Source organism: Falco peregrinus, chromosome 8 (assembly GCF_023634155.1).
Source record: "Falco peregrinus isolate bFalPer1 chromosome 8, bFalPer1.pri, whole genome shotgun sequence".
NCBI lineage: Eukaryota > Metazoa > Chordata > Aves > Falconiformes > Falconidae > Falco > Falco peregrinus.
In genome coordinates this window covers 53221781-53293661 of record NC_073728.1, presented here as the reverse complement: position 1 = coordinate 53293661, position 71881 = coordinate 53221781, and the positions used below count along the sequence as shown (strand labels likewise).

The 71881-nt window shown below is 40.6% G+C and overlaps 2 protein-coding genes and 1 long non-coding RNA gene across 4 annotated transcripts; all 3 read right to left on the bottom strand.

The window, feature by feature from the left end:
• Positions 1-6597: 6597 nt before the first annotated feature.
• On the bottom strand, positions 6598-11422 carry LOC101920514 (ovomucoid-like). The gene is made up of 4 exons (XM_005231719.2): positions 11368-11422; positions 9216-9235; positions 7243-7370; positions 6598-6788 (listed from the first exon to the last, which is right to left on the bottom strand). Exons 1-4 carry the CDS (start codon positions 11420-11422, stop codon positions 6743-6745), a joined length of 249 nt encoding a protein of 82 aa, XP_005231776.1. The 3' UTR covers positions 6598-6742.
• A 6974-nt stretch (positions 11423-18396) lies between these two features.
• On the bottom strand, positions 18397-31690 carry IL12B (interleukin 12B). 2 transcript variants are annotated; one of them, XM_005231720.4, is made up of 8 exons: positions 31030-31690; positions 28531-28612; positions 26316-26597; positions 25045-25162; positions 23823-24016; positions 22855-23000; positions 21403-21524; positions 18397-20018 (listed from the first exon to the last, which is right to left on the bottom strand). In XM_005231720.4, the coding sequence occupies exons 2-8, from the start codon at positions 28610-28612 to the stop codon at positions 20015-20017; spliced, it is 948 nt and encodes a 315-aa protein (XP_005231777.1). In that variant the 5' UTR covers positions 31030-31690; the 3' UTR covers positions 18397-20014. The 2 variants fall into 2 exon arrangements, with proteins under 2 accessions (XP_005231777.1, XP_055667466.1); XM_055811491.1 differs by lacking the exon at positions 18397-20018 and having other exon boundaries at positions 21399-21524.
• An 11043-nt stretch (positions 31691-42733) lies between these two features.
• On the bottom strand, positions 42734-66243 carry LOC129784971 (uncharacterized). The gene is made up of 3 exons (XR_008748311.1): positions 66075-66243; positions 48754-48911; positions 42734-44378 (listed from the first exon to the last, which is right to left on the bottom strand). It is a non-coding gene; the product is annotated as an uncharacterized LOC129784971 (long non-coding RNA).
• Between the last annotated feature and the right edge of the window lie 5638 nt (positions 66244-71881).

The window sequence follows — 71881 nt, the reverse complement described above, 5'->3', positions numbered from 1 at the left end:
TGGGATTCTGGTCTGATCTAAAGAATGATTTATGAAATAGCAGCTGTAGAGCACAGCTGGCAACTTTTTATGGTGCCCCTGATGTCTTTAAGAAAGTAATGCTAGTGTAGGAGTCGGGAAACCTGGATGTCAGTTCTGGCTCACCTATATATCTCTGATATATAAGAACCTTTGATCAAAGTGGCCACCTTCCCTCACAACAGTTTGCTTTCCAGGTCAATCTCTGAGGTCTTAGGGTCAGGGTTGGTCTCTTATATTGAGCACACGGAGCAGCAGTGCTCTTCATTTGTTGTACTTACATGCTAGAACAATGACAGTAACAACAGTACCGGAAAATAACAGTAACAACGATATCAGAAAATACAGTGTGGGCTTTATGAACAAATGATGTAGCTTTATTATAGGACTGGCATTTTCTTTTTCAGGAATCCAGCCTATCTGATTTTCAGGCCTGTATTTCACTACCTCTTGTCACAGAAGTGAAAAAGAAAATGTTGTAAGACCTTACTGTGAAAACCCTTCCTTCTCTTCCACACATATTTAGATACATCAATGATATACGAGTACCTTTTCAGTGCATAGTTTTGAAAACTCTAACCCTCAGTGAGTGCAAGGAGATCTGTTCTACTCTTCTATTCAGTGTCAATATCTTGCTGCCTCAATTTTATTTTCTAGCAAGCAGGATCTGAGCATGTTTCATCAGCTCACTCAAGCTATGTACTTTCTTCCTTCCCCATATTTCTATGCCATTGCTCCATCACACAAACTAGACTGTCCAGATTGTCCAGCCACTTCAGCGTTTTCTTCAGATGTTGTTTACAGCAATTTGCAAATCATGTTCTTTGCTCTGGTATGTGGCAAAAGCTGCTATGTGTCTCAGTGTTATCTGCTGCTGCGGGCCAGCATATGATGCTAGCAGGAGATGATAAAAAGCATGAACACTCCATGTTGGAAAATATTGCTCTCCAGCAGCTCTCATCTACTCTTTCATATCAGAAATTATCAGAAACAAAGTAAGTCCCAGGGATCTGTGGGGGATTGTTTTAGATCTCTAACTTAAAGGGCTTTGAATCACCTTTGTGGATATGCATTGGCTGCATAGGAAACAGTGTCTTAAGTTTCATCCACAGACACGATCAATTAAATATCTCAACATACTAAAGCAGATGATGTGACTATCCTTAGGCTATAACAAGGCAAGACAGAAAGCAGAAAATATCCCCAAATTGTCTGCTTGATTTTCTGACATCATGATGAAACGTCAGAGTTTGGCTTTGTTTTCTCATTTTGATATTTTGATCTTTCTCAGTCAAGACGCATTCAGGGCGAGAGGACCTGTTGTGAGGACCTTTTTAGGTTAACTGTGCAGACCTGTGAGCCTTTGAGCTATGAGAATCTTCTACAATATTACCTTGCTCATTTGCATTCCTACTGCCTAATTGCTGGGACCTGGTTTCCAGATAAACAGAATTCATGATAGTGGTGGCTTTAGTCTACATCCTAGGACAGACAGAAGAATTTTCTGCCAATGTCCTCCATTAATTCCCCACATTCCATACTAAGAGAATTAGGTTCCTTGCTTTTCTCAGCTTGTCTCTTTTAACAGTAAAGATCTTGAGCTGACAAGCAGTAACATTTCATACTGGCAGATTTTTTTTTGCCACTCATTTACCTTTAGTTGCCGTACCAGCTGACACCCTCATGCTTTATACGTGTCCCAATCCAAAAGATAATAGTCAGAGCCATCTGACTAGCCTCTTTCACCAGACCATGCACACAGCCCTTAAGTCTTGCTGTCCTTGTGCTAGAGGTCACAAGCACTTGTGGCTCTAATGAACAGTTTCTTATTACCTTAGCATAGCTTTACAAATTGTTTCTTTACTAGCAACATATCTAATTAATGCTGGAGGTACTAATGTGAGCAGTCTAGCTCAAGAAGAAAATCAAAATGCTTTGGAAGTACCTGAATAGTCTGGTGACCCAATGGAGGTTTTTTATTGTAATGCTTTCCTAGTCAGATGTCTTGCCTGCAACTTCAAGACATGGCAACTTTACTAGACTCTCAAAGATTTTTTAGGAAATATTCCAATGGTATGTGATGGCCCTATCTTTGGCCAGAGAAAAAATGGAAGAAAGCCTCTGATGTCAGTTTATATCAGTATTTTCATAATATATGCCACCATTCTGGTGTTCTCCATCATTTATTTGCAGAAGTTCACACTGGGTTGAAAAAGATGGCAAGGCAACCATATAAACCACTAAAAAAGCCCATGTGACTTTGTGTTACAGTTATAAGAATTCCCAGCCTGTCACAGCACTCTCCAAACTATCATTACACAGTCTCATAATCTGAAGGGCCTCACCCAGGGCACCAAGTGTCGCAGCACTCTCCAGACTATCAAGCTGCAACAAGGTCTTTTACCATCTCATACCAGCATACTCTTCATACAGCCCCTCTGCTGCCTTCTCCTCACCCAGGGCACACTCTCTCCTCTCTTCTCTCTGCTTCTCCCTCAGCTGCCTCTCTTCGTTGGCTGCCCAACCCCTTAACAGAACCAGCCACAGCTGCACCTCATCTACATCACCCGACCCACCGCCCTGAAGCCAACCCACAGCTGTATATTATCAATGATAATTAACCCAGCTTCATCCCTCTACACTTCCCCCCCCTCTTTTTTACATTTCATACCTTATGTTTTTAACAATCATTACAATCTTTTTACAAATAAATTTTTCATACAGTCCTCTATAATTCCTCTACAATTCCAGACTTTGTATTTCATACAGAAGAGAAAAAGATGACATCTGCACCTAACCCTTTATTAGTGTTTCCATCAGCTTGCACGATTCTTGGGTACATGGTTTAGCTGAATACATGGAGTCTCTTCCTCCAAGCAATCATGGGAAAAGAAAGCAGGCAGTATGTTCAATGTGTGTTTCACTACAGATTTTTTCAGATAACAGATGTGTCCTTAGAAATTGGCAAAGGTTATATTGCTCTGATTTGTGCATTAAGATAAACCTGAAGAGATAACAAGGAGAAGGAATGGACAAGTGCTCTGCAGGTTCTTGTTTTATAATCTTCCCTGAGTTTTTTTCTCCTGAAGGTTTCCTCTCATTTTTCCTAAGATTTGTAGTATTTGTTATATTTCACCTTTAGCTTCCCGTGTTGTGATAAAGTATTTTACCTTCCATAAAAAATAATCCTCTTTGACTTAATTCCATTGCTTCTCAGCATTTTTATATTAATCTCCAGTATTGTCTGTCTACCTTTTGTCTTCCCTTTCTCTTTTAGGGGTCAAGGTGGAGGCTATTGGAGTAGAAGAGGTGAACAAAATTCAAGAGATCTTATGCAGCATTAAACTCTGTATGTGTTGATTTCTGTTTTGGAGATTCCTGTATCATTTTAAAACATGGTCCATTGGTTCTGCTTGATATTCACCCATCTGTCTGTGGTGCTGTCACTGCCACCATCTGAAAATGCTTGAACGTGGCAAGTTTCATCACCTGTGACTCGTTGCATCCATTCTTCACTAATGTAGAAAGAATCTCTGCTTTCCAAAGCAACCATGAATACAAATTACATTTGAAAATGTGTCATTCTGATAACTTGCTTCAGCAGTTGGCACAGTGTCATGAAAAAATTATTTTAAATGTATCCATCAGAACATTGGTCATAGCAAAGTAAACTTCCCATAATCAGAAAATATTAGTCATGGAGGGACTAAATAAAGAAATATGCATGATACGTGAACCTCAGTTGAGGTTCTCTCTTTTTTTTTTTTTTTTAAACTATGAAATGAGCATTTGTTTTCATGGAAATGGCCTTTGTTAACAAAATGCAAGCAAGAAGAATGTAAATGAGATTTGTTCTGACAGCTTTTTTTGAATAACATTGGTAAGTTGGAATCATAGGGAAATATAGCTTGCTTTTAATGAACTCCGCTTTTTCTGTTTCATGAAGAACATGGCCCCTGAAGATGAGCCCCTCCACCACTTCTCCCCACCCACACCATACATAAAGTCTGAGTCTACTGAGAGAAATACACCAAGCAGAAACACAGTCTGGGAGGTGCCACGAAGAGAGTGACCACACTCCTGGCTCTAGGAGCTTTATGTTCCTCACATAACTGTGTGATCTCGCATTCAGAACAGTAGTCAGGCCTTTGAAACATGAGGACACTAATTAATCCTGACTTCAGTTACAAAGAGAAGGGGGCTGTGGTCTATGCGGAAACTCTTCATCCATCTTCATTAGTCTCAATGTTTAAGTTTCCAATGTTATCCTGGCACTTGGCCAATACTGTTTTAAACTGATAACCTCAATAGAACATCAAAGTGAGTATCTTCTGCTTATGCATCACCTAGAAAACATGCCCATTTTCTCCTTCCTGAAAGATAAGAGTTAAAGCCAAGGTCACAAGTAGCCTCCCATCAGTTTCAGTGGCCTTTGAATGATCTGGAGTGTTGAGTAGGTTTTTGATGTACTAAGAGAACCACTGTCCCTTGCAAATGAGTCCAAAGCCTCCTGCAGTGGGGAGTAAACACCACCCCACCCCACAAACAGTCCCTAGGGTCCTGTTCTACTATCTGTGGTTTCATGGGACACACCAATGACTGGGAACAGCACATAATAATGTTAAGAAATCCATCTGGCCAAGATTTATATAACATTCAGTAGCTACTGCTATTTTGCCCAGAAATGCAATGCACCAGGGAACTGTACAGTTAGGAAAAAGAAGTCCTTTGTTAAATGCACTCATTATTTAGTGTTATTTGACATAGAAATGCAGAGCATTTACTTTTTATGATGTTTTCTTGGTTGGAAAATAATGCTCCATTTACATGCTTGATCTAGCATTTCATTAATCCTTGATTTTTCTTTTATTTTTTTGTTGTTTTCAGCTTCATCATTCTGCCAGATGTTCCAGATGTACTGAGTTTAATAGACAGTTAGCACAAGAATAGTTCAGCTAGTTCACATTATAAATCAAACTAGAGACTAGGGTTACATCAGTGTGTGCTAGCAAATTAAACAGAGCTTCTCTCATCCAGAGGCCAGCACGTTGACTCTAGTCACGTCTCTGCTATGAAATTATTTTAGCTTCCAAAACAGGGTACCTTCATCCAGTTTCCTATTCGGGAATGGTCCCTAGACTCCCAAGATGTGCCTGAGAACTGTTGGGAAGAATTTCAATCCAAGACAGGATAGGATCATGCCAGGGCCATGCCAACAATTTCAAAGTAAAGATGATGGTGTTCCAGTGCGCACAGCTGTTTCCTGGCACTGTTTAATTTCTTGGTAAAAAAGTAACCTGTGAAAAACTCTCTCTTTAGTTGTGGATCAGTATCACATAAAATGCAACAGTCTCTTCTCCTCTGCAGGGAACGAGGGTGATGTTCTCAGCTTTGCCAGGAGAAAGAGCACATACTAACTCTGTGGACAAACAAACCCTTTTGGTCCTTCCAGTAAAGAATGGAGTCTGCCTGATGCTACAGCTACATTCAGCCAGCATTGGAATGGCTAAGCTTTTTGGAGTCTTGCCCTCAAAGGCAGGGACATGAGCTTCTTCCCCCATTTTCCATTCTTTTTAAGCGTGTGTCTTACTCCAGCCCAACTAGTGTACCAGACAGAAATGATCAGAAGTGATACCCACATTCCAGTTCCAAAATTTTCTTCCTGTGTAAGGCCACTAAAGTCGGTCATTCATACATTTTAATTCTAAGAATACGTATTCTTTTGACTGACTATTCAAATGTAAAAGGCATAAACTAGATTAATAATGAAGATAATAAGAAGATAGTAAGGATGTAAGAGCAGAACAGAAATTTCTTCAGATCTGAAAGCTGCCATTTTATCAGAAGTGAACAGAGGCATTGATGATCACATTGAAATGACAGGATTTAACAGAAACACTGCTATGAAGCTTATACCATTTTACGATTTACCAGATTTGTTTCATTTGAAGGAAAAAAAAAAAAAAAAAAAAAAGAGCCAGTTTGTAGGGTAAATTCCAGTAACATGAGGCCATCTAGTGGAAGACAACATTTGTCTTCCAGGCTTTGGGTGTTTACCTCTGGCCATAACTTCTGCTCTATGATTATTTTCTGTAACTTGGGAAATATCTCATTTGTGAATCATGGATGCAATAAAAATTGTCTAGAAAGGTCACCATGGACAACAAAAAAAGAGTCAACGTTTATTTTTATAAACATGCAGACTAAGTAGCTAGACAACTTATGTTAATTAGAATTGTACAAAGTTAGAAGAAAAACAAGCGTTTAATGTATAGCTACAAAACATTGCCTACGAAAGCTGAAAGTTTTGAAAATAAAATATCTGCAAAAGTTTCTGGATAAATGAAAGAAAACAGTTCAACAAGGACAACGGAGTCATTACCTATACTGTTGCATTCACTAAGATCAGGTGGCATTTACAGAAGATTTGAAATTTAACTGTGGAGGAAAATACATGATGAAGGACTCGTGAAAACCAACTTGCTACAGAACCAGGAATGCTACTGAGACGCCCAAGGAAGTGTTTTGCAGGGGGGACAGAAGTGTCAATCCCAACGCCCTGGAGCAGAGGGAAGCAGCAAATGACAGAGCACAGCTGAAAAGCCTACTTTGTGCTTTTTTCACCATTGTCAAAACAGGCAGGATAAATGAAATTAAATTAAGAGATCGTGATAAGGCAGTGTAAAGCTGTTCTCAGCACTCTTCTCTGTTATGCAGAATTCATTCAGCATGCCCCTGCTTGCTTCATGTGTAAGGCACCTCGGCTTCTCCTGCAAAGGAAGGACATAGGCATTGCAGACAGTAAGCTTAGCAATGTGCACTAAAATCTCTCTGAAGTCCTCAGCTAATGACTTGCTAACAGAGAAGACACTATAAACAGAGAAGGCGGCACTGATCATTTTTCTTTTTTAAAAAAATATATTTTATCCATAAAAAGCAAGGTATTTGCAGTACATTTGAATTCTTACATAACCTGATTTGGGTCCAGGTGCCTTGTTAGCCCTGTGTTGCTTATCGGATTCTTCACTGTCTTCTAGTTGCTGCTAGAATAGGAACTTGCTCACACAAATATCAAGGTGATTTGTTTAGATCAATTGTACCTTATTGCTGGGAGAAGCAATTAGTCTATAAAAATGGTAACACTTAGGTGGAATGGAAATAGCAGATAACAGCTAATGTCAGATTTTAGCTTATTCAGGAGTAATTACATAGCATTGTACTTACAGGACTGCTTTGCAGAAAGAGCATTTGTTGTTATATGTTTTCCCGTCAGAGCCACAAAAAGGTTGATAGAGTCTTTCACAGTAAATAGGTTTTCCTCTCTCTAACCTCTTGTATTCACTGCAGTCTACCTGCAAACACAGTATCATTTTTCTTTGAAACCATCTTTCTCACATTCTCCATTCACCTACAGAAATAATGAATATATGAAATTTTTGGACAAGCTTGTCACCTGTTCCAGAACAGCACAGTCAGTGAGGCTCCACCATCTATATTAGCTGAGCCTAAGCCTCAAAAAAGAAACGTTCCTTCTAATAGTGATGTGCGTAATGCTACCCATGTCAGGTACTGAGCACCTTTAGGGACTTTGCTGTCTATCTGAATAAGAATACAGTCACTGGAAAATACGCAGCCCTTTTTCCATCTACAGAAAAGTTGAGTCAATATTTTTTTCTACCTGATTGCAATTGTCAGTAAGTTCAGGTGAGATTAGTTCTCAAGGTTGTGAAGGGTTTCTGTCTCTATATTGCACAAGTATCAGCTCTTGATGCTTTTTTTATACTGGTGAAAGGTTCTGCCCGAGCGGAATTAAGTCCCATTTAAGTATTAGCATGAAAAAAATTGTTGGAAGGCCCTCATCTGACAGTGGGGTATTACAGACTTCTATATGTAAACGGGAGTACGAGCTAATAAAAGAAGTGACTGCAGGTGCTCCTGTCCTGGTTTTGTAGCTCAGTCTTCTCCTATCAAGTGATTTTCATTCCTGGTACTTGACAAGCAAGGAGTTCCTTGTGCAGTGCACATATTCTATTTAATGTGCTGCTTGTCATCCTCAAAAGCCTTGGGTTTGCTTGCTAGGAAAGTCCTTATAGGTGCTGTTGTAACTAAAGTTAGTTCAGCTCTTTTTGCTGCTAGTCTAGTGACAACTGAATCATATTAGTCTTTGGAGGGACACTATGGCTGGAGCTTTTCCTTTCTGAAGATCTAGCCAAAATATGTATTACAAATGTATATATTTAAAACAGAACCTAGCTTGATGTTCCCTTGTTATGGCTGGATTTTTCCCCGCTTCATTCCAATTCTAGTGAAGGACAGAAGTATTACTTCAGCCAAACACTGGAATTTATTACAGACTGTGATTGATTTTATGCCAGTCATTGCCCAGAGCCTGCAGGTGAGTGAAGTCAGGAGCTGTGTGTGTCAGCCTGTGCCATGGCTCAGCACAGACTGAGAGATCTCCACTGGCAAAAAGTGTCATTAGCCAATCACTCTTTTGGGTATTATGGGCTTAAATGCAGCGTCCCATAATAAAAAAAAGCATATGGGATGTTAGTTCACCTAAGTTTTTCCTTCATTTGGTCCAGCTGCTAAAATAAGGAAGACATGTAGTTTGGTGGGAAGAGTGGAAGAAGCTCTTCCCGAAAAAGTGTGTAGATCTCGGTGCAGTTTTAGGCATCAGAGGCTGTATACGTCGGGCTGGTATGGGGCCAGCTCTGTGCTGTGTGTGAATTTCCCCTCCCTGTTACTGTCCACTGGACTCCCAAATGGCTTGTCTGCTAATCTGAGTAAGGATTTTTGTTGGCTGGTGCCTCATTTCTTTCAGAGGCTGACCCCGAGATGCATGCTCCAGCATAGTCAGAGAGTAATTAAAATCCTAGGTACAAGATTTAGGTTCTAAAATTCACAAGAAAGCCTTCTAATGACATCCCCATGTAAATATTAAAATAAAAATTCTTGATTTCTCTGACTTTAAATTTGGCCTTGCCCAATTTCTTGCCCAGAATGTAGTACAGGTAAAAGTATCTGGAAGTTTTCAGGGCAACTGTATGGAAACCACTTATCACAAACTCAGGGATTTCTCTCTTAAATCTCAATACTTTGGCAGCATTTAATTAACATTTTGTAAGTGTTTTTCTGACTTCATGTTGTTACAAACTATGTATTTTTATCCAGAAATATATGAGAAAATTACTCACTTCAGTCTCTTCGGCAGCATCTGCAACATAAACAGAATCACAAAAGATAAAATAAAAAACACTGTTGATGAGCATTCAATTTGCAACTGGGGTTATTTCATTAGTACCAGCTCTTCCAGCAACACCAAGTCTCTTACCTCCTTGAAAGTAAATGCTGACATCATTTTTCAGTGTTTAATAAGATACAGGTGTCAGAACCTATTAAACAAGTGGACCTTGTTGTATTGTTTACCTTAGAAATCTGTGTCAGCAACTAGAACAGCCTTTGTTGTGGGAGGGAATGGAAGCTACTGTTCCCATTTTCAACAGAAAAAGATTGAAGACCCAGGAGTCATTATTATGTTCAATAGCCAGTCTGTTTAGGATGAACTAGTTGAGCATGACTGAGTTTTAATTCCCAAGTTTATAAAAACAATTGTATGTGCCTCTAAGCGTATCGTGTGGTCTCCTTATACTTTGATTTTCTGTCAATAATGAGGATAATATCTTCATTAAAATATGATATTAAATATATATAATAATGATAATGCAATTTGGATCATAATACTGCTTTTAAAAGTGTTTTCCCTTGCAGGTTGATATGGATTCTAAACTATTTGGCAGAAGGATTGCCTTCTGTTTTGTACACATATGGCATCTAATATAATGGAACCCAGTTCTCAGGTGGGGCTTCAAAAAGCTCCTTCAAAATAATGATAATTACGCCTCTCTGAAAGTAATCAAGTAAAATTGGCATGTGTCCATTGTGGTGACACATTTGTTACTTTCTTTAGGAATGTATTTTGTTGTTCTCCAGTCCTATAATCATCATTCCGTGGCTTCCAAGAGATAAAAGTTACCAAGCAGACGTTTCTGCACAGAAGGAGCAGGAAGAAAACATATGGTAGCAATACCCCTCTAGCACTCCTCTTTCTGAATAAATGTAGCTTTTTTTTGATCTTTAAAGCCATTAAGCTTTCCACTGAAACTTCCTTTCATGGAGCTGCTTACATCATGTCATCAAATAAAGTTGTCCAAGGTAAAGAAAACTAGCATAAGTAATGCTCCATGTCAAGTTTCAGTCTATGTCACCAGAGGTTTGACTTGAGTTTTCATTATTCTGGAATTGGATCAGATTTAACCCACTTCCACAAAAGCATTAAGATGTTATTTTTTCTTTGGTAATCTTCTAGTAGCCACTATGTATTTGACAGTGAATGCAAAAAAAAAAAAAATGTAGCTCAAAAAGTATTGATCAATAAAGTTTTAATGCAGACAAGGTAAACTATAAAGTTCAAGGAAGGGATTTGCTGGAATTCTTATGAAAGCAATATGATTTTTTCTGCAGTTAATGAAACACTGAAAGAACAGCTTCCATCGAAAGCATGCCATTTTATTTTTCATAAGAATTTTGATTTTGAGACAATTTTGAAAGCAAACTTTTCAGAGCTATTAAAAATGGAAAAAGATTATTTTGTTTCTTAATTTTGGTATTTACATTTTCATTTGTTTGCTTCTTTATTCATATTCATATTATATTCATAATTCTATTGAATTGCTATACTACTAGCAAAGAAGATTTGGGCTCTCTTCTTTCTGTCACTCTAAATGTTCTTATTTTCTATATATTTTTATTATTATTATTTCATGTTTTGTTAAAACCAAAATTGCCAAGTGAAGGTCCAAGAAATTCCTCCCAGCTCCCTATTTTACCATAGAGCAACCTGCACCTCAAAAGTCTCTCCACCCTGGCAAATTAACATCATAAAGAGGTTATTCCCAGCCATATTATGTGGCCTGTGCATAATCAACCATCTTCTGCTTGGTCAGATTGGCAGGAGAAGGACCTCATCAGTCCAAGCTCCCTGCTCAGATGGAAGAAAAAAAAATAGGTAAAAACCTGCTTTAGTTCTGAGGCTTTACAGTTCATTTTTTAATTACGATGCAGGATGCAGCTCTGATTCACACCACTGTCAAGGAATAGGTTTCATCTATTCAAGCTGGCAACTGTAAAAGTGGTGCAATATTGCTTGCTACATAGTGCACAAGCATAAAATTTCACTTGCTTTCTGCCACCCAAGTCCAGAAGCCATTGCTTACTATCCCAGTAAGAATCTTGCAGTGTTTGAACATGAGAACTATAATATATCAGGAGGTAAAAAAGGTTACTCACTTGATAAGCAAAGATCTGCCAGGATGAGGAGCACAAAGGCGCCTGTTATCTTCATGGCACACGTGGGTTCTTGAACTGTTTCACAGCCAATCTGTGCTCTAAGTATTCCAGTATACTTAGCTTAAATGTCTATTCATGCATCTGTGAGAGCAGATATATATATATATATGCACACACAAAGAGCAGGAACCCTGATGATGAAATCCCCCTTGTAGAGAAGGTAATTAGAAGAAGGTGTTGCCCATGGGTAGTGTCGGTAAGAATGTCTTCTGTACAATATGAAGGTCATAAGTACAGGGAAAGATGAGTGTCACAGCGTGGATTGTGTTGATAAAGGAGATGCATTATGCTTTGGCTAAGCCCCTTGCCTAATTAGCTATTCTGTCTCCATTAGCGAGTTCAAGGAGTGACTCAGTAAGGTGGTTACTTGTTGCTGTTCTGTTATTGCCATAGTGACCCTTAGAGCTAAACATAATTCCCAGGGAAAAAGTAATTCTTGCTGGGTGTGTTCCAAAAGATTCAACCAAAAGATTCAACTGAGCTGAAATGTTTCATTCTCTGGAAATTTTGGAGACTCTTGTCCCTAGCTGTGGTTAGAGGTGATGCTGGTTGATGTGACTATGCACGGAGCCCTTTCAGACTGCTCTGTGGTAGTGGTTACTGCTCGGAAAAGTCTGTGTTTCGTGTGAATACCACCACCTTCACCCACAGCCCAGAAGATCTCCCAGTCTTTCAGTGTTGTTCAGCCTTTAAAGTTACACCAGATCAGAAACAACGTGTTGTGACAGAAGGAGCAAAGATACTGCGTTGCACTGCCTAGGAAAGAGAAGTGCTGAGTTCACAGCCATTGTGCATCTTGCTGACTGACTGCCTGGTTTGCTGTCATGGAGATATGGAGAAGGTTCCTCTGCTTGCCCATCTTCTCCTTTGTTGCTATTTCCAGACAATAGGTGTCATAGCATGGGGGATTCTTTAAACAAATCCAGCACACAAGTGTGTTAGTGACAATCAATAAGCACCATTTCCTGGCTTTTATAATAGAGACCAGGAGCACGGTTACAATGGGAAACGGGTCTTAATTTTTCATAAAGTTCAAGGTAATGTGGTGTGTTGAGCCTATAGTTTTCTTTTAGCCCATCCTTCCAAAATTCCCTTCTCTTTAGTGATTTGCAATGTAGATATGCAAACTGTCTCAATATGAAAGATCCCTGCACACCATTACAATTCACAGTATTTCAGTGATGACCTTCCCTACTTTGCAAGATAGCCTGTGGCTTTCTCCCCGTGCAGGAGTTAGGGTCATATATGGTGATTTCACTAAGAGAAGAAGGACTGAAAGTTCTTACAGAAAAGGCTGTAATAGGTCAAGTAGTCCTTGGGCCCCACTAACTCATCCCAAGAGGGATATGCATCATCTTGTCCTTAGAATATAGGTAATGAATAAATGATTAATTTCTCATCACTTAATGGAGGGGGAAAATGCCATCAAACTCCTGTTCCAGCATAGGTAAAGATGTGGTTTGAGCTGCAGGCCTGTAGGTTACCTTTTCAATAATACCCTTACTTCAGAGATTTCATTTTAAATTTTGCTTTGTTCTTAACTTGGACATCTGTGCATATTCCTGTGAGGTGGAGATCACAAAAGACAGGCCATGTTTAAATTGTGGTTGGTCTGGATTCTGCTGCTTTGGGATGTCAGTGAAATTTTTGTTTTGTAAAGCCCAAAACTTTTCTGAAGAGCCTGGCACAGAGTGTGTATAAACTCACGGGCGATATTCAGGACATGTCGGTTGGTTGATGGACAATTACCGACACTAGGCAAGAAGAGCAAAACCCAAACCAACCCAGAAGGTACTCCTAGTCTGAATAGTTTTGAGCAAACAAGAGTCTTGAGGATCTCTTGAAACTGTAAAGCTGGAACTTGACAGAACACGCAGGTTCCTTGACACTGGTATGAGGAAATTTGCCACTTTGCTTATGCTCACTTGCCTAATACAGTGCTGCAGCGTGTACTGTCTGATGCAACCTCAGTATCCATCCCAGCCCTCTAGCAGAAGAATATAAACATCTTTTTGCAATTTGTGAGTTGATGTAGGAAATTTTTTCTGGGGACTATTGTAGAAAGGAACAGAGATTTTTTTATTATTATGTTTTTTAGAGGGGAAGCTAGTGAGGGAAGCAGATTTTGGATCAGATTTTTCGTAGCATTTGAAAATTACTCTGCTATTGAAAGGACTCTTGATACTTATTCTACGCCACACAGCAGGAAAGTCATGATGTGAATGTTTTCTTTGTGGTAATATTTACGCGTTTCGATTAGGGCTTTTGAATCAAAGATTCATTTTCTGAGCAGTGGACCTTAAGCTTTGTAGGGCTTACCCAGACCACTCGGATAGGGGGTATGTGGTTCTGATGAGAAGCTGTGACATAGTGTAGGGTCTGCAAACAGCAGCTACACTACAAGCAGGGCACAGCAGGGGGTCAGCTGAAATTCTGGAGATTTTTGCATTTCGAAGTATCAAAGCTGTTGTGAAGCTTTGAGAAGAAAAATGCCATACACAGAAGGCAACAGTCTGTTTTACTTTCTGCAGTGAGGTAATACTCATATGCAAAATCTCAAAATGAAATTTGGTAAAAAGGAATGCCACAAAGCATTTATTGCAACTCCAGTTTAAAAGGATATAGAAGTACCTCTGAACCTATATGTCTTGCTTTAAGAATGGGCAGAATTCACATTAGCCACCTGGAGAAAACAGTCACTTTGACTTAAAAAAAATGCTTCATCTGAGGCATCTTTCTGTCCAAACTTGCAGAGACTTGCTGTTTGCCCTGGTAGTCTTCATACAGAGCTGGTCTGACAACCTGAGACTTGTCATCTTCAGGTAGGCCAAAGGCTCATCTAGGTCAGAGTGCTGTCTTTGAGAACATTCAGCAGCAGACTGGGAGCAGTTCTTCTGTTACTGGACAAGTTGAACATGAGTCAATGGTTTGCCCCTACAGTGTACAAGTCCAGCTCTGCATACTGGGCTCTATTAGTAAGGATGTAATTATCAAGTAAAAAAAATAAACCATTGTTTTCCACTTGTTCAGCACTTGTGAGGCTGCATCTGGAGTTCTGTGTCCAGTTCTGAGTCCCCCAGCACACTGAAATACTGGATCAAATCCAGTGAAGGACCACCAAGATGTTTAGAGGGATGAAGTACATGTCATGTGAGGAAAGACTGAAAGAAGTGGTTTGTTCGGTCTTTTTGAGTTGGGATTTAGTTTTTTTGTTGTTGTTGTTGTTGGTTTTTTTTTTTAATTCTGAAGAAAGAAGGCAAAGCCTCATTGTTGTCTTTGGTTACTTTAGAGGGATGTACAGAGAAGACAAGAGCCAGACTCTCCTTTGAGGTGAGAGAGAATAGCGTAAATTGCAGCAAGAGAAATTCCAGTTAAATGTGAAGAAAACAAATTTTGCAATGAAAGTAGTCAGGCATTGGAACAACTTGCCCAGAGAGATCATTTGATATATTAAAAAATGGTTTTGTTCTAAACTGGCCATGGTCTGGTAGCGGGGTGGGGATGTGGGGGACCAGGTGACCTCCAGTGGTCCATTTGAACCTGAACTGACTCTGTGATTCTCGTAGGTGAATGCCAGCTGTTGCTGGCAGTAAGCTGCTTGGGGACTTTGAGGCACATTATATTTGTCCTTATAAGTTAACATTTCTAGATATGACAAAGCAGACACAGGCAATAGACTAGCACATTGGATTTATTTTAGCTACTTGCAAAAAATGTTGCTTGTTGGCAAACAAGTGTTCAGATCTGTTTAGTAATACCTACTTTCCAGAGCTGTGTAAGGCCTCTTCACCATATCTAAAACTAATTCTGAAATTTATGGTACATAATCTGTTTGGATTGAAAAATTGTGAGGGAAATTTTGGCCTCATCAGCAAACTTATGCTGGTTTCCATTGAGCTGGGAGGTACTGTCTGAACACAGGTACGTTAATTGTGGGTCTCTGGTAGTTTTCCACTTTTATCATGATATCTTGTCTTTTCCTAACTTCTTACCTCTCCAAGTTGTTACTTTGAAGAAGAAAAAGCAATTACTTGGTGAACAAATGTTTATTCACTTTAATGGGCCTGTTACATCTGATAAAATATTAGTGCATATTTTTCTGAGAGTGGGAACATTTGTCACAATTATTGATATATTGCTTTTATTTTTGGAGTCCCAAATGGAGCACAAATGTGATGCCAAATATTCTGCTGCAGCACGTCATTAGTTAAGTGCCTGCTTTATTCTGCAGGGGAGGATGTTATCTGGCTGCTTTCCAGAAAGCACTGATGCGCAGTAGCTTGTTCCCATTCATATGATGGAATGCCTCGCACTGAGGACATCAACAGTGCTGAAAAAATGGCACATGGAATAGGAAAAATACAGTCTCACACCATGTGCACCTGGGAAAAATGTACAAGCCAAGACAGATACTGATATGGTCACGAGTGGGAATTCAGACCTCTTAGTGATTCCAGTGCATGTTTATACACAACACAGTACACGGGCTCCTTCAATCTTATTGTGTGTGGGTGGTTACGGTTGTCCACCCATGTGCAATTACTGTATCAGACTTTTAAAGTCTTGCTCAATGGAAGATTTGAGAACCAAGTGATGTATTTCTTAAGGCATCAAACTGTGTCAAAACATTTGGGTATCTGCCTGAAGGAAGGTGAATTTCTTATTTTCCACACCTTAAGAAAGATCAAAGGAGCCTTTCTTTAAAATTGCAGGTGTCAAGCTGGGACAGATCCCAGCTGAAGGTTTCATACGTTATTGTAGAAACTAAAAAAACCCAACACCATGACTTTCTGCAAAGGCTGGAGCTGATTTTTATTATTTTTATTTGTATTTTCTGATCTCTTGAAGATCAATTACAAGGCTGTGATACCTACTATTGTGCAACTAGCTTGTGAATCCTTTGAGTTACTTAATGTCATACCATTGATGTTTCTGAATGACTTGATTCTTCACAGATACACGCAAAGCAGGCATGAACAGCTTAACTCTCATCACTGAATGAATTGGACAGCAAGCATTGAATATGACTTATTTTAAATTGCCTTCTATTTTGTGGAAACACCTTTCCAGGTGTTTAGGACTCTGAAGTTCTGTTACACTGAAGTAAATCAGACTGACATATTTGAGGAAAGGTTTCTTTTAAGTTTTTTTTCATGTCTCAGAACAAGGTTAGAAGACATGTATTGGTTTTGCCTCTATTAAAAATATTACAACTTTTATAAAAGAGAAGCTACAACTTATGAACAAGAGAGACAGGAGGAAGGTCAACATGGAAGGAAGGGTGGATGTGAAGCATTTGGACCTGAAATCTGCGTTCTCTCACAGAACCCCGAACTAGTCACAAGCCTTTTTTCCCCTTTAGCAAGCACTTACCCAGCTGTAATGGCTGAAGCACTTAAGAGGATAGCAAGCTCCTGCTGCAATCTATCAGTGTGTCATTAAGTACACCAACTATGTGTAAAGCATTCTTTAAGATGAGGAGCACTCACAAAAAGCCCTGGAATCGGTCTCTGTTCAGTGCAGATTTAGGGAGGTGCAGTCGGCAAAACCTAAAGCCACGTGTTGAATGACGAGTATGAATAGAAAGCCGGAGGAGCTGCCCCTTCCCAGAGAAGGCTGGGTCACTGCGCAAGACAGAGGTCCAGCAGAAAACCTATTGCGTGTCGATAAGATTAATGACTTATACCATGGGGCCTCAGGAATAAACTCTGTTCTATCATTTCATTTCAGAAGCTTTGATTTTGCAATCTAAAGTTTTTTGGGGGCAATTTTGTACATTGTGCAGCCTGATTTAGTCTATACATTATGACGTTTATAAGGTTTCCAAATTATTTGCAGTGCAGCGAGATGAGGAATTAAGAAAGAGAAGTACAAGGATTAACTGACACATCAACTATTATTTTCTTGACTAGATGGAGTATGTTGGGAAATTTTCTCCAGTGTATGGAGCCACCATAGTGAATATTTCCACTGTGACATTAACACCTTTTTATGCTATCTAGAGAGTTCCTCGGGGATGGGAGAGTCTGACAATTTCTAGAGCAGATATTCAGAGGCACTTGGACCCATATAAGGTCCAGGAAATAGATAATCAAGGATTGAAGTGAACTTTATATCTTACAGAGCAGCTGTTTTACAATTAAGTTGATGTAACGGATGAGGGAAAGGCTGTGGGTGTTGTCTACCTGGACCTTAGTAAAGCCTTTGACACCATCTCCCACAGCATCTCCTGGAGAAACTGGCTGCTCCTGGCTGGGATGGGTGCACTGTACGCTGGGTGAAAAACTGGCTGAAATGTTGGTGACTTTCTTTACTACCCACTCCTCATTACCTCATGATCTATGCCAGAAAAGCTTCATGTAGGAAAGTTTAACTCACCTTAAGGGATCACGGCAGAAAGGCATGTTCCTCTAAAGGTAATAGATCAAAACAATCTCCGTCAGGATACTTGTAAATTTAGCCTGAGTATTTCTGAGAGTGAAAACTAGGCTGAAACGAAGTTAATGAGAGGTTTCAATGTTTGGTTTCAACGGTGCCAGGGTTTCAGCCCAGATATCTGGAGAACAGGAAGGTCCTACTAATTCTGAACACGGTACCAACGGTATTAGAGAGAAACCTCAAAGACCTCAAGCTACATGTCAGCCTGGTTTCAGTTGGAAACCTCCCGACCACAAAGGCCAGTGAACTTCAGCGAGACTGCGAATGACACAATCACTCCGCCTGCAGAAGAAGCTTTAGAAGAGAATGCTGACTAACAGACTTCACTTTTCTGCGTTGTCCTGTACAGTTTTACAGGCCATGAATTTGGTAAAATTAATCAGTAATAATACCTCTTCTTACAAACAGTGCCTCACAGGTAGCGTTTAATATTCTGGTAGGAAAGTGAAGAGTGATATTAACCATTCTTCTTAAAACATCACAAGTAAACCCAATGTTCTTGTTTTCAGATGTATTTATTGTAAGCTCCTTTGTAAAACAAGCACAGTGAATTGCATTTATAGCAGAAATGAGTACATTTAATATTAATAAATACTAACAGCACTTGTAGCTAGATTATCAAGTTTTCTGTAATATCTGATACTTCCCACATTTCAATGTTTAAGTATCTTAAATTAACCACCCTTTGCTAAGACTGGAAAAAAGGAAGCATGGTCACAATGGAAGTCTTTCTTTAATTTCAGTGGTTCTGTATCGGGGATTAAATCCTTTGAGGCCTAAATCCTCAAAGATATTTTAATGTTTTATTTTGCCCTCCTGAAAGTCAGGATTTAGGTGGTTTGACAAAAACATACAGGCTTCAACACATGCTTTTGCTTTTTTCCAGACCTGGGGACTTACACTGTAAGCAATTTAGAACCAGGACCTGAGGGTGTTTTTCCTACCTATGGTTCTGTGAAGACACCTAGCACATGTTGCAGTAGTAGGGAAATACTTTCAAAATGAAATATAAAAATCTGTGTTCTAAAACTCTAATTTTAATTAGATGCTTAACATCCACATAAACCCAGTAAACAATTGCTTTCTGAAATATCAGATATACTGCAATTAAACTTACGTAATTTAAGCTGCCTTGGTTTCAGTTGCAGATTCCTGACTACTTGTGCCCTGTGGGTTTGCCTGTGGCACGACAGGTCTGAATGAATTTTATTGTCAGAAATCTCCACTGCAAGGGATGTGCTGGCTACACATGGGTCACTGAATAAAGTGACTGAATAAAGCCTCCAATGATCACAAGTATGAAAGAAAGGGAGCTTTGCTTAGGAGGTGTTCTATTCAGCTACCGGCTCCCATTTCCCTTCTGAGAGGTGGCAACAGGACTGTTTCAACCACAGCACCTCAAAGCTGCCTCTGTGCCAGCTATCCCATTGCTTCCACTGCAGCCTGGCTTCAGCCGCAAGTGTGGGGCTTTGAGAGTGGCTGGTCTCTCATTTGCAGTGTTCACCAGCTGGGCATCAACATGATGTAGGCACAGAAAGCTGACAAAATGCAGCAGCTAACATTTCTAGGACTCTGAACTTGCAATTCCTTCTTTTACTAAAACATCTGCCATCAGATTGGATGATGAGGATGGCCCTGATACATGATACATGCAGCCAAGGCTTTATATGCTGACACATGTCAACAAAATAAATAAAAATAAATAATTAAATAATTTAATAGTTAAATAATGGAATACTAAACCAGTTCTTTCAGCAAGTTACTTTCCAAATAAATTAACATATGAAACCGTTTGAATAGCAACTGCCATCATCTGGCATTGCAAGTCATGTCGAGTAAATAAATAATAATAAATAAATAAATAAATAAATAATTAACGTGCAGAACCTACAATAACAGCTGACAGTAAGATATCAAAATACTCTACATGTTAATATAACATGATGTATGCTAAAGTTGTTACTCAACTGGGGAGCTTAAAAGAGCTGCCAGCAGCAGGACAATATTAATCTATTGCAAGAAAGATATGGTATGGCTTATTAATAACTCAAATGCAGATTTTTCTTCTAATTATGCTTATGTTCTTGCGCTAATTCATTCTTGTCTTTCTTTAGGAGCTTTGTGCCATTCTGCTAGAATCTCTTACTGGCTATCTGTAAAATAAGAGAAAGAAAATATACATAAAAATTATCTTTATTTCCCTCAGACCTAGATTTTTAGTTCACTTCTCAATAAAGCTTTGCTGGTCTGAGCCATCTAATGAAATGCCAGCACTCAGTTTCTCTGAAGGACTCAGGACCACATAATGCAAGGCTCAGAAGTTCCCATGGTCCCAAGTCTGATGGGGATTAGGGATTCAGCTTCAACTGATGAGGGTCAGGCACCTGCCCAGCTATAGCCCTTCAAAAAAATTCCTTCAGTTCCCAGTGGTATCTATAGATGCCTCTGTACCAATGAGGACTGGATTCACAGAGCAGTTGTGATCTCGTTTCAGGTGTTTCAAGTGTTTCAAATAAAAGTTTACACCTTTTCAACAGTGTGGCTCTGGAAGCTTGGAGGTCAGAGAGATTTGCGTCCACATCTAATTGAAAAAAACCACCCACCTCAAAATTACAAAACAGAAGAGAGGAAGAAGATAAAAAAATAATCTGCGTAATTCTTTTTGGTGTTGATCTGAAGGAGGCTATTTCCATATTTAAAAATACGTTCTGACCTGGATAGCTAGGCTGAGAGTAATCTAGAGCTGTCAGAGAACCCTAATCAATTCATAGAATAAGAAAACAGCCATTCCTAGGACTAGCAGAAGCTGCTAATAGCTTTTCTTTCTAATAGCAAATACATCCTCTCTCTCACTCCCTTTCTCATTTTACTGGAAAAACTTGGCTGTATATGGATTGTCTGCTGTATTTAGATGCCTAACATTGACTCATAAGCTATTAATGAACAGAAAGGATAAAAATCAGCATGAGTTACACTGGCAATGGCCAACTGCTCATCTATTTCTTAAAGAATATTTTATAATTGCCTAGTTAGGTAGAAACCTGCCCATGTCCATGGACCTATATCCATTGTTTCATCTCTGATTTAAATGGTTTCTAATTGTTTCCTCAAGTATTATTTTTAAAGAGAATCATTGTTTAGACAGCCCAATACATTTATGTGTTTTTTCCTCAGACCTAGATTTTTAGTTCACTTCTCAATAAAGCTTTGCTGGTCTGAGCCATCTAATGAAATGCCAGCACTCAGTTTCTCTGAAGGACTCAGGACCACATAATGCAAGGCTCAGAAGTTCCCATGGTCCCAAGTCTGATGGGGATTAGGGATTCAGCTTCAATTGATGAGAGTCAGGCACCTGCCCAGCTATAGCCCTTCAAAAAAAAGTACTTGACTTCATGAAAAAATGTTTAGGAGACAAAAAATTGTTATGATGAAAGGTGAAATAAATGAATATTTAAGAAGCAAAATTTCACAGACTCCTTACTCTCCTAAGTAAGGAATCATCCCTGCTCCTCCAGAAAAAGGTTCTTTAAGTCTTACCTGCAAAGTGCAGACCACTCACTCCAGGATGAGTTGTAATAGCGATCCCTGGCCTGGACGGAGATCTTGTCTTTTGGCCCAGTCACTGGAATCTGAATAGACTGCTCATCAGTATCATACACCTACGAAGAACGAAGAACGGGGCACAGCTCCATCAGCAGATTGTAAAAGTCAAGCAGAACATACCATGAAGGGCCAGACAGACTGCAATAATCACATGTAGTCCAAAGCCCACTAGTAGTCTGTTGTTTCAAAAGCAGTATCTTCACCCACAGATACCAAAGTCATCAGGACTTGTGAGAACTAAAAAGCCCAGTTCCCACTGAAATTAGTGTTGTAATGTGTTCCAAACCCCAAACTGAAACCGTCATTAAAGCAAAGGGTTTATTTGTTTATCTGGGTTTTTCTCTGCTTTCTTCTTCCCCCAGAGCAGGAACCCTAAAAGACAGAAGTTGCTGCTTTTCAGTATCGTTGAAATTCCCACCGAGGAGTTGCGGCTGATACAAGAAGCACTCCATAGACTCACCAGTTTCTCTACCTAAGGGATTGTACGAGACAACTCTACCAAAATCAAGGAATCAGCACCAGGGGCATGGCCCCATCTGCTGGTACAGGCTTGCTAATTTTTTTTTTCGCGTAGAAAAAGACATCCTCTAGTGTCTTCGGTTTAATCAGTCGACAAACTGGAATGATCATTACATTTTTTTACTTTTCTAATTGCTGAACCAGGGAGGAGCAGCACTGTAGTTAAGGACCTGCACTGCGGTCAGCTGGTTTGTGTATTTCTTTCCATGTCTGCTGTTGATTTCTTTGCCAGCCTAGGCAAATCACCACACTGCTGTCGTGTACCCTTTAGTGTATCCATTAGCATTACCAAAAGAAGCAAAACCATTTTGTGATTTAAAGCTAATACAGAGTAGAAATGTTTAGTTAGCAATTAACTAATAACTGAGAAGTGAGTGGCAAAGACTGTAGTCTTCACCATTTTCCACAGAAATGCTACCAAATGAGTCACCGATTCCTTATTTGCCAATTCACCTATAAAGAAGGCCTGAGCTACGCAGGTACAAACAACATACAAGGGAAACAGTGCAACAGATCCTAGATTTCTTGATTTGGAAATTGGGATTTTCCCACATTAGGACCCACACAGCCTACTAATGAGTTAGTAAACACTTCTTTCACACTAGCGCAGCTGTACAATGCTGGGCACGATTTTATCTCCCCAGTTAGATCAGTGTTGCATCCACCCCAGAGTGTGTTGCTTGGATCTTACTGCTCATAGAACTGGGAAGGAGATCTTTTTCTGCCAAGACAGAACCTTGCCACATTTGGGTCTCAGCACCCTTTTTTAAAATTTTATTTTAGTTCATGATTCTTGCATAGTTAGCTTATATTATTTGTACTGTCTTTTCAAGCAAGAAAATTGTGTTTCAAATGTTGTATCTCCACCTGGGTTTTGTGTTTCTCTGTACTTTCAACTTGGACCCTGAAAGTCAAAGGGAAGTAGGACTTCGGTGTGCTCCATGTTCTGGGATATGTCCAGGTCACTGTTCCATTTGTGGCCACATACTGACATTGGGGTGGGTCAGGTTTTACTGCAAGAGAAAATGTAGAAGTAATTAATTCACATTAGCAGCATAATAGCAGGTGTTGGTGTATTACTGTTGATCATTTTATAGAAATCAGCTTTGGGAGCCTCCCTGACATTAAAAGAGTAGACATGATGTGTAAGAACTGCCTTGATTGCTTCTTACTGAAAATCAAGAACACTCCCAGAGTCTCTCTGGGTAAGATCCTTTTTTTTTTTTTTTTTTTTTTCTTTTCCTGGAAGGTTGCAGAGGGCTCTGTTGGACACAGAGGGATATCCCAGCTGACTGTTAGGGTATTTAGCAAAACATCTGTTTCTTTAGGATGCTGCTTCATTTTTCTGTGCCCTGTGGCATCATGGTCACAACTGGTCCTCTTATTTCCTGTCATTTTCTATTCATCTGCCCTCAATGCCCATCTGTAAGAATGCATCAGGAGGGAAGCATACACGGTGTTAATCATTATCTGAGTAAATCTGCTGTTCTCAGAGAAGAGCCTGATGGGTTATTAGTTATTCTCTGATTTCTCTCACATACCCCTTCCAAACCATGTCCATCTAATAGAGAATGCTACAGAAACTTCTGGGAGGTGTGGGGGTGAGAGGGTTGGAGGTCACAAGCTAGGGAGATGTTGATTCTTCACTTCCTCATCCTTTTCCGGACTGCTGCTATGATTTGTTTTCCCCTGTTCCTGTAACTGGGGCTTGATACAGATTTACAGTAGAATAGGGCAGGGATTCCCAAGCTTGGTTTGATCAGATACCGTTGTTAGTTCCACTATCAGCAGTGAGAATAACGCTAAGAATTAATCATGGTTCCTGGTCTACTCACTGATATCTCTGATGAAGAAGCTGCTAGTGTAGTTCTCATATTCCACCTCATCAATAACCTCCAGGAACATCTCAATTGGCTGGTGCTCTTCAGCAAATGGACAGTAGTTTTCTTTCTGGCACTGGGCTGTGTATTCAGTCACGGAATTATCACTGTGAGCTACAGGGCTGCTGCAGGTTATGTCTCCTTGAGAGCTGAATACAGAACAGAGAAAAGTACTGGAAATGCTGGTTTGTTCTGAGAATTTGTTGCCACAATGAAAACGTAGTTGGTAAGGTAATATTTTGATGTTGCCTGTATTATTTTACAGCTGCGCTTCATCAGCTGCAGGAACAGTTCAGTGGTAGTTCTTACGTTTTCGGTGCTGTATTACATATTAATGTAAAATCACACAAGCTCCCCTGCCTTTGCAGAAGGAATTAGTGTTTAAACCTAAAACGGGATGTCTCATTTCTATTACCACTGCCCCATGACAAGCTCTAGTATCTTACTTTGTTCCTTAGCCCTTTCCAAAACCTTGCTGGAAGAAACAAGGAAAGGCTAAAATGTATCCAATGGGAAATAAATAATAAAAGCTATCTGTAAAGTACTACCTGAATCTGGTTCTGTTTTTGCATTCAGCAAAATAAAACGCTTTGCAGTTGTTTCTTCTTTAACAAACTGAAGTGACCTTTGCTGCAGCACTCCATGTTCTGGAGAAACCCCCCAGAGTAGTGGGAGGTAGGAAATCCCCACAAGGTTCCCCTCACATATTTCCCTCGCAGGTTTCTGCAGTGTTCCTCAACAGAGACTTGTGAGTGGACATGTGGCTTCTGCAGTGGGTGCAGCCTCCCACTCCCTTAATTCCACTGGATCTGCTATGAAGGGACCCAGTGCTATGATTGTTTCTGCTTTTGGCTCAACTTCCTCTGTCTCCCCTGCATGAACTGTTTTTGTTATTGCTTAAGTTATTCTGTGGCTGTACTGTAGCAGCTGTAACATCCACTGGGGGTTGCTCCATTTTCAAGTATTTATTAATTTCTGAGCAACTTCCATATGCTTATTAGTTAAGTTAGTCCCAGTGATGTCTCTAAACATTTTGCAGAAGTTCAGGCTTTGGAAATAGGATTCCTTGCCTTCTACGTGCCCTCAATAGCCTAAAATCCAGAATCTCCTACACACAGTAACACGAGGGCTCTTCCAGCCTTACTATGAGGTTGTTAAGGAAAGTACAAGCTTTTACCCTTTTAGATTTCTGATTGTGAACTTCACATTTGGACTCTCATTTTCTGTCATCCATGAACATATGAAAATTCCAGAGTAGTTCTTTGCTTCACATTTTAAAAATGTCCTGTTTGGCTCTAGATGGAAAAAAAAAAAAAGAAAGAAAACATGATTTATTTACTCTTTTTGCCAAAATGGTCAAAGCAGAGATGAAACAGTAATTCTACAGACTCCCATCTGCTTTGACAGGGGGTGGGCACGTAGGCAGATGCAGTCGCATGCTGCCCCTGGGGCGGCCAACCTGCAGCTAAAAAGCCATATAACCACAGTTAGTGGCTGAAGGCTGGTTTACGTGGCGCCACATCAACCACATCTACGTGGCTATCGGCAGGAGCTAGAGCATACCCAAGCTGCTGGATAGCTGTCAGTAAAGAGATGTTTATAGATAAACCCATTGTTCCTTTCACAAGGAAAGGTTGCAGCTATTCAGTTGGCAAACTCGGTGTTTGTTCCCCTGCCCGCAAGGGCGCACGCAGTGGATAATCCCATGGCTTCACACACCGGGGCCCTTGATGGGGAATGTTTCCAGCGTGAGAAATGAATGAGGCCTCATTGTAGGTGTGTGGTTTGTTTCTGCTGCCCAGCACTGCAGATCTGCAACTCTGTGTTGTACCCTGGATGTAGCCGACTGGCAGACCAGCCTACTGGACCTGATATGTGCGTTCAGGAGCCAGGGAAAAAGCCTTGGAGATGCCTAAGTTCTTGGCACTACAGTGAGGGACTGCATGAGCGAGGTTCATGCAGAAAATGCTAAACAACACAGGCTTGTCCCAGTGGGTTAATCAGAAATGGAGAAGCCCAAATGACAGCACTCAAAATCTAGGTTGGTTCCTGGTTCTGTCAAATCACGTAGCCCTGGCTTTGCAAACCCTCTCCTGAGTGCTGGATCTGTGAGATGGAGGCAAAGCCACTCTATTGCTCCCCCACCAGAAAAGCAGTGGTGTGATCTTGATGTTATCCTGGATCTAATTGTTCCTACCACCACTCCATCCTATAGGTCTAGGGAGTCCCACATTCAACCCACAGCAACCAGTTCCTACGCTGCTCATCAGCTGCACCCTATGCAAACCCACAGAAGGAATCATTTGCCCTTCACTGTCAGTAAAGCGTTTGAGGGGGACCTATTTTAACGTGGGTATTTCTCATGCATTTCTCCAGAGACCTCTGGCCCTCACAAAGCTCTGGTGCAGAAAGCTGAGCAAGATACATCACATCATCTTATGACCCTACCTTTAAAGCTTTTCAGAATCGACCTTATCATTTGCCCATTGGAGTCTACTTTAGTTATGAGGAAGAAATCATAGCTGATGATTTCATGGGTATTAGCTGTCAGACAGGTGTAGTTGCCAGCATCTGGGAACTCTTTCACTTCAGCAATCAGAGTCTTTCCAGTTCCCCTCAGTTCGGTGTCCTTTTTCCAGTAAACTGGCAGTGCTTCATCAGAGGTATTGCAGGTGAGCTTCACTCTTTTAGCTGGTGTCTCATCATTCCACTCTGATTCAATGACATACACTGGACATTGCAGAGAAAGACGTGTTAGCAGCTCCTCATACTTAAGTGTGAGGCTTGAACTGAGCCCTTTTTTCCAGCTTTACTCTCTGGGAAAACTGCTAAGAAATCTCTGGCTTTCTTGCCAGTGCCTCATCATCACCTGGAAATCTTTACTACAAGAAGATGTCTGACTTAGAAATTTACAGTGCATCTAGAACCTGCTGATCAATAGGGACGACGTGGCTTTTTTCCCATGTTCTCAGAGAATCTTACAGTGGTTCACAACCATGGAAAGTAGGCAGATACCTTTGCTTTAAAGGTGAGGATTCAAGTGCACCCTAAGCCCAGGTATTCCTCCTGTACGTGGCTGGTGGCCTTTGCTCACAAAATGGCATGTAAAACGACTCCGTACTATGGTGCTTTGCTATGGTGCAAAGCTATGATGCTTTGCCCTCTTCAGCAGCAAAGGTCTATGATGGTGAATCCTGAGATCATTAAAGGTGAGTGATGGGGAGGAGGGCAGCTCTGAGTATGTGGTTTGTATTTGCCTGTAGCTGGTGCTGCTTTCCATTTTCTAGAGGGAACAGTCTGTACTCCCATCACCCTGGTCCCCATGGAGCAACTACAAAGGGACTGGGGATCGCTGAGCTACAGCAGAGCTAAGCGGGCTGCAACAGGGAGATGTGGTCTCCTAAATGCCAGCTTGTAACTCTGAAGTGCCCTGCCGGTTTTTCCAAATTTGAAGTAACGCCACATAACAAAGTAACTTGAAACGATTCCGTTAAGTAAACTGTCTTTTGTCTCTTTGCAGTGGTTGGCTGAAGAACTTCACTTACGCTCCTGTGTGGCAACAGTTCTCATATTTGTCGTGGCTTAGATACACTGCTGTTGTCACAGGCTCCCCAGCCATGTTCAGTGCCCCCAGAGGCTTCTACATGGCAAAAAATTTGTTTCTCAGTCAGCACCACAGCAAGCACCCAGCTCAGGAAATCAGAGTTCCAGTGAGATCTAAGACCTTTCCACCAGAGCACTTCACTACCAGAATGAAAGCTTTAGGACTTTACCGCAAAGAAGAAACTCTAAGAAGTACATGTCAAATGCTGAATCTAAAATGGCAGAAAACAAGCAACAAGCTTCCCAAACTGCCTCTGGGTATTTGAAGCACAAGCAAGGTAAATCTTACAGACTTCAAACACAAAGATTATTCCCAATCCTGAAAAACATATTTGCAGTTTTCAGCACCATAACATTGCCTAGGAAACCTACAAGATCAATAATTTTTTAATGTAAAGTTACGGGGAAAAGTAATTGAATTACTTGTTACAAGGAAAACACAATCAGATTGACAATGCTTTTCTCATGTTGATTAGGGTCCTTCTTTTTGGATAATCACACTGAAGACAGCCTGGGTTATGGAGCTACACTGGGTGAATAAGAACAGCAAATTTGATTATCTGAATTTAGTCCTGTTTTCTGGTAAGATATTCAAAAGATTTGTTCGTTTATTACTGACACTATATTTTCACAAATGTATTTACATTTACGTTATTAACCAGAAAACAGAGATAAACTATTTCTAGGTTTTAGGCTTTACTGTGAAATACCGTTTTTGACAATTCCTCACTTGTTTGTGGGCTGTTGCCTAAGTCACAAGGTAATATCTCTGCTTCTAGATTGCATGACTAAAACTTTTGAAACAAGAGAACAGGGAATAGGAAATAAGACAGTTTCTAATGTAAATATTCAGAATGGCTGTTGTTTGACATTTTAGGACTTTAAAATATTTCTTCCATTAATACCAATTAGTCGGCTAGTTATTCACAAGCAAATGGGAAGAACCTTGGCCTAGGATACTATAGTTAACAAATTCTGTGCTTGTGGAAACAAGTATAATTCTGAAATACCCTTGTGTCCTACAGTCAGCTGCGGGTCTCAGTACATGAAGACTGCTTACCGTTTTCCCTCAGTTTCCACTGTGCTTCCAGAAGGGCAGCGAAGGAGAATAATGAAAGTAAGGCAAATGGTAGATGAGACATCTGTAGAGAAAAAATAAATTACTAAACTTCATTGAGGATTGTTGAGTGTGTACTGAAATTGAGCTCAAGGTTGGACAGGATAATAAGATAGAGTCAGTTCCAGTGAACTAAGAAATATTGTCCCATTCTAAGAACTCTTAGAGTACACAAAAGTTGAATATCAGGTTTGTACTATTGCTCAAGCCAAGATTTTGATCCGCTTGTTATTCACACTGCAAACCAGTTTAGAGAAGAAATCATGGAACTTAGAGGAAATTGTTATGTGCATAGGTCTTATGATCAGGAGCACAGAAGCATTCCCAGGACCCTCAGTTGAATATTCCTTACACAAGAAGAGTCTTGCTGGTGCCAGTGAGGCTAGCTGCATGAACAAGGCATTGGACTAAAGGATCAATGGAATTTAAATTCCATTCATATTCATACAAAGCTTAAAAGTATGTTCCTTGGTTTAAGCATGTCAGTAGTCCTATTAAAACAAAGCATTGTGAATAAAGTTAAGGACCTGCTGAAGTGTTTTGCTGGACTGCAGTCTTCACCATCTCTGTGAGAACAAGCGACAGCAGTGTCAATAACGCAGTGTAAAGCTGGCATCAGTATTGACACATGTCTAACTGGTACTAGTTCTAGTATCTACCCGAGGCTGCATAGTCTAATTAATTGTGTAGGCAATTTCAGGCAAAAATCCTATTGGAATCAGTGCCACAGCTATATTTGCAGACATGGCTGGATATGTGTACCATTGTTGCTGTGTTCATTTGATACATACACATATATCTCCCTTGAGAATATATAAGTATATAGCTGTATATACAATATATAAATGTATATTTGTCCTGAATTCAAAATACAGCTAGAGCTCCCACGAAACACAAAACATAGTTGCCAAATGCTGTAGTAACTACCAGCTGCATAAAAAACATTAACGACAGTTATTTAGATACATTTTCAGACCTTTTTCAACTGGAGATTAAGCCAAATTAATAGGAACATGACTTAGAAAAAGAGATTGGTGAATGTATCTTTCAAAGTCTGTTCTGACTACAGTGGGAATCTGAATGCACATGAAAAACACAAAATTGAGTGGTTTGCGTTTTTTTTTTTTTCCTCCCAAACAGTTTCTTTTTTTCCAAGGAAAGTCGAGTAGTGCTCCTGATTTCTCCTCATGTGCTATGAAACATTTTTATTTGGTTTTATGGAGGGAGAGTATGTGCATCAAATCTGTTACTCACTGGTACCTCCTGCTGTTATTAGCAAACCTTGATCAGAAGTCAGCTCTCTCTGGACTGAGGCCAAGAAAACGTGCCCTCTGATTTTGTACACCGCACAGCAGCTATTGATGGGAGCCAAAGCTACTAGTGTAGTATCCAGAGAGTGTCTGCATCTGTACTTAGAGGCAGGCACAGGCCTGTGAAATGCCAGATACTATCAGGCAGCCTATCAGCAGTATATTGCTTCATTAAAAGGCAAATACTCTTAGCTCCTAATGATTTTCTACTGCAAGCAGGATTATCTGTAATTTGTGAAAGAAAAACACATTTTGCAGAAATCAAGATGCTGATTTCTTTCATTGTAACGTGGCCATTCATCACTAAGCTTCATAAAACCAGCATCTGAAATATCAACTGAAACTTGGAGAAGGGTGTAAAACATGCCTTCTTTTTTGTACTAACCTTTCATCAAAATTGAAACCTTGGAAACCAAAAAGTTCCTTCTGGTTTTAGGGAAAAGCTTCACGGTTCAGGTTTTTGGTGAAAAAAGTTAACAATTTTCATGGAAAACTATTCAATTTTTGAGGTGGTGGTGGGGAACACCCCCTCTCCCCATCTCAAAATTTTAGTGAAAAATTAATCCGAAATAAACTCAGTTTCTGAACATCACTAGTTAGTGCACTTGCCTAAGCACTTCATAGGGGAGGAGGGTACGGCAATATCATATGTCCCCTGTGATCTGGAGCACGAGCTTCTGTAAATCAGCACAGATTCCTTCATGAAGACTCACAGAATAGTTATAGTTTATGCCAGAAAGGACCTCTGGATGTCACCTGGACCAGTCCCAGCTCAAGGCAGGGCCAAGCCAATGGTGGTGTGTGTTTTTTAAAACAGAGAACAGACTGACCACCAACATCTGTTTGTCGATGCACACACCCCAGCAACATGAATATTGGTAAGATACAAAAGATTATTACTTTATAACATTAGCTGTTCTGTTAGTTAGATAACAATTCTGAGCTATAAACATATATACATTATGTGCCTAACTTCAGGCACGTAAGGATATAAATACTGTCCTGAGAAAAATGTCACAACAACTATTTAAATACCCTTTTAAATAAATAGTTTTAAGCTTTCACTGGTTTCATCTGAAGCAGCTAGTACCAGATGTGTTGCCCCAGTATTAGAGAAGAAAGGAATTCTCACCTTTTGCTGCGGTGCCTGTCGGCTGAAGTTGCCAGGCAGGTTGGTTTTGTGATCTGAAGGAAGCAAAGTGCTGGCTCGCTTATAAATCTAAACTGCTAAAGGAAAGGGATGCTCCGTTTTACCGCAATACCACAGAATTGCAACACGTGGCTTGAGTTCCTTTTTTACATAGTGGCAGAGCTAAAGCAAAAAAAAAAAAAGTTTGGGACTCCCAGGTAAACTTTAAAGAGGAAATGAGATTATGAGATTGTACTATGACCTTTATGCTATGCCAGAGGCATTTCCTTTCCTGCCTGATTTTCTGTCTCTCTCATACTGCCTCTTCATCATCTGGGGAAGAGTAAATACAGACTAAATAAACTACCAAAACTGTCTGATGGGAAATACATTATGAAGACAGAAAGAGAAAGTTAAATAAACTAAATCTACTTCTACCTGGTAAGCACGAAAGCAGTAATTACATGAAATAAAATCCCAGCTACCACATCAATCAGAAGTAAAGCAAAGGGGAAATTAATTTTTAGCTGCTGTTTTAGAATTATATTTATTCTAAAAATGGAGACTTAGGACAAACAAAAAATGAACAATTAGTTCTGTCTTAAGAGATAAAAACCTGAGATTGTCGCATTATTTTATGTTGCAGCTTTTAAATACAAGCTATTGTTTTTTCTTTATAAACTGATGTTCCTTTTAGACCTGTACTCAAGCATAAGCAAAGCCCCATATATAACATATGCTTTGAAAATGAGGAGAATGTTTCTGTTGATTTTTTTATTATTTGTGAAATGATAGAAAACAATTCACTTTATTTGTCAGGCAAACCAAAACTGAATTGTTCTTCTAGCCCTGTTCCAAACCTGAATAAGATGACTGGAAAGTTTTAAGCAAGAAAAAATACATTACTTATAAAAGCAAAAAAAAATATATATATGGTTTGAAATTCAACCTAGACATACTTTAGGAATTCATAAAGAGACACAATTGTATCCTGTGTGCTCTCTAGTGACAGGAGTGTTCCCATAGCCCAGGGATCAAAGCGATAATGTAGTAATCCAGCAATGAAAAGACGGTGTCTGTCCCTCCTGCTACAGTCAATGGTCTGTCAGAAGTCCTTCACACAGATGAAACACAAACATCTGCAATATGTTGCGTATTTGGTGTCCCCAAATACAGCAAGAACCTGGGAAAAAAAAAAGGAGGAACAACCCAAATTAGCAGAGATAAACTTATTATGACCCCCAGCAGTTCCCAGTGCATGGGGTTCCTGTTTATTGTCACCCATCTGGGGGGCAAACAGCAGACAGGGTGTCATGCTCTAATTTGAAAGGGGGTAGTTTCAGGATTCTGGATAAACGGTGCTGAAAGCTTCACACAGATGTACAGGATTGCCATGGAATCCTTTTCTCTCCTTAGCCATCCTCTTTAAAGAAACACGGCTTGAGTAGGATAACAGACACCTTTGGCAGCTGAGCTTTAACTCCTTCCCATGTGGCAAAACACAAAATTAGAGTATTGCATTCTCCAATGGGCCTAACGACCTCCCTGCTGAGGCCAGCGTGCCCAGCCTGTATGTCACACACCAGCCCAGGCTGCCCGTTGCTGGAGCTGGTGGCCAGAGCTGGGTAAGAGCAGAGCGAGAGGGCTGCAGGCTGTGAGCGCAGCTTTCCGAAGCTGGTTTGAAACGGCGCCTCTGTCACAGAGAAAAACTGCCCCCTTCGCATACTGTGTACTGAATCTGTATCAGAGTGGTTTATTGATTTATTTCTGACACAGAATTGATGAGCAACCAGTGAACTATTCATCTGAGAATTCCGTATCAATAATAAAACAGATAAGCCAGAGTACTAGACACTTCCAAAATGGTAATTAACACCTGTACATCTCTACCCTGCATTTATCCCAAAGAGCTCTAATCTCCCCCTTCTACACATACAGACGGTCTTACACAGACACGCTGGGAGGACGTGTGGGTTACAAGCACATGTGCCATCTTTGCACATGGCTGATGCTCGTCTTCCTCTCTTACATGATCATTTGGGACAAATGTCTTCTCAGGCAGTTTTGGGTCCCCCACTGACATACACTGTGTATATTCACGCTCCTGTCTTAACAGCTCCTACCCAGGCCACTTTGCCAAGGGGGGGGGCATGAGGACACTGACACTTGTGCCATTGTTCCACTGTTCAGAAGGAGGACGGCAGCCTGAGAAAGCCCTTTGGGAAAGGTGTGGCAGGAGCAGCTGGGGCACAGGCAAGTGAAAGGTATCCAAATTCTTCCAGGTGACAAAATTGTCTCCTTCTGATCCCAGCCCCTCACTACCTTTGAAACGTATGTCAGGAGGAGGCTGGGCTGTGTACCACATTCCCATGCAGCTGCTTCTCCTCCCAGGAGAAACCTCGTAGCAAGGGCAGGGAGGAAGCCTCGGGGCACAGTGACAGCCCTTCCCTCCTGCAGCCCACCCTGTTCCAGCTGCAGCCCTCGGGAAGCACTGGGGGCAGCTCTCCTTTCACAAATGAGAAAGAGCCTGGGCTGAATCAAGGTTAGGCAACAATTTGTTCCCATTGAAGACAATTTCAGATTTCTGAAATTCGCTTCTGAGATAACACACCAGTTTAACAGCAAGCCAGCAATGACCAAGAAAACTTGAGAGCTGCATCCAGTCGCTGAGCAGATAAATATGGGCACAAGTAACTTTACATACGTGTTGCCTACATCTTCCTCAACCCATTTTAGCTTGCCTGTTTGCTGATGTCAACCACATAATGTGGCTTTTCTTTTTTGACTGTAAGGTCGCTAATGCATAGCTTAAGCATCTGTCCAACTTGATGTAGTCTTTGAATACCTGCTTAGTTCTGAAACATGAATAGTTAATGATTAATATAAGTAAACACACATTTTCAAAGTGTATGCTTGCACACATGTGCATAAAGCCTACATAATTGCCTCAGCTTAGTTCTTGTTACAGGATAAATGGAGCAATACAGTACCAAGTCAAGAATGCTACATGCCAGCTATGGAGCACAGACACATCTGTGTGGAACTTCCATGATGGGATAGTTCGCTATGATCCATCAGAGGAATTTTTAAATATTAAAACATAAAGATTGTGAAAACATCTTTTGATGACACTCTGGTTTTCCATTATGAGCTCATATATTCTTAAGGGGAAATTTGGAGAGCAGCTTCTCTCCCATCATTTTATCCTACTTCCCCTATGACACTGAAAGAGAATGGTGGAAACTCTATGTCCATGTTTTGCTTTCTCCTAATGCAATGGAAACATTTTTTTTGGCAGAATTGCCCATTTGAAAACAGTTTTCCCCTCTTTTGAAGGACAGATAATTTTTGCTTTGTGGAATGACACAGTTATTTCACCATAATCCAGGAAAAAAAACTGTGTAACCTTAGTAAAAGGAAGATTTATATAAAGTGTATAATCAGTATGATTCCTTTATATGGAATTTCCTTCAACATCTGGCTACTTATGCATGGAAATTGTTTTGGAGATTAATTCCAAAGATCAAGTTTTATTAATGTTATTATTAATGTAGTAGCAGTGAGAAGGGAGCACCGTTCTTTATATATAATTAACTAAACAGTGATTTATATTATTTCATCAGGAAATACTGTGTAATATTAGCATATCAATTAACTTTCCTAAAAAATTACCATCACAAGCTACTATGTGGAATCACTGAACCAAGACCAAACCTTGAGAGAAACGCAAAACAGTAGAGGCGGGAAAAAATACATCCCACTTCTATCAAAAAATTTAAAAAATCTAAGCTTTATACAACAGTGATTCATTTGCGTTATGATACAACTATAGCAGCCACCCAAGAGAGGGACTTTGGGTATCTCTCCTTAGATGGAGGGGACAGTAAAAGGTTTACCTCATTTGCGCTCTGTGCTGGTAGGGCATCGACTACCTCCAGAATTGTGCAGTACTATTACTGTGACCTGGCCTAATTAATCGGCCAGTATTGTGCTAATATAGCTCCTCAGCTTTCAGATTCCAGCTAACTGTTGTTCAGCATAGAGCTGAATGTGGATATAAAATGCATGTAGACGCAGAGCACTAGCTGGTGCTAAATTAGAGAAGTGCAAAGAAGGGGGTTTCGTCTTTTAGTCCTACTCCCTTCTCCCCCAGTAAATCCACATCTGCCCAGTCAGCGTACCTCATAGCGCATTGGGTGTCTCTACATAGACCCTGTTATACATACAGCCTGTATTTAGAGACAATATTAGAAGTAAAAGAAAGAATGCAAGGAAGGAGAGAGTACTATCCTGCATAAGGATATAAAAAGCAAAAAGAGGCATGACATTTCAAAAATGTTTTAAGAACCAAATCACATTTACTACAGTAAATTATGTCAGAGAGTCACTGGGATTTGGGTACCCAAGTCTATGATATGCTTTGGGAAATCTTCACAATCACTCAGAAAATATGGGGCAGAGATACAAAAGAAACTGGTACCTCTGTAACATTCAATGTGGAACTACAGAGATACCAGAGATACTTAACTTGGGAAGCACAAAAGTTCCTCTCCCAGAGCATGCATGTGAAGATGGCTCATTGCCTTTTTCTCAGTGCAATGCGATGCAGTGCAGTGCAATGCTTCCTATTACATCAGCCTGCTGTTTCCATCATAAATTGGTGGTTTACATTTGATAAATCTGATACAACTGTACTACGCTCAGCTGGAGGATCTAGATGCAGGTCACTCACTTTACGCGAAGTTCACCAACTTCTTGAGGGCGATGTTGCAACTATTTGAAATCCACTGTCACCATTACTTAGTCCAGGATATAGTGCTGGGGGTGGGGGAAATAACATATCAAACTGAAAGTAAAGGGAAAAAGCCAGTAGTAACTTACTGACTTAAATTCAAGCAGCATTATTTTGTTTGGCAGGCAACTTCTATAGAAAAGAAGCTGGATACTTGATTTTTTTGCAATTCTAAAATTGCATATAGCATTTTTTCAGGTATTGACAATAAGTTAGTAATAGGCAAGGATAAAATGCTTGGGCAACAAATTCAGTAGCTGAGTATCTGTGCAGACAACCTGACGACATACTTGTGATTCATATTACACTGATGGGAATTTCAGCAGACTGAAGACATGACAGGGAAAGGTCGGTAGGTAGGTAGGTGGGTAGTTTGGTCACAGTGTTTAGAGCCAGCGACTGTTAGCAATGTTTGTGTGATGGGATCAGGCAGTCTTTTAAAAACCAGAATCACACTGTTGGACTGGGATCAACAAATCCAGCAAAAACAACAGTAGTCTTCCTACATAAACTTGAAGGTGACAAAGGAGACAACAACAAATGTAGTCCATCACAGTGCTCTAAGCTGTAGGAATAGCCCTGGAGAAGTCTGTATTTTCTTTGCTAAAAGCCAGTTAATACATAAGACTTCTTGGTCGGCGTTAGGATCAGGTAATTGTAGGAAAATCATTTCAGTGTGGACAATTAGTAGAAAGCATCTATTGTATGGTCTGGAAAATGCTTTGATGCACTCATACTGCTCTTATAGTTATTCCTTGGCCACAGCTGAAGAAAGACCAATGCAGGAGAAAGATAAAGTGGAAAACTATAGCATGACACTGAAGAGAAGAAATAACGTCTGTGCTAACATTCAGTTAGAGAAGTTATTGAGAAATTACTCTCAGGTTTTGGAATTGTATTAATCATCTAAAATTCTTAAAATACTTTTCTCAGACATTAATAGACTTTCTCATATGAAATACAGCTGTTTGATTAGATATCATTACAAAAGGTATTTATTGATAGGTGAGAATCAACTTTGTGACACACGTCAGTCTTGTACAGCTAGTGTCATGTTTTTAACACGTGCGCTTGAAGTGTTCAGTGAGTGACTAAGTAAAATAGAAGCAGAGCAGAAAAGAATTGCAAAGGTTAAGCATGCCTCAGAGAGAGAGGTGTTATAAAAACACCATTTGCAGATCTTTTATGTTTCAGGAGTCATTATGTTGCATTTTGTGTGGAATTATATGGAATATTCTATTTTTAACCACTCACCTATCACTTAATAGCACAGTATTTGAAGGACAGTTTACCTTTTTTTAATCTTTCTGTTTCAGCAACGATAAGAATTCACTTCGGCATTTGGATTTGCAGTCTCGACGTGCCTTTAATGTCTCAGAGGTGAAACAAATGAGATGTTGGCAACATGAGGCACTGTCCTCCTTTAATGCAGTATGAACTTGATACATGCATCCCTATGGCCGCATGCAGTACCCAAGGGCCTTATGGAGAACACGCTGGACGAAGGACTGCTGCTTTTGCAGCATCTAACGTAGGCCGTGCTAAGAGATCTGCAGCTTTGGTGAAGGGAAGAGCTGGGGGAAAAAGGTGCTATTCATTTCCTCCCATTCTGGGGGGGAAAGGGAAAATTGTCAAAAGCACTTAAAGACATTTTGAACCACTCCAGCCTTTTGGTAGCATATTGCAAAAGCTCGCATAAGTTTCCAGCTTTATCCGGGACTTTGGTGGCCATTCTTTTAAAGTTGACCAGAGCTGGGCTGAGGAAATCCAAAACAACACCTGGAGTGTTAGGAGGATGATAGCGGTTAAAAATTCTCACCCTTTTTAATAGTATGAAATGCTAGGTAAACTTCTTCAGCGGAGAAGAAGGGAAGAAAACAGGTCTTTCTTTCTCCAGAAATGGCCCAATGCTTCTGAATTAAATGTTCCAGGAAGTCAGAAAACATCACTGCCTTCTGCTCCAAATGCAATTTTTTTTTATTTTTTTTTATTTTTTACCCTGCTGGTAATGTGCCTATAAAGAACAAACAAACCCTCCTTCTTGCCCGTCTGATGTGCACACACTTCCTCCTCTGGTGAAAACAATCTGTGCTATATATGTGCACATTGCTCAGGTACCTGCCTGTTACCACGGCATTAATGAGAGGAGGGCAAAGTAGAGCAGAGAAATTACTCCTGCTAGTAGTTCCATTGATTAAGTCTACATTTACATGGTATTTCACAAGGGGATTTGCACCTTTCCTAAGAGGGCACGTAGTTCAGGCTTGGCACTGTGCTAACTAGTGCCATGCAACTTCTGGTCAATCTCAGGATGCTGGCAGAGCAAGCTCACATCCCAGTGTATCGACAGAATTTCAACTGTACTCTTAGTGCATGTATGGCGGTACACAGTGTAATAATTATGAAAAATACGTCTGTTATCTGCTTTTATTGCTCTTTTGAAAGGGAAGATGGATATAAGTTAAAGTACTCAGGGATATACCTGGAAGAAAAGGGAAGTTGTGACAACTTACTGTTTTGCTATGTAATTATTAATGTGTATATCTTTATTTTATGCTAAAACCTAGAGACTCACACTGAGAATGGGACCCCATCTTATAAGGGATACAAGGAGTTGGTAGTAAGATTCAGTGCCTAATCACAATCTGGGCAATCTGTTGCATCATGTTTTATCTGTCAGAAAATTCCAGGTTCCTGAAGGTGGTGAAAATATATTTTACATTATGTAATAAGAGCTTTAGCACCTCCTATGACTGTTAATGAATGAGGTCATACAAGGCCTATTTGGAAAGCAAAGATGTTTCACAAATGAACTACCAAAGCATCCCTCAACTTCTGAAAGTCAAAGGAAATTTCTGAAATGACTCCAGTGGTTGCTTCGTGACATGACATTCGCTTCTGTAACTTTTGTGAATGTTAGCTTTGCTGAAGCCATGTTGTAATAAGTGGGACTACAGTATTACCAACCCTAAGTGCTAAAAATTCAGGAGATTTGACATGTGATGGCTTCTAGCAATCACAGCAGAATGGGGAAAAGTGAGGGACTCTGGACTGGTGAATCCTCCCTGCTGCTGTGTACCAGATAACGTTTAGAACAAGTGGGCCCAGGAAGGGCTACAGCCCTGTTGGCCTTCCGCAGTCACCAGATATTACCTACTCCAGGGAATTATTTTTTAAACATTTTCTATCTTGTGCTGGTATTGTATTTAGGATTCAGGGTAGAGCCAAAATAAGTTCATCAGCTGTTCTTTGCAACCACAGTAGCTAGAAGCTGATTTTAGTAAAAAATATAACCCGAGAATTCAGTCTCGTGCATTATCATGTAAATCTAAGCCTTAAAATTAACTGTCATGTTAAGAAAAGATGAGTTCCTGTAAAATTCTGAGAGTTATTAACACTATAATTAGAGAAATAACAAGGTTGCTTGGTACTAGTCTAGGTCTAATTAAAAATGTATACTTCAAAACTTCACATAACTTTAATGTTAATTAACTGCAAAAATTCAGGTAACCTGAGCAGTTTCTGGAACTTTGCAGCACACTCTAAAAAGAAAGCTGAAGGAAAAGCCTTTTTTGGCTTTTATTTTCTATTCCTGATAGAAGGCAAATTTGTATTAATGCAAATTTATACAGAGTTTAGACAGTGGAAAAAGGAATGTTCCATGTTTCAGGAGAAAACTGTACCAACTTAATCCTTCTCCCTCTAATAATAATGGGTGTTTCAGTGTAGACGTGTGCAAACAGCTTTTGCACCAGTGTTCAGGAAAAAAACTCTTGGGTACAAAAGCTACAATGCTTAGACAGGAAAACTTATTTCAGTCTTCTCTGAATCTGACCAGGGTGAACAACTGGACTTGGGCATAGGAAAAACTTCCAGTTTTTAAATGGATCCTGATCAGGCCTGAAGTGTGCTGCCTGCCTTCTCAAAGAGTGGATCAGGAGGGCTACATTTATCCTCTGGCTTATTTAGGGAATAAATGCATGTGTTAGGGTTTTTTTTTAAAGATATTCTGTGCAACAGAGGTTTGCAAACTGTTCCAAGATACTTACAAACAAGCTTTCAAAAAGAGTGAGTTCACCACAGTAGTCTAAAATTCTCAAGAGACATTTGAAATTCCACTGGAAAATTTGAAGAAATATGAAACCCAGGTTTTCAATATCCACTTGAGTCATCTATCATGGAACTTCTAGGATAGCAAACTAATATGCAAACTAATATGCAAACTAATGTGCAGTTAGTTTCATATTGTTAATCATGCAGGAAACCACTAGGGAAACCAGCAACACGTGAGCTTAAGTTGGAAATATTCAATAGAATTTATGTTCCTTAACTTTGTCCATTAAAATGGTGTTCAGAGTAGATTTGAACTCTAATAAAGAGTATACAAATGTTTCAATAATTTCTCAAAGTATGTCTTTGTAAATTAAAAAAATGGAAGCCCAAAAAATTTTTAGTGTCTCTTCTTTCAGTGCAAACCCACATTTTCTGTAGTACTGCATTGTGCTGTAATTTTGCATTAAATTTTTCTACTTTTTAAAATTATCATCCATGAAAAATCGTCCTTTATTACAGTTATTAATTGTAGCTGTAAAAGAGGAGATCCATGTGGGTTTTTTTCTGCTTCTCAACAGTATCAGCTTTCTTCCTCAGTTTTTAAACTGCTAAACAGTCCACGTTGTTACAATGTTTATGATACAAATCACTTAACTGAATTTATCCTGGTTTTATTTGAAAGGGGGAAGTCTTCTAAAAATGTCTTTTACTACTAGTATGATGTCTCTGCAGCCAAAAGTAATTAAACAGGCAGAGGAAAGAGACCTAAGAAAGTGTCTTTGTTTTTTAAGTATATTTTGTCTGTCTCATTCCCAGCTGCATCGACACACAGACTGTTAGAAGATTAACGGGAATTTGATTGTTTCACACGTAACCACAGCACCCCCGTTTCTCGCCACCACACATTTCTGAATGAAATCTTTGCAGAAAGCTGCTTCTTCAAGATACAGGGGCAGGTGCAGGTGCTGATATGCCAGCTGTAAGAACGAAATAATAATGACAACCTGAAGTTGCATCTCTGGTGCAGTCCCTGCCCTGAGCTTTCCCGGTGCTGGCCGCCCCATCACCCAGCAGGAATACTTGGCTTCTGTTCGTCCCGACTAAATGACAGGTTTTACCGGCTGCAAGCAACCCTGTTGCTGGTTGTAGCCACTGCTCCGCTTCTCTTCCCCACTGCGTACTGTATGGCCTGTGGCTTTCATTTCGTCTTGTGCTCAAACACTTCAGCACCTCATTTGCACGTAGGTTACACAGACTACAGAGGAGAGGCACACGGACCGTCTCTGTGATCATGAGAATGCAGTTGTGGCAGGGGTCTGAGTGCATATGGACACAGAGACTTGATTTCTGACTCAGTGTTGGATCCTGTAGCAGTTACTCTTTGGCTGATAGATTTTGTTGTATCGTGCAACTTTCTTACAACTAGTTCATGGTTTAACACTTCTGATTTCTCCTTAGGTTTCTAATTGGGGGTGTGTGTGTGTGTGTGCGTGTGCATAAAATAGGAAGCAAAGAATAACAACGCATGGCCCAGATCAGGGCAAAGACCAGCTGAGCTCAATATCCATCTCTAACAGTAGCAGAGAGCACAGGGAAGACTTTTAGGTTAGTTAAGACCAAGCACTCACTGGTACCCAAAGGGCATTTTTTTCTTATTTAGCTGGTGACTGATCCATATGTTGGCCAGAATCATACTGAACGCCTTTACATACACGGATGCTAGAATGATAGAAATGTGACTGGAAAAAAAAGAAACCAAAGAATGTTATTTTTTTAAAGTATATAATGTGTTGGGTTTTTTTTAGTATTGCTTCTAGAAATTCTCAGAAATCCTGGGGTTTACTTCTGAATTTATTCTTGAAAGATCAGAACATCTACCTCAATGTAAACACTGTGATAAAAATGAGATAGTTCCACTGCAATGTCCTGTGTCTTTGTGACTAGGTATGACACAATACACATCAAAGCACATTGCGATGCCTTGTCTCAAGACTTAACAGCAATGGGACTAACAGACATTGTCACGTACTCTGGGGTTGTTATTGCTATTGTTCTGCAGTTTCTGAAGAAAGCTGCTTTCAGGGGACATAACATCAAACAAAGAGCTACACTGAGCCAGCTGGTACGGCCCCTATGTTCAGATGCAAAGAACAGAGCAGGAGAGCGAAGACATTAAGATCAAGCTGCTTCATCCAAGAATCAGTTCTCCACTGCCTGGAGTGCAACGCTGCAGAAAGGTGAGGAGCAGGGTGATGGCTGTCCTTCAGTTCTTACTCCCTGCCAGCAATGTAATTCGACTGGGGCACAGAGAGGGCAAAACAGGAAAGGAGGTGACTGCTTACATTTCTTTTTGAGCAAAGCAAAAACAGACACATAGCTTTACATGTCTTTATGGGGTGTCTTTTGAAATTTTGGGTGTGAATCCACCTATGTTCCATACTCGGGAAAGAACTGTCATTCAGCAAACAATGTAGGTGTCAAAGTGAGGAGAAAGCCTTGCATGAGGGAACTTCCTCTAAGTACTTTCCCAAAAGAATGATGAAACTGCTTGCATGGAGTGCACACATTTGTTTCTGCTTGCCGTCATGCCATGGAGTATGAGGATGTGCCTGGAGTTGCTCATATTGGGAATTGTGCTCTCTTGCTCCTTCCTTGGCTCTGACATCATCCTGAGTAACCACAACAGGTCTCTAGAAAAAACATCTGTCACCCAGATGAAATCGTTGACTAATGTCAGTAAATTCCTGGACTTGACACAGGGAGGAAACTGTGTCCTGAGAAGACACAGGGGGGGAAAAAAAAAAAAAAGAAAAGAAAAGAAAAGAAAAGGAAATGTTTAACTTCTAAAATGTTTATGGATTTGTACTTGGGGTTATTTTGCCGAAAGCATAACCCAGTGCCTTTTTTTAGGTGATCCTATACACAGGGCTCATCAGAGTTGTGTGCAGACTATTGACAGTCGGTTCAAGTTAAAACTGACTGCTTTTTGCACATATGAGAGCTCATTTGGTCCTGTCCCAGGAGTCTCTGCTGGGCTCTGCTGTCATTACAGGCAGAAAGTACGAAGGTAATGAAACCAGGACCTTCTAGATTACGGGGAGAAGCAATCCTGTTAAGTAAATAAGTAACCCCTGCAGCTTTCACACAGGGATCGTTGACTCTTCTGTGTCACTTCTTAACTCTGCTCTTCCCTGAAGGTTAGCTGTGCTCTCGGGGGGCACGGTCCTCACTCTACCTAGCTGAAGAATGAATGAAAAGGATGGAAATTAAACAGTCTCTAACCCCACAGTGCAGAGCTGCAGAGCATAAAGATTGACTGGCCCCCAAATTCCACTTAATTTATAAGCAATCTGAGCCAAAAATGCATCGCTCCATTTTAAACTTCACATCTTTAATTGGCTTTTTCTCTTGCCTCTTTCTATAGGCAAAATCCCCTAGGACACTCCTCAGAGTACTCAAAATAAAAATTCAATTCCTCTGGGCGAAGCTAAATGAAGTTGCACAATAGCTATTGACGTAATGAAGGCACCGTGGAGTTTCTTGGTACCTCCACCAACCCTTTCGCTGGCACTAGAAAGTCACTCAAATGTGGGTTCCAGCCACAGGCGACATTACTTCCTTCCCGCGGTAAGAGCTACTGCAAGGAACACCATACGAAAACAGTCCACCTAACACGCACTGTTTATTCCTCTGACTTCTGTTGACTTGAGCAAAGTGTGAGCTTGCATTTGTGACTTTCCACAATGACAATTCCTCTCCTACGCTGAGGCAAAGCTGTGCAATCTTACAATCAGTTATGGAATTTCTAAGGCAAGCGAGAAACAGCAGGAGAAAGCCCTGTATTGCGGAATCTCTTCCATAAGCACACGCCTGACCACCTCAGAAGTTAAACATTAATATTCCTGTGCAACACATGTTTGTATATGTAATAATAATAATATCAGTTTTAGATGTTCTGTTTCAATTCCCTCCACCTGTAAGTAACATCTGAGAGTCAGAATCACTTCAGAGAGCTTTATTCTGACAATCATAACATGAATCCCTTTGTCAAAGGAACTGTTGTTTGCCCAAAGCAAACAAGATGTCAGTCATATTTCGGGAGCTCAGCAGAAACCCCCTTTTATCACAGAACGCAGTCCCATATAGGTAGCTTAATGTTGTAAATAGATTAAATAGAAATTTTACAGTAGAAAATATATATCAAAGAGTACCCTTCACATGTGAACTGCTACCATCTGCTTTTTTTTTTCCCTTTTCCCCTCAACCAGCTGAACTTAATGAACGCACTACTTAACTAGCGTGAGCATCCTCATGGAAGGACACTTCCATCCAGATCTGCAGGGAACTTCACGCTGGCTGAAAGGGCCAATTGCGTTGCAGGTTGTGGTCAGCATCACGAGCTTGGCACCACTCCACGAGCCAGCTGGCAGAACCACCCCAGAGAGAGGATGTGGTACGGACAGCCGTATTCCTGGAGTCACCGCACGGCTTTCCACAGAAGTCAGCTCTGCAACAGAGTGTGTCATTTTAAGAAAACAGGAACCTTCCAATCTGCAGCAGAGTTATAAATAACCAAGGGCAAAGTTTATTCACGACTGCTAGATGGGAGGTGGCTGGGCACAGCCATGGGTTTGAGCACAGAGTCATCAGAGCTAAAACCCCTAGCAGTCATGAATTTCCACTGTGTCAATATGATAATTACCATTTCATTATAGAGGGCTACATTTGTGTTGCCCTTTCCTTACAGTTAATTGTTCATGAAAAGGAAGAAATAGAAATGAGGAGAAAAGAACCCCAGAAACATTATCCCACCCTACACACAAATGTCTCTTGTGAATGCCTGTGACTGAGCAGGTGAGACAGAACTTAATTCACTTGTGCTGCAGCTTTATTTACGTATAACAAATCTACAGAAAAGGAAAGATGGGGAGAGAAACACAGATTCCACTAAACAGACTTGATTTTTGTCAAGACAGTGAAGGTTACATTCTCTCACACTGCACTGCTGTTGTACATTGCATCTGCATGCAGAGATGATCCAGAGATATCTTTGTTGAGAAAGGTCTCATTTAACATGCTCAGTAGTGCTTAGGGTTTTGATACGACTTGAATCAGAATTCCTAGTAAGCAAGACAGAAGTGTGGTAGAACAGATGTAGGTACATTTCCTTTAACAGCACATATAAAACCATATGGTGGACAAGGCATCAGGAGGTAGCACTGCGTGTACTTGTATATAGGTTATATCTGTTATCACTATTCATCGTTCAAATACTAAGCCATGAGGGTTTGTCCTAGAGACTCTCTATCTCCATTTCTCATCCTATATTAAAAAGCATTACTAGTCTTGAAATCCAGCAGAGTGCAATAAAGTTTAATGTTCCTCATAAACAACTTCAGCATGTCTGCATTTGGGAAGGAAAATTTAAAGCCACTCCTCTTAAAAGAAGTTGGAAGGGGAATCCTTGTCAAAGTTAAAGCAAAAAAAAAAAAATCCCCTTTGCTTAAACTTAGGGAATTGTGATAAAAGATGTTCTCTATAGGAAAAGGCCCTGTGTCCATCACTCAGTGTGCCATTAGAAGATCTGGCAGCTCCCCTTCCCTGTCACTGCCTTTTATTTGGAGGCTTAGACCCATCCCACAATCACGTGGAAGGGTTCCTGCATCTGGGCTATGTCAGGGACCCCAAGATGGTGCAAGGTGCTGCCAGTAACACCTGCTAGACTTTGACCTTTACTACCAGCCCCAGACCAGAGACAACCTCCTACCCAGTCCTGGCAGAGAATTTCAAGTTCTTGTTGACTTCAATCATGACAAAAGCCGCCCCAGCCGGTGCTACTGCCACTCATTGATGTAGCTGCTTGGTTGTTATGAATCAAAGACTCTTCCTCTCATGTCAGCTCAGCTGGCAGAAACTGCCACTTGCAGCAAACAAAAGACCAGAATCTTCCATGAGATGAACAGGCACAGCCGTAGCAGAGCTGAGCCAGCATGACTGGCACAGGCTGAGAAGCCGACCTGAAAGCCCTGTAGGATTTCATGGCTATTGCTCACTGGCTTGAGAATGTGGAAAGGAGAGAAGAATAGGTAATATCCCATTAAATAGTCTAAACTCCCTAGTGATGCTCAGGCGATTGTGTTTTGGAAGTTTCTAGCAACCGTCGATACCAGCAGGGTGGATGAACCGGCACCAGTGGGAAAGCTGTTCTTTGTAAACGTTCATGCTATGCAAAAAAGAAGGTGGTGCTGGAATTTGTAATTTGTTTGAATCAGTCTAGGTTTGGGCAGCTTGTGGCAGCTGAAATGGCCATGCAGAGATAAGAAGGTCTTTAGATTTCTCTGGAATCAGTTTAAATTCTTACTATACTTGTTAGAAAAATTTAAGGCACTCTTCAAGTTGTTTTGTTAGGTTGGCGGGGAGCACAAATGGAAGAGAGTAAGAAACAAACAAAATCAAATGAACAAGGAAACAGAAAGAAAAGCAGATGCATTTAAAGTAAAATTTCAAAATCTAGTCTTGGGAATCTTAGTGTTAGGGCTTTAAAAAAAAACAAACCACATACTAATAAAAAGCATTCTAAGTCCATTTTGTCTGTGGTTCCAGCCTTTCTTAAAAACCCTTCCCAGGTTTTTTGAAGCCTTTTTTCCATACCAATGATTTTTTAAGGTAATGGAACATTTGGTAAAAAAAAAAGACAATTCCATTTTCCTTCACAATTTCACTGGAAAGAAACCACTTTGAGTTTTAGTAACATTTTCTCTGTCTGAGATTGAAACCTTTTGTTTACTAAAATTGTTTGGAGTACTTCTTTTTTTTTTCTTTTTTTGTACAAACCTGTTAAAGATTTCAGTATTGTGGAGAAACCATAGACGGAAAGCGGAAGGCCAGTAGCAGGACATTTCCCAGGTAACTGACATTTTCTTCGTAAGAACCAGCTGAACGATGTCGATGGTTTGAAAGTGTCAGAGGTGGCAGTGATAAATGCATGTTGCTGCACAAAGGCTGCAGGGTGGGACTGGAGCGTGGGTGAGTGATGGCCAGCCACCATGAGGGACCCGCGTGGGGTCTGTGGTACACAGCAGCGTGGATTTTTTGGTGCAAGACCCCCCCCATCAGCACAGCTCTCCCCGGTGCTTCCTGGCATCGCGCTAGCAGGACTCAGTCCTCCCTGTTTCTGAACTGGCAGTGCAGAACACACGGGAGTCCCCAGCACAGCTGCCATCACGTAAAGGCAGGAGCTTGTCTTCCCACCTGTATCCCTACGGACCTGGTAAGGGGGTTGGGATTTCTTGGCAGGAATCATCAAGACAAAAGTTCTGGAGCAGCCACTGCTTCTTCCTCATCGGGCCTGTTGGTTTACTCAGAGCAAGCACCAATTTTACTTTTTTTCCTGATCTTTTTGCATAGCCTAACAATGACTTTGGCTGACATATTTTTAATGAATTCCCAGAAGAAGCCCTCAGACTTTCCCTTTTTTCCCCATGTTTTTTTCTCATTTACTGGCCATTTTCACAGTGCAGAGTATGCCACGCTTTCCAATGAAAGAAGGGCCTATATGAGATGCTAGTTCTCAGATTTGTATTATCTTTCTTGGAAACTCTTGTCTTTCAAGAAATTGGCCATTTTCACTCAGAATAATTTCTCTGCCTTGGAAAGTAAAGGAAATACTTTCCTTAAAAAGAGTTGTGTCAAGCCCAACAGAGCTGAAGCCTGTCAAAGGAAAAAAGAAAAACAACCCAAAAAAACCATCAGAGAGAAGTCTCAGGAGATGCCCAGTACAGAAGCAGGTAGCAATGCTGGCTGGGTGTGGGTGTCCCATGTGCATTCACTGCAGGGTGCAGGACAGTGCCACTTCTCCGGTGGTATCCTCCACATGCTCCAGCTAACATGTGGGGACCACAGCTGCCTCCTTCACAGCATGAGAAAGAAGGCACTATTTTGAAATAACACACAGTGCACTGCATCTCTGTCCACTGAGACAACCGTGAGTATTCACTGCGATTTCCTCCAGGAGAACAGTATGGGCTTTATGGGCTTGTGCTGCTCATGTCCACCTCACCCCACAAGATAAAAAAGCCGCGCATTAATACCAGCCATCAGGAATACCTGTGTGTTATTTGAAGTCATTGTAAATGTACCGAATGTTATTTCAAAACAGTGACCTTTTTCCTCCTCTCCCCAAACAGTTCTAATTTTCAGTTTTGAAATACCAAGACAGCTTTGTTCCGTTAAAAACTTGGCTGTTTCCTTCTGAGAGCAGCCAGAAGTGGAGTAAGTTGTCACTAATTTGCATTGCTGGCTTTAGCAAAGCTTCCAGTTGCTGACTGGTTATCTAGGGATGTAATACCCAGCTCCAGTCAAAACAACTCTGTGGTTTCATTTACATATTAGGGGAAATAAAACAATACAATGAGTCAGAAGTGGAGCTCTCTTTATTATGTAATAAAATAGCAAGCCTTTCAAAGAAAACGTAAGTCTGCCTTCGCTGCAGTACTTCCCCCCGAACTCTCTGTAAGACCTAACTTGACCTCAAAACCCAGAAGCCTGAAACTGGCTCCTTATTGTCACGGGCAAGTGAGCTGTCATAGCTGTCATATGAGTATCAAGAGCAGCACAGTCGTTACGCTTATCAGTGAACTGGTGGGTTTGCACACACATGCGTGCATGCACACACATGTTTACACACAAATTTTCCCCTCCCCTATAACATCTGATAAAGTTCAGGCGATGCAAACTTCCAAACTAAAGGAAGAGCTCAAAGAAACTTTTAAATTCTCACCCTGAACTGTTCCGCCTCTGATATACCTGCCACATCCCTTACAAACACACAGAAATTTCGGTTGTATGGTAAAAAGTATGAGAAATTTGACAGGTTTTCTTACTTGAGTCAGCAGTGTCTCTACTTCCAAATCATCTCCAGAGCCAGAAGTAACGGGTCTGTAGAAGATCATATCCCAAGAGCGTGAAAAACTGAGCCATGGATACTGCTGCCACAGTGGGCTAGCTGATGGATTGAAGGGTATCTCTATGTAGCTACCAGCTGAAGGATGGAAAGAAAGAAATAAATTTCAACATCTTTAGATCCAGTGAATAAAGAAAACACATTTGCTGGTGACAGGACGGTAATTTGATCCAGTGAAATATAAAGACCAGAAAACCTGTGATTTCAGTGAGTAGTATCTTCAAAAGTCATCTGGCAAGGGAAGTGTGCCTGCCCGCAAGCTGGTGGAGAAGGGTTTTACCTGCCTCTGTAAGCACAGCTCTGTGAACTTCATTGCTCTGTACGTCAGGGAAAGAACCTGTGAGCTCCGCTGCAAACTCCTGTGCTGAAACTCATCGGTGCTGAAATCCATTCTACCATGTTGCCATTATCTCCTGCCAGTGCAATAGGGTTGTGTGGCATTGGATTTCTATCTTTTTAATGGGTCTGAAGGCCAGACTCAAAATTCAGCAGAAAACCTAAACTTTGTATAAGAAAAAAACCCCTTATGTATTATTTCAAATCAACACTGAAGCCCAAGCTTCTCCTGACGATGTAAATAAACTTCAAGACACAGCATCCTTAAAGCACTAAGCACGTGCTAATCTAACTACACCAGTATTTTGTACATATCTTGTCCTGCTAAACCAGCTGATCAGACTCTTCAGAGTTTTAATTACAACATTCTACACAGAAAAATCTCTCACAATGTGAAAAATCAGTGTCATCTATTAAAAATAATGATAAAGAAGCTGATTTTCTTCATTTTCTGAGGAGGTATTTTCAAATAGCAATTCCTAATGCATTTCTTTGATGTAAAATCCTAGCACATATTGGACATCAACAAATCAATTCCCATGTCACATATTTTTCATGCAAACACACAGTCCTGTAACTATGAATGGTGACTTTACACTGAGTGTTTTGGAGTCAGGATTTGGCTGATGGTTTCTAGGTGCTTAAGAACTGAAGTGATAGCTCTGCTCCATTTAAATAACAGAGTATTTAACTCGGAATGCAAAACACACTTGTGTTTATTTCACTGGGTCAGGATTTCATTCCTGGTATTTTACAGATGTGACTGGCAATAGGAATTAAAGAATTTCTGATTGCTCAGTGGAGATTAAATACAAACAAGGATGATTTTAATTTCATACTCCAGGTGCTGCCAAATAGGAGGAAAAGATAAATGCACATACCTCAAAAATACTAATGGGTGCTTAGCTGTTGGCAAAATAAAATATCAAAGTATGAAGATTATTTTTTCAATAGAATTTCTGATTGGACAAAAGAGCACAGATGCTCTGTTACAAGTTTCTTATGCAGCCCTTACATCAGCTGTAGGGGTGTTGGGTCTTCATCCCATCCCATATCCACACCACCATCCTTCTAATGGAAGTTTTTTTTCTTGAGTTTTTACACGTATCTTAGTAACTGACTTACAATTTCAGTAATTTTTTTGTGGCTTTTCTGTCAGTACTTTTCAAGTACTGACAAAACCCAAAACCCAACTGGAAATACAGAAGTCCCACCGTGTCATGTCATGTTGCTACTGTACAGGTTATCAGGAGCCTTCGGACTCCCACAGATGAGGTAAAGACAGACACGGTGAGAGCTAGCAAGGGCCATCATCTGTGCGAGTAGGATGAGATGTGGCACATCATTTGAGTAACAGGTTTTATCTCTGTTTGCTGGAATTGGAGTCTGGTTGAACGCCAGAAGCCCCAAGTCCCTCTTTTATTTCTGCCAAGAACCTGCTCTACCAACTGCGGACCACGGTTGGCATCATTCCCTCTTGGCCTTCTACCCCAACCCCCCCCACCCTCTCCCCACCCTCTCTCCTCCGCAGTGTCCCAGCTGTGCCTTCCTTACCCGCTAGTTCCCATTGCTCACGCTCCTCCACACCCTTCTCATCACAGATAAGCTGAGTCATTCTCCAGACTTACTGCTGAATTTCTGAGATTCCCAACTACATCAAATCTCTTATCCCTTTTTGTTCCCTTCATGCTTACTTACATCAAGTGCGTTTCAGCAGGACCTCTAATGCTTTGAAGGTAATAGAAATAAAATTGTATGAAATGCTTGACTTGAATCAGGTACATTGACTACAGTTTATACATTCCAGTTTGCATTTTATACCCAAGTTCAACCTTTTCTTGTGTTTAAATCTAGGTCTCGGTTCATGCCCTTTTTATCAAGGAGTCATCTGGGGTGTTTAAACCAGGTCCTGAATTCTCAAAGCTCCGTGATTTTCAAAGAAGCCAAACAGAAACTGCAGTTTGTTTGAACTTGGTGAATATTTGCATTAAACCCAGACTTCATTAACATTTTTGAGACTACTGCTGGCATCAGACTGCTGGAACCAGAAACTTCAAATGTATTTGTGACATTCAAGTTGGGCAACTAATGTATTTTCCAATGTGACTACAAGTCTCACTTCTGGTGTGCCAGCAAAGTCCATATGACCAATGCAAGTACGCAATGACATAAGATGATATCAAAACCAAACCTGCCAATGGTTTTTACAAAAAAAATCTGATTATGGGAAATGAAGAAATGTTCAAGCTGAAAGCTTGGCCAGCTTCAGAACAAGAGAACTAATGCAAATTGAATTGATATAACAAAAATCAGGAACCTGTTCTGAACAAATGAATTCGCTTTGGGCCACCCTGAAAAGGGGACACAGTAGTCTATACCAAGAGTTACACTGGTCTCTGCATCACACTGCTTTTTCTCCTACTACTCAGCAACATAACGCTAACTTAGTGTACTGGGTTTGCACGGCAAGGCTTTGGTAGCGGGGGGCTACAGGGGTGGCTTCTGTGAGAAGCTGCCAGCAGCTTCCCCTGTGTCCCATGGAGCCAGTGCCCGCCGGCTCCAGGACGGACCCGCCGCTGGCCAAGGCCCAGCCCATCGGAGACAGTGGTAGCGCCTCTGGGAGAATGTGTTTAAGAAGAGATGAAAAAAACCCCAAATATCAGAGGAACTGCAGCCAAAGAGAAGAGTGAGAATATCTAAGAGAAACAACTCTGCAGACCCCAGGTCAGTGCAGAAGGAGGGGCAGGAGGTGCTGCAGGCACCAGAGCAGATCCCCCCGCAGCCCGTGGGAAGCCCACGGTGAGGCAGGCTGTGCCCCCAGCCCATGGAGCCCACGGGGAGCAGGTACCCACCTGCAGCCCGGGGAGGGTCCCACGCCAGCGCAGGTGGATCCCCGAAGGAGTCTCTGACCCCATGGGAAGGCTCCTGGCAGGACCAGTGGACCCATGGAGAGAGGAGCCCAGGCTGGAGCAGGCTCCTGGCAGGACTCGTGACCCCGCGGGGGACCCAGGCTGGAGCAGCCTGTTCCTGAAGGACATCACCCTGTGGGAGGGACCCACACTGGAGAAGTTCATGAAGAGGTGCAGCCCATGGGAAGGATTCACCTTCGAGAAGTTCCTGGAGGTCTGGCTCCCGTGGGAGGGACCCCACGCTGGAGCAGGGGGAGAGTGAGGAGCCCTCCCTCTGAGCAGGAGGGAGCGGCAGAGACAACGTGTGATGAACTGACCGCAGCGCCCGTTCCCTGTCCCCCTGCACCGCTGGCGGGGAGGAGGGAGAGAAAATTGGGAGAAAAGTTGAGCCTGGGAAGAAGGGAGGGGTGGGGAAAGCTGGTTTTAAGATGTTAGTTTTATTTCTCGTTACCCTACTCTGGTGATTGGTAATAAATTACACTAATTTCCCCAAATCAAGTCTGTTTTGCCTGTGACGGTCATTGCTTAGTGATCTCCCTGCCCTTACCTCGACCCATGAGCCTTTTGTTCTATTTTCTCTCCCCAGTCCAGCTGAGGAGGGGAGCGATGGAGTGACTGTGGTGGGCACCTGTGTTAGCCAGGGTCAACCCAGCACAGTTAGGGAAATTAAAAATTAAGAACAGAGTCTATTATTAGTGAACGCTATTTTCCTGGAAACAACCACCACATTGTAAAAACATGATTAGATTTTATCTCACTGTTGCATATATGTTTTTTGGAATAAAAGGCAAAAGTGATGAGAGGAATGGAGAGGAGAGAGGAAGGGAAAAGAGAGAAGGAAAAGAAAAGAAAAAGATAAGGAAAAGGATGATCTAACACAAGAACACAAGTATGGCAGGTATTTTAAGTAGAAAAAAATACAAGGTAATGTGATTTTGAGCTGTATTAGGTAATATGAAAGCAAATGACAGTATGGAAGTAATTTTTTTTTAAGTGAAATACAGTGCTGTAATCCACATTCTTTAAAAATGGAGCATGACATTCAGGTATGCTCAAAGCAACTGGACTGTCAAAGTTCAATCCAGCAAGAACTAGTTTACAGCAGAAAATGTTACCTAAATATAACTTCCCCTTTCAACCTAGTATTTTGCAACTATTATTTTATATTTTTATAAAATATATTTTATTTTAATATTTTTTATATTATTTTAATATTTTTATTATTTAAGCATTTGTACCTTCCCTCCAGTAAATTCACATTGATAGTTTTGAACGTTCCTATGGAACTTGCAAGGTCTCAGTGTAGATTACCACGACATTTAATATTTAGAAATTAATATACTGAAAGAGGAAATTACCTGACTAAAATAACACAAACACACATGATTTGCTTCTGCCATGTGCTTTAATTACAAGCTCAGTCCTGATCTCTGCTTAGGCAAATGACTTAAAAATGGGAAAGAAATTGTATAAAGAATTTCCAACATAGAGGATGACAATGAGTCTTTTACCTATGAATCAGAAATTCACTTCCAGCCTTAATCTACATGACTGAAACCCACTGATCTTTAATGGGTAGCTTCATAGAAAGTTTGAGTAGTTTCAATCCACTTTCTGATAGATAATTCCCCGTTAAAGACTCATATCAAGGATGATCTCACTTTGCCAGACTAATGCTCACAATTCATCTCAGAATTAACGAACTCCAAAAAGATTCCTGAAAAAATGTACAGTCAATTCTTTTCTTCAGTCTACTTCCCTTTTGTTATTTCTCCCTGTACCCAGTTCATGTTTTTGGCTGAGCCAGGCATCTCTGGGCAGCTGTGCCCATCCCCAAGGCACATGTCCCCCTGGCAGTGCTGCGCTACCACCCCGGGGCTCCCCACGGCCCAGGCAACTGCCCACAGTCAGAGGGCTCTGGACCCAGCGCCACAACACGAGAGACACTTTGCTTTTCACTAGGTGTACTTGCAGGTCCTGGCTGCTGGAAATGTTGCTCCTCCTTGCTCAGCCAGCTCCTTGACTTTTCACAGAGGTCCATGAGCGCCATGGCCCAGCACCAAGAGTGTGTGGCTGGGGAACCAGTAGCAAACTTGGACAGAAGCAGGGCAGCTCTGTTTTGCAGCAGTGTGCTGCTGGGTAAACTGGAGCAGTCTCACAAGTTTACCCTAAGGTTGCAGGAGGAGGCAATGTGGCTCTCCAGCAGAGCCTGGATTGGAAACAGCTTGCAGCCATCTAAGTCCCTCACAGACATTCTGCTACAGAAGTGGCTCCCACTCCATGGTGGAGAAGATCCTCCAAGACATGTCTTAGGGCCCCTCTGGTCCTCTTCGCCTATTACTGCTTGTCTCAGCAAACAGAATTTTCAGGGATGAAGCCGACGCCAGAATAGCTATGGATGTGAGCACAGGCATGGGCCTCCTCACAGGCACGGGGAAAGCACAGTGTCTGAGGGCACACAGTGCTGTGAAATGCCATAGCTTCTCTGGTGTCTTGTGACCATTTATTCTTGTCGGCTTTCTGCCTTCATAAGCATTCAAACCTCTTGCTTTAATAAGAACAAAATCATAAAGTAATTACTGGGGTATTTAAGAAAGCAATGTAATCCTTGTACGCTGGACTGCCTGTCTCATGGGTGGGCGGAAAATATCCCTGGTAGCTTTATTCCCATGACATCAAAAGACCTCTTACAAGACTAATAGAGGTATGAAATGGGGAAACTCATTGGGGCAATTTTCTTTTCTTCCTCTTTCATTTTCCACGTGTGTGAATATAATGCCCTTACTTGGTAGCTTCAAGGGTTTTAAAAAAATAGCTGCCACTGAAGAGAAGGACCATGTGTTTCAGTAATGGTCAAAGAGTTCATATGTCTGTATTTTTTGTCCTGAGGAAGAATGAAAAAATTACAGAGAAATTTACCCCCTTTGAGATGTCTCTTTATGAGACATCTTTTCTTTAAAAATAAACACCTATGGAAAAAAAAAAATCAGAAGAGACACCTGGATCACCAAGATCAATTAATTCCTCATCACCACAACTACACAAGAGATGTTTACTCCAAAGCATTTCCTGAACAGCCCCTTCCCAAGCCATGAAGTCCTCCTCCAAATACCTTTAAAAGTGAAGGTTACAAACCCAGTGTCTCACGGCAGCACAGCAGGAAAGACCAAGGACATTACATTGCGTTTCAGGCAATCTGAGAGACAGAACACCTGAGACAAGGACTGCATCTCCTGCTGCCAGGAAAAGGCAAAAGAAACTCCCAAAGCCCTTTATTGAATCTCGCTGAAAAATCCTCTCTGGTCCTCATCCCATTAATTGGCTTAACATCAAATATGTGAGGAAAGTATATTAACTTCGTTTCTCTAAGCTGTGCTTTATATAAACAAATCAAAAGGTTAGGCAAAACCAGCATTACTGAGGCTGCGAGCAGCTGGGTGGGTTGGCTCGAAGACTGCACCTCCAGCAGGGCAGATGTGGCCCCACGCAGCTCAGGTCCTGGGTAAAAAAAACTGCAGCCACAGACCTTTGAGTTACATCTCAGTGGTGGTAGTCCTGACATTAAACTGTGTCCCATAAATGCAAAGTCTTCCCATAATCTTTGCTTGTTTTGGAAATGCTAGAGTACTGCATAGCGGAGGGGGTCTCCCTATATCTCTGCTACCTGTTCACAGACAAATTTGTCCCTCTGATTAAAAGAAACAAATCCAAAAAGAAAAATCAGTGCTTATTTGTTTTCCAAACCACTATATTGCCCTGTGTTAGAAGTTGTTTGGTTTTTTTAATCACCCAAGCAACAATAGCAGTGTACCACAAACATATTACAAACTTCACAATTTTCTTACTGTGAATCTCAAGCTTTATCTCTCATCTTGGCAAACACATACCCACAAGTTTCCCTAGAGGTTTCACTGCTGCTAGAAAAGAGCTGTTTTGTGGATCCCCTTGTTAAAACACTGTCAGAACACCACTGACATAGTATTCCCAAATCAGATTCTCAGTTCTGCAATGTCTTCTCTGTAGCCTTTGAGAGTTAGACAGTTTTGACAACATCAGTGTGGTTTGATAAAAAAAAAAAAAATAAAACACAAACACACACACACATGCAAACCCACATTTAGATTTGAGGAATGGTATCATCTTCTTGAGGTGAACAAAAATTCCGTATTTTCTTTTAAGTATTATGAGAAAGGTACCATTTTAATTGAAAAAGGCTTCTTCCCTTTTGTGGAGATCTGTTTCAAATACAGATAGTGAAATAAATGCTCATCTTCTCGGCCCTGAGAAGTCAGATTTTGTGCCATAAAATTTCCCACCTTAGAGGTGATTCTGCAATGCCCAGTGTGTCCTGAACCACAGTCTTCAGTCTCAGTATTGGTTTCTTTGTGGGTCCCACAGGGTTCAGACTCTGGCATTACGCCTACTCCCTGTCCCTGACATCCTTTGATCAGTAGGTGTAATGACCCAAAACAGCTTTAAAATATCAGAATTGTTTATTTAGCAGGGTATTTTGTTAAAGCCTAATTTACCTGATGTTATTGGCATGGCTGTCTTGTCAGGAAGTGGATAAAGGAGGCAAAAGATCATTGCCAATGTGTAAAACTGCTCCCTTCAATCTCCTCTTGCTTCTTACCATGCTTAAAGCCAGCCAGGCTTACCCATTTATTTGCAAATACCTAGTTTGGAAGTACAGTCTAAAAATCAAATTGGTACACTTTCCAAGGGTTGAACAAAACCATGAAAACAGCAGGCCCTACTGTTGCCTCTGTCTCAAGGATTTCTCAGAGGGGTGAGGGATATTCCCATCCACAGGCAATACCTTGTTTTCCTGTATTTTTCACAGTAGCTCTAACAGTTTAGTTCAAGATTGACTTAAGCAGAAATCAGAGTATCACGTTCAACATTTTTATAGGTAATTCCAAATCTGCCCAACCACCAACTGAGCTAGAAGATTAGAAATTTTTTCTAACTTTCTAACTTACTGAAATGTTGTTAAGGACTCAACTCTAGAAGGATTTGTGCTGTGGTTATATTTCATTAGGCACTCCAATACAGCAGGTGGCACAGGAGAACCTTGCTGAAGCTTGTACAGGCTCTGAATTTTGACCAAGTTGTTGGGATCTGACTTTCTGATTCTCTTCAGACACTGGTTTCCGAAGCTACTAGGCAGCAAGAAAATCATCCACATCCAGCTGATTTGTGGATTTGTGCCCCAAAAGAAAAAAAATAATTACTTGTACAGTACCCACCTTTCTGAAATTAAGGCTCTGGCCCTCCTATGTAAGAAATAGTATCTTGTTCCACCATTCCATGGCTACATTTTAATGAGTTTTAGACTTCACATCAATACATGAGAGTCAGAACGCCCAAACTTTCCATTCCCCTGACCCACGTTCCACTTTATCTTTTCTGGCTGGCTTAACATCAACCAATAATTCCTATGTTGTATTAGCAAAGCGGAAGACCTGCAAAACCAACATCAGGTTTTGTGATTCAAGTATGATGTGCGGAAAACAGACTTCACAATTGGTAGATTGCAAAGTAGGTATGTTTTATTCAGTGCTGGGCAGCACGGGGGGTAATCCCACCAAACTCGTGTGCACCCCTTTCGTACACTGATGCTAATTTATGTATGTTCCATATCTTATCTATTACATACATATGGTAACTAAGTAAAGATTATGTCAAATCATCAAGTCACACAGTAACTGTAAGCAATACTTTATGCTAAATCATCATGACATGCAATAACTATAACTGTAAGCAATACACTTTATGCTAAATTATTATGACATGCAGTATTGGTTAGGTATGTGCTTGTTTGCTAGGGTGCCTAAGCTCAAGTATGCCATAAATAACTGCCCAGAAATAAGGTCTAAGCAAGATGGTGTCAGAATGAGGCCCTGGTGAGCAGAAGCAGCTATAGGGCTGGCACAATCACAGCCTCTCTAACACGGATATACTTATACCAATATAAGTATGCTGCACCAATATAAACTCTTTTCTGCCTGGCAATAGCTGAGCTGTCAGCTGGCCCAGGGGTTCCCTAGACTATTTTCTTAGTATTTTTTGTGGCCAAGCAATTTGTTAAGAAACATTACTTTCAGCAATGTAGCCTTTTTTTTTTTTTACCATACAGGTAGATTCTAAGAAATGCAGGGTGGTGGTCAAACAGGAGGCTTTCTGCAGGAAAAAAACCAAGATTAAGTCCAACAGGAAGACTCAGTTATATGCACAGTTGTAAACAGAGCTACTCTTTTTTGGTGCTATCTTAGCTGGCCATGAACAATGAGTCCACGAGCCTTGTAAGGACAAAGGAACCTAGAAGCAGTGTTTCCAAAACAGCCTCCCTCTTGCGCCTTACCAGCTCAGAGCTAAGGGAAGATGCCTGAAATTAAAGTGAATTCTGTTTGATAAGAGGGAAGAAGGGTAGAGCATTACCATTTTGATGGTGAAAGAAAAGCTGGAGTTTTACCTTGCTTTCTGAAAGTCTCCCTATGAACCCCCAAACCAAATCCTTCTTAATTTGTGCTTTTCCTTTCAACGATCTGATTTTTTTCACTTTGAAGGATGAACACCACTCCAACGTTGTTAATCTTGCTGCATTCATATTAAAAAGAGACAAGAGCAGAGCTGATCCTATGAATCTCCCTCAGCATGATAGTGCTTCAGCTGCTCACCACCACCTGACACATGGGATGGTGGAGTGTGATACTGTTCTAAGCTGGAAGAACATGCCACGAAGAAATATTCACCTGCAAATCTTCCCCTTGAAGTGACTCTATGGGCTGGATCCTTGGACTGTCACAGCTGAGGTTTCCAGCAACATGAAATTAGGCCGTTGTATGCATTTAAAGCAGTCTAAATCAACCTCATATGAGCACACAGACACAAGATGAGTACCAGCTGACAAACTCTGCTTCCAGCTCCACCACTGTATAATTTGAGAAAATTCTATCGAAGTCAAGACAGTTTACATCAGCACAATCCAGTTCTTAGCCTCTAAAAAGGCAGCTCAACATAGACAAGGGGGACCTCTTCTGCTTTTCTATGGGATAGTGGTCAGAAGTGACCAAAAGTTGTTGTCAAGAGTCCACTACAAACTCCCAAGCAAAAAGTGCCTTGCATCAGCGGGGCTCCTGGTCACCCCACATAAATAGGCAAATAGCCAAGGAAATACCTTCAGATCTGTAGTTCAGCCAACAGCCTAGCAGGCTGAAATAACCTGTTGCAATCTTACTCTATTAAATATATACACCAGAACAGCCACGACCACATCTGGCACAAAACATGCTTTGACTGGCACGCTTTTTACAAAGCATCTTGAATCACTCATTTTTACCACTCCCCATTCTTTAGCTTTTTAGAGGCTGGGTAAGGACAGCAATTACGCATTCCCAGTGACAGACCATGCTACCCTGTCTGGGGTGTCTGAGATCATGCCTTTCACATACGCACTCAAATTTAGAGAGAAAAGCATCACTTCTGTTAATATGTCCAAATCTGGCTGCAGCTGACAGGCCACTAAAGCAGAAACCTAATAGCATTTTAAGAGCTTTGATTAAAGATACCTGTGAGACATCATTAGCTTTGCTCCATGTTTGACTAATTAAGGTGGTCAAAAGGTCACAGGTCCACAAAGCACTATTCAAGCGCTTCTGAAATCTCATCTGAAAGACACTTTGCAGCATTCAGGTGAGTGCTGGGACCCAAAAGTGTGAATTTGGGTCTTGAGACAGTAACATCTCAGGAAACAGACTAGAACATCCCTATGATTCTCCTCAGGATCCCAAAGGATTACCACCCCCTTATCTTAGACTAAATTCTGCAGTTTCTAATTGTTGAAATTTTGCTTTTGAAATCCGTGGGAGCTTGTAATGCAGATTACAGAATTTGGGACATTGTAGGATCATTTTCAAGGCAACAGAAACTGTTTGTTCAGAAACTGCCTAACTAATTATTTCTAGGCTCAAGTGGCAAATTTTTACTTATGAATATTTAATTTGGTAGAGTGACAAACTTAATTTCATATTAATATACACACTAGAGGTTGCAGAAGAAGGTAGGTTGCCAAGAAACAAACATCAATTTCTTTAATTAGCTTAGAAAATTAAAGGGAAGTATAATAACTTCACACTATAAAAATGTGGTGTGTTGAGAAATAATACTGTGTGAAAACAAGGAGATTGGATATAAATATGTAGAACTACTATCACTACCTCAGCCAAAACAAAATTCAGGCAGACCTTACTGAGGCTTATACAACTTTTGTTAAATTAATTTTAAATAATGAGTCCCCCACTTCCCTCATCTCCTAATCCATGAGCACTTGCAAAAGCAAGGCAACAATATACTGAAAGAAAGGTAATTCTCTCTGTATGTCAAATGTGACTTCAGCTTCAGAGCTGAAAGAACCATGAGAAAGCACTTCCTCCAAGGATTTCTATCCCAAGAAACTACAGATTTTTACATCAGTTCAAAGATACTTCAGCTTGTGCAATTGCTGTATTTTTGGAGGTTCCTACTGCATAAGCTTTCACAGAGTGCAAAGGGAACTAAGCTGAAAGCCCTGGCTAGAAAGAGGAAGCTTTGAGTGTGAATCTAAGGAATTCCTCATATTATCATCTTACAAGAGAGCATCAGAGCAACAACATACATGGGTCTGTGCACATCTGAGAGTCCCAGTAAAGCCCTACCACCAAAACAATCTCCTTTTACCCCTCTCAAGTTTTCCTTTACCCTACAAAGCTGGACACCACAGTAATTTATGCCTTCCAAGAAAAAGGGTGTGTTTAGGAAGGTGTTTCAACCAGGAATTAGCTGTGTGCATCTGTCCTGTTACCTCTGAACCTTGGAAAGAGGCTAGCAAAGCAAAGTCTTCATACAAGACGACAAAGCAGGGCAGGATTGGATGCAATGAGGTTAAAAGAGAATGATTTTACTAAAAAAAAAATTCCATTTCTAAAACATATTAGTCTTCATGGAAGTTGCATCAGGGGGGATGAAAATGGTTTCATAATCAGAATCCAAACTCAGTGGTCATTAGGACACCAGATTATATAGCTCTGGAGGATTAGTGGTAATTCCTTCACTGTCTTTAAGGCTGAAATCAAAAGGGATAGTAAAAACAGAGTTCAGGCCTCTTCTGGCACTGACTGATCTTATCATAGGTAGAAATTTTTGAACCTTATGGTGATATTCTCAGAAGTTTGACCCAAACACCACAGAAAACCTTGTTTTAAGTACCTAGAGAAGATGTGACTTTATCTTTATTCTTAACTCAGGAGAATTAATCTCTCATGACATACCAGCAAAGTAAGATATGAGACAAAGAGGTATGTGAGAAGGTCTATAATTTATTAGAATTCTGTATTTAATTTGGCCAGGTACCTGTGGTTAGGCATGAGGAAGGAAAAAGAGGGTACAGGCAGGGAGCGGTTCATGACTATGTAAATGACACTTGCCAGGAAGGCTCAAGTAAAGCCAGAGAACTCTTCGTTCTCTTGCTTTAGGTTCCTCCACACAAGCAACAAAATAAAACTACCTAAAACACAAGAAAGCTTAAGAACTTGAAATTCATAGAGATAAGTACAAGCTATGGCATATAGACACATTCAACATATCTTGAAAGATTTGATTCCCTGATGTGCAGTGTGTCCCAGGAACTTTGAATTATGTCTTCAATGGCTAGACTTAGCATGCACATCTCAATCAGGAAGATTAATCCTGGCATATGTGTACATCATAGGATATACCATCCCACAGGTGTTATGAGGGATGGTCTCTGTTTCATTCTAGACCACGCAGGGCACAGCCAGGCTCAAACTAATTTCCCAGCACTGTAACTTGAATCTGGGAGGGTTTTTTTCCCAGTCCCCATTGACTTCGGGCCTCTCACTGTAAGTGTAAGAAGCATAAGCTGAGGCTGGCATGATGCCTCGCTCGCTTTCCTTATGTTTATGTCTTTTCAATCTGATATTAAAAACAGCCTTGTTTTGCGTACACTAACCCTTCTACTATTAGCATCAGGTCTGCTGACAAAGGACTTTAAAAGTACCACTGGTAACACACACACTTGGAAATGGATGTAGAGTAACTGCTGCTATAACAGAGGTCACTGGAACATCCTCTTCTGGTTCCAGACCACTGCACTCTGCAGTGAACTCTCACAGTTGCACTGGTTCCCTGTAGGACCTCCAGAAACACCTTAGCAAAAGCACTGTCATGGGGAAGGGGGAAAGACACAACCACCTCCCACAGAGTGGTTTCTGTCAAGGAGGGGATGAACAAGAAAAATTCCTCCTTAACAGTGACATGGCCCTGAATCTCATCACTATGGTCAGTGCAAGTGATGCTAGTAGCGTTACTGTGAGATTCAACTCATCTACAAGTGCCACATTGCACTACCTAGGATTTCTCAGATGGAAAAAAATGAGTTCACAATGTAGCATTTATTCTTTGAATCTGGATAAATAGCCAGAAGAACTCTAATGTTTGACCAGAAAAATATGTAGGTAGGTAAAGAAAATATATCTGGGGAATCCCAAAGGGTGCATTACCACCACACGTATGCACATGCAGGTGGGAAGAAAGAGCAGAGCAGTTATTGCCTGAGGAACGTGTCTTGCAGCTGGTTCCCTCTGGGTGCAGGGCCACGCTGTGGGCTGCAGTGTGGGGCCCTGACACGTCTGCCCCAGGTGACATGCACAGCACAGTCCAGAGGGAAGAGGAGAAGCAGCACTGCACACAGCGTGAATGCAGCGGAGACCCGTGTCTCCATAGTGAAGGAAGCCTGTGGCACAGAATAAATGCATTCTTTCCATGCTCAAGACATGGGATGCAACTGATCTGGTGTTCGCAAATAGCAAACCCACTGGGGCAAAAAAATCCCAAGAAATTTTGCACATTACATTTGTGCTGTCCTCATACTTGGGTGTGATTTCTTTCCTCTGAGGTTTTGCAGTACCCAGCTGTCTGGGACTGCAGGACATGAAACATCCCCAACAACACTTGAGTATTACTACAGTGAAGTTCCATGGACAGAGAAGATGCTTTTTTGAGCAGTTGCCTTCATTTTCATAGTGGCAAAAAAAAAAAAAAAAAAAAAAAAAAAATCCAACAGCTTGGTCTCTAGGACCGTTGCATATACTAGGCATGAGTGGTGGTAGGAAATATTTTGTACATTGTGTTCCACTTACAAACAAATGTTGATCTGATCATATTTTGGGGGCTGTTTGTGATTCATAAATATTCATATGCTTGGAGTTCCAAGCTCCAATATATCCTGAATGAATTTCTAATAATATTATACATTTATTTGAAAACTCTTCATCAAGAATGCCTGCTGAGTTGTTTAATTCTTATGGAAAGATTTGCTAGAGGAAAATAGTGCCATTAAATATATCACATGAAATGTCAAGCTGTTGGACAGTTATGCAAATGTGATTGTTTCTGTTAGTTACAATAAACAATAGAATCACACTGAAACAATGTAATTTCAAATTGAATGTTCTGTTCTTATTTTCATAACTAGCACATCGGTTATTTAAGTCACCCTGCCAGAACAGAGCTAATATCACGTAACGCATTACCACAACAGCGCTAACAGCACATCACGAGTACTTGCTGAACATTTATAATGTAACCAAAGCCAGAGAAATATGAAATTTAGTGTAGTTGCTCTGAAGGAAATACACATTGGAATCTCTATATACTTTGTAAATAATAGAAGTGTGAAAAGTTACCGGATTGCCCTGAGATTCAGCTTAATTCCAGGTAAAGCAATAAAAGTCATTAATTTGTTAATAGACACACTGTTCTGAATCTTTGATTAATTTAGAATGATAATAGAGAATGAACAAACTGAACAATGCAAGACATTTTAGTGATTGCATTGGCTAATCCCTTGAGATAAATATATTGATCAATGTTATATAAATCCCTCCAAACCCTTAAAATAATTAGAAATTAGCAAAAGAAGCTGAAATTTAAAAGTTTTATTCCCTAAGAACCTTAAACAATTGCTTCTTAATGATAACCACAAGTAAAAATGGAAGTTAATATGCTCCTCCTTTCCTATGCAATTAATATTTAAACTCATTGCCTTTTTGCTTTTCCCATTCCTTACCTAGTCTAGAAAGATAAAAACAGATCTTTATCCATTTTTAGGGATATTTTTATCTTCATACCGTGGTTCTCTATTGTTCAGTGTTGAAGACCATTTTTTTTCTGCTTTGGCGAGAAGATACTGTTTCTCATATTAATTTCCTTCAAAGGTAAACTGATTTGTACTGGTCTTGCAAATTTTCTATTATTCTGAAGATTTTTTTTTTTAAAAAAAGGTAAAAGTATTGAAATAAAGAGGTAAAGTATGATCAGTTGAAGGACAATATATGAAAACCTTCGGTTCACGCTTTTTTAGATGCTGATGCTCAAGGATTCAGCCACTAGAGGGTAACATAAGATAAGGAAAAAGGGAACTTTACGCACTCCACCTTGTTTCCACAATTTAGAAGTTCCGATCTTAGTGACAAAGTTTATTCAGTTATTTTTTAAGAGTGCTTGGTCACAGTAAATAGCTGTTGCTGCCTGCATTAAGGTGATAGAAGGAGCCACATTAAGGACAACGACACACCCGTACAAAGGGAGGTATACTTGGGAGAAAGAGCATGATCTGGCAGTTTCACCACATGAAAAGCTATATTGACAAAGGAAATGCTTTGTAAACGCTAATGAACGCAGAATCCTTGAAGACAACTGCTGAAAGTTAATTTCAGTGTTGCTCTCAGACATGTGAGTCCAAATCACCCTGAAGCTGCTCTTTTTCCAAAGTAAAAATGGAATTTGGCCTCATGAATGACACATGAGGTTTTCTAATGGAATCACAGAAAGTACAGTTAGCAAAGACCATCCTATCTGGACCTAAACAAATGCAACCAAAAGTCCTTGGACCTTTTCAGTGACCTTTACAGGCTGGAAGCATGGGCCACTGAATGCTTCCCAGACACCAAAGACTAGGTCAGGGCTACAGACCACACAACAGAGCTTACTTACAGAGTTTATAATTTGAAGTCCATCGTCCTCTTTACTTTCAAGTGACTCTAGAACAAAGGTTTCTGCAAGTTCCTTTGGGATAAATACCTCTGCACTGACTCATACAGGAAATTGCCAAATGACATCCAATAGCTGTTACATTCTCAAATCTTTATGCACAAGCTCAATACAAAATGTTCTAGGCACTATACTATGCAAGCTGTTTGATTTTGCTGGGATTTAATTTCTCCAGCTTTTCCTCCTTTTCATTTATTCAGTGCAAATGAATTTATAGATATGGCTTATGTCAACAAGGTCAGTACAGAAAGCCGTGAGCTGACCAAAAATGTCTGCGAATACCATATCTGACTGACCTGTACTGGATTCAGATCAAAGTAAAGAAATCCATGAATTGCAGCGATACTTTTAAGACACCGTGAAAACAAATGCTGCGATCACAATTGCAGATAAGTTACCTTTGCTTTTTTTTCAGGAATAAAGTAATTGAGGTAGTAGATATAGTGAACTATGCTGCATGTATACACATGTTTGGGTCTGGAGTAAGCAGACCTGTAGCCCTATTAACAAATCTAAGCTTCTTATTAATAGATTTTCTTTTCATCCTTAGGAGTCCATGAACTCATGGCCAAGAAAGGTCTGTTGACTACTGGGTGATGGCATTGTGAGGTGCGAACAGAGGGAGAGGAAGAAACCATTTCATATCGCCTGTCCCTAGGACTCTAACATCTTATTCTCTGTTTGGGGTATACAGGGGCAGTGTAGAGAGAGTGGAGAGTCTGATCCAGGTGCAGCCAAATCTGATGCTTGCTTCAAGCCTTCCCTTATGTTCTATCTCCATTGGTACTCTGAAATTTAGCACATAGTTTTTTATTCCAGACTGGAAGGCATGCACTGGGTCCCACTAATGACCTCCGCACCTGGAGCTGTACACATGCTGCCTTACCTCGTCATCCCCCGAGATGTGAGAAAAATTCTGCAGTTTTGGCCTCCAGAGTCTGGTATCCAAGACACTGCAGTAAAGCTGCTACATACAGCCAGCGTTATTCTATCTAACAGCTCCTGTCACTTTATAACGCCGCTCATATGGCTCCTTCCATGGTAAAATCCTAAAAGACTTCCTGTGAGGAAATAAGACACAAATTAATAATAAACTGTTCCTCTTTTGGGAGAATTATGGGCTGATAGACCATTACGTAAGAGATACTTTGGAAAAGCATGGAATCACACTTAGTTAAGAAATGTATGCTCAAAGCATATAGATTCTTATCCGTTACACTTGTCCAAAAAAGTTTGGTCAAGTCAAATCACCCCCAAATGTAGATTTTAGCATGGAAAACCAAGAGTTGCCTTCATCATATTAATATATGCCTCGATGTGTACTCCAAGCTGTTAAGTTTAACAAGTATGCATTCCCCTGCGGTAGCCACAGCTCACATACTTCAGCATTGTTCCATCACATACAAATGCTTCAATAAAACAATTTAAAAAAAGAAATGAGAATTTGAAATACACCAGAAGATCAGTATCTACTGGGATTTTCAAATGCACTTAACTGTAAAACTTCTCCTGTCCATGTCATCTGTTGTCGCAGCACTCTCCAAACTATCAAGCTGCAACAAGGTCTTTTACCATCTCATACCAGCATACCCTTCATACAGCCCCTCTGCTCATCTCACCTCACCCAGGGCACACTCTCTTCTCTTGCTTCTTGCTCTCTCTCTTCATTGGCTCTCAACCCCTTAACAGAACAGCCACAGCTGCACCTCATCTACATCGCCCAACCCACCTCCCCCTGAAGCCAGCCCACAGCTGTATATTATCAATGATAATTAACCCAGCTTCATCCCTCTACAATCTGTCTCTATACCACTCTAATTACTAGTGAAAATCTCTTCATAACTTCGTAACTGGAAAGGAAAAAATTTTTTTATTATTTATTATTCAAGCCAAGAAAAATATAGTCAGCACAAGCAGCAGGGTAAAGCCTTTATAAGCCTTTGATCAAGTATTGTTTAGAATTACTTTATACTTGCAGTATAGTCTATTGTTTATAATAATAATAATGATATTTCTCAATTTATCCTTTTATTTCATCCTATTTTGGGGTGTTTCAAGTAAAAGGAGAATGTTTTTGTTTTTAACTGGGTTGTTTTGGGGGACAAATTTCTGTTGTTTTTTTCAGTATTGACTGGTTATTATTACAGAATCAGACAGGATAAACGCTGCTCACTGAACTGCCGATGAAAGCTTTCAGAGTCAAGAATGGCAAGTGGCCTTACATGAATAAGGACCACCTGGTGCAGGTATTTCTTTATTTATACTTGCATCTCAGCAGCCCTTGGATTTGTGAATGTGTTCACAAGGGAAGCAGGCATGTCCTGACTATTCAATTTTTCTCCATAAATAACAGCAGAACAAGTTTGTTATGTTCTCTTGTGGGAATTGTGAACCCTTTCAGTATTAGATGGACAAGGGACTTTGCCTTTGGGAATGCAAAATCAAAATCCTCACAAACTAGCCAGGGACAGGGTGAAGGCTGTAAAGATCTAGAAACACTGTAAAGCCACAAGGCCGGTAATCTTTGTGAGGGAGGGAGGAGGACAAGAAACAACAAGTTGACTACTGTATCAAGCTCTTATAAACACATGTTTTTAACTCATTTCAACCTCCTCATTCAAAAAAAGGCAAGAGATTCCTAAAAAAGAAACTTTAAAACTGAAAACCAGGCAACAAAATCCTCCCTCCCTCTAGTTTTCTAAGATTAAGGAGAAAACTTCTTGTGCTTAAGAGGTGTGTGTATTATGAAACTGGTGTTTTCTGTTCCAGAGAGCCACCATACCCAGAGACAGGCAAAGAAGTAAATTTTTCAATGTCTTATCTAACTCCCATTAAAGTCTCTCTTAGGTATCATGTCTATTGGGCAGGCAGCACTGGAGCAACACCCTGCCATGATTTCTTAGCAGAGGTGCAGAACCCAGTGACAGCTTTGCTACACAGGGAGAACCAGCATGTCTCCTTCATGGTTATATGCTGCTGGAAATTATGCCGCTACAGAAAATGGGTTTCTGTAAAATATCTCTGCACTCAAACCATTACTCCTCAGAAACAATGACCTGGAGCAATATAAAACAAGATTGCAACTCATCAGCTACACTTCAATAAAATAAAAGGAAACAATCTTAAAGCTTTGGAATTTATTTATTTATTTTTAACCAGAAAATGATGACAACAAAACAAAACAAAAAGGCCCTTCCTTGTGAGAAAGTCAACTCCATATCCCTGATGTTACTTCGCAAGAAAGTAGACAGTCATTGGGTCAGTAGAGGGGAGAAGAAATTCATTCTACATTATGGGTCTGTTTTGGGATAGGTTGAAAATCCTTTCTCCTGCCATTTGCCACTTGCTACAGGGAAGCAGAGATAACTTTGTATTTTAGACTCAATTTAGGTTGGATGGATCTTCTGTAAATAACTGTTAAAAAATAAGCTATGTTTTATCACAGCATCATCAAGCACTGCAGGTCAAATGGGTATTTTAATTTAATTTTTTTTCTCCTGATTCCACTCTACTTAGTCCACTGAACATCGAAGTCATTGTGGGCAAAACATCCTCAAAGGTAACAGAGTTGAAGTAGGAGTTAACTTGTCCTCCAGCAGCCAGCTAGAAAACTCCTTGCAAAAGGTTGTTGCTGTCTGTCTGGGATGATTTAGGGATTGTAATAAACATACCGCTGATCTCATTTTCAGTGCAAGCAAGAAGCAAAATAGATGTATTAACTCTTCGGGGCCTAGCTATTTCTCTTTCATAAACACTGAAAGTAAATGATTGCTGCTGTGGACCCTAGAAACCACATTTAGTTACATAGTTGGCATAAACATGTCCTTAAACATCAACAAGTTAATATTGCTGAGATTAATCATAGAATAACTCAGAAAGGCTCTGCTGAGGTCATCTACTAAATTATTGAGTCAGTTTACACACCTAAATTTAAGTATATGCTTAAGTACCTTAAATTGAGACCACAGAGAGGCAACTACACTACTTGTCCCTTTTGATTAATTCCTAAGTTGTGAGCTAGACTGGTCACTGAACAGATCCTTTCCCCTTCTCTGTTGTGATTGTCTGTTTCCACTGATTCTCTTCAGTGATTATTTCCTAATTCTGCCAAGAACGTTTATTTATTAGATCCTCCAAAGGGTTTTGCTTCTACCAGTATAACCATCTCTGCAGCTATTTTAAGTCTTACCAGGATTTGGCAAGACTAGCATAATACAAATCCTTTCTCTTTCTCCACTAAAAAAAAGCAAAATTTAAAGATAAATTGCTCTGACTATACTACCTCTTTCCCTCTAGCTTTTCCTTTCTTCCCTATTTCCAGTTTTGAACTGGCTTTTGCAAGTCTGTCTTGACTTGATTTTCCTAGCATCTGCAAATCAAAGGGATTGTCTTTCTATTTGTTTCACAAATTTAGTGGAGTCCTGTTATAACTATACTGTTTTTTTAGGTGAAATCATGATAAAAATGAAAACAAACAGACAATGTGCTCTTGAAAGCCAGATCTGCAGACTCTTGTGAATGAAAATTTAAAAAAGGAGCAGGATCTTTAGTCATAGGAGAGCTAACATACCAAACCACTTCTACTGTATTTGAAAATCAAAGAATTCTTCTTTCTTAGTAGACTTGGCAAGATGGAGGTCATGTTGGGGAACGGAGCCGGGGCATACAAGGCTGGAGAACCACGAGGACCAGAGTGCTCTGCACTTGTGCTTTGCAGGGTCGGTACAGCTGGGCTTAGAGGTGTGGGACAACCCCGTTCCTTAGTAATAGCGCATGGGTTTCCACTTAAACTTTTAGGACTACAGGGTCCTTTGCATGGACAGAATTGCTCACTAGTAGCAAGTCTCCTGGGGAACTGTGATATACATCCCATACCTCCTTTGTGTGTCAGGCATGTTGCAGATTCCCACTTCCCTCTGCCTGTAGACTCAGCAGAAAATGTTCAGCCTCCTAACTGGCCACTTCACTTGACTGCCTCAGTCTCCCTGTCATACTGGATATGACAGTATGTCTCCCTGATACATACTGGAATCCAAATCAAATCAGACCCAAACCATTTCTCTGATAAGGGGAGCTGGAAGAATAGCTAATAGACTCCCCCAGGCGGCTCTGATAAGCATATACAGGATGTATCATCCTGAATAGATGTTAAAATAACATTTTTTGGCTTTTATAGCACATCCTTTGCAATCTCCTAACATGGGATTGGTGAATCATCATTTGTCATTTGTCATTTTTGGAAGTCCATTTGATACAATGGATACTGGATGGACATCCAGTATGTCTCCCTGGGGCAGAGGAAGCAACTGGACAACTTTAGGCCCAAATTGCCTTACTGGTTTGGCTCCCTGAAGATGGCAATGAAATGTAATACCAGTTCTGTATGGCTTTATAAAAAAAATAACAAATGGAATGGCCTTTTCCCAGATATTGACATGGGAGGGGCAACACTAAATCAGACTGTAAGGGTATGATTCAATAAATATGGTATGTAGCTTTTAATAACTTTATTTTAACCTCACTAATGATACTAATCTGGGAGCTTCACGTCACTGGTGTTTATTTGCCTAACAGCCTTCCAGCTGACTTTGGCACAATTCCTATTGCTCAGACAAAAAACCAAAAAAAGCGTGTGCTAATCAGGATGCCTTCAGCACAGTTTCCCCCTGTACTCGCCACTGTATCGATACCACTTCATGTGTTCATGGCATCACACTAACTTAGCAGTTTGGTACATTAGAATATTGTGCTGTACGTTAGAATATTACGGATACCACAAAATTAGTGACACAATTCGCAACCACCTCTGGGAGGTTTGATCTCAGGTGTCTTGTTCAGCAGCTATCCCTTCTGTCCCTTCAGGCAGGACACTGACTGACTCACTCCATGACTTCCCATGCCTCCAACAAGAAGACAGAGTCTGGCACACAACGGTGCTTTGCTGTGCAGCTGATTTATCCCACAAAGTTCACTCTGGGAAGTGGTTGAGACAGGTCCTCCATCAACATAGTATTCAATCAAATAATTAGGGATTGTACTATAACGCATAAACATAAGATGGCTGATTTCATGTTCATCAGACAAGAGTACCTGTAGCACTGCTCTGCTTTTGACACCTTTATAAATGATTCGGTAACATTGCTTCAAGTAGTTTCATATAAAATACGTGTGCCCATTCCAAATATTGTGGTGCAGGGTTCCTGCAGACCATCTCCAGAAACTGCCTTCCATCACAGTTCTCTCTCTTAGGGTGCCCCCTGACAACAGTTTCAGTCCTGAGATGGTTTCTGATGGATCACTGATGAGTGCTCCTCCATCTGTTGCACTTCCAAAAATGACAAACGACAAATGATGATTCACCAATCCCATGTTAGGAGATTGCAAAGGATGTGCTATAAAAGCCAAAAAATGTTATTTTAACATCTATTCAGGATGATACATCCTGTATATGCTTATCAGAGCCGCCTGGGGGAGTCTATTAGCTATTCTTCCAGCTCCCCTTATCAGAGAAATGGTTTGGGTCTGATTTGATTTGGATTCCAGTATGTATCAGCCATAAAGGAATCAGTTTTATGCTGGTCACTATAGCCCTTAAATGCCATCATGCCAGGACCTTTGAAAATCATTGTGTTTCCTCTATTCCCTCCTAGATCTGTTACAATCATATGCTGGAGCTAATGATGTAAAGTGAGC

What these genes read in the sequence shown, in the direction of transcription:
- LOC101920514 (XM_005231719.2), bottom strand. Translation starts at nt 11,422, where the DNA reads ATGAAGATAACAGGCGCCTTTGTGCTCCTCATCCTGGCAGATCTTTGC. An exon ending in GGCAGATCTTTGCTTATCAA is followed by an intron (nt 9,236 to 11,367) that starts GTGAGTAACCTT and finishes TTTATGTTGCAG; the next exon opens with ATGCTGCCGAAGAGACTGAA. An exon ending in TCTTTCTGCAAAGCAGTCCT is followed by an intron (nt 6,789 to 7,242) that starts GTAAGTACAATG and finishes CTTCCTTTGCAG; the next exon opens with GAGAAGCCGAGGTGCCTTAC.
- IL12B (XM_005231720.4), bottom strand. Translation starts at nt 28,612, where the DNA reads ATGTCTCATCTACCATTTGCCTTACTTTCATTATTCTCCTTCGCTGCC. An exon ending in GATTCTGAAAAGCTTTAAAG is followed by an intron (nt 25,163 to 26,315) that starts GTAGGGTCATAA and finishes TTTTCCATCTAG; the next exon opens with AGCCAAACAGGACATTTTTA. An exon ending in CTTCTTCATCAGAGATATCA is followed by an intron (nt 23,001 to 23,822) that starts GTGAGTAGACCA and finishes TTTCTCTTGCAG; the next exon opens with TAAAACCTGACCCACCCCAA.